This window comes from Mytilus trossulus, chromosome 5 (genome assembly GCF_036588685.1).
Source record: "Mytilus trossulus isolate FHL-02 chromosome 5, PNRI_Mtr1.1.1.hap1, whole genome shotgun sequence".
NCBI lineage: Eukaryota > Metazoa > Mollusca > Bivalvia > Mytilida > Mytilidae > Mytilus > Mytilus trossulus.
The window spans coordinates 31,788,497-31,860,585 of record NC_086377.1 but is presented as its reverse complement, the minus strand read 5'-3'; the positions used below and the strand labels follow the sequence as shown (position 1 = coordinate 31,860,585).

Here is a 72,089-nt window from a genome sequence, read left to right as displayed (position 1 = left end):
TCCCATGGGCGGTCGATATGATCCCCTGCGGTTTAATATTTTTGTATCTGTAAAGGGCGTTCTATAGGATCACCGGGGCGTTCTATAGGATCCCATTGTTTGGTTATCATGTATTCACTAGATAAATCTACCAAAGCGCGTTCTATGGGATCCCCTGTTGGGTCTATATGATCACCTGTTGTGTAATAATCGTGTATCTGCTATAGGGCGTTCTATAGGATCCCCTGTTGGGCGTTATATATATGCTCCCATAGGCGTTCTTTATGATCCCTTGTGGTTTAATAATTGTGTATCTGCTATAGGGCGTTTTATTGGATCCCGGGCGGTCTATAGGATCCCCTGTTGGTTGTGCATCATGTATCTATAACAGGTTGTTCTATAGGATCCCCAGGTCGGTGAATATAATCCCTGTTGTTTGTTCAACATGTTTCTTCTAGAGGGTGTTCCATAAAACCCCAGGATCGCTCTATAGGAGCACTGTAGTTTTTCATCATGTATCTATTAGAGGGCGTAATATATATGCTCCCATAGGCGTTCTTTGTGATCCCTTGTGGTTTAATAATTGTGTATCTGTTATAGGGCGTTCTATTGGATACCCGGGACGGTCTATAGGATCCCCTGTTGTTTGTTCATAACGTATCTATAACAGGTTGTTCTATACGATCCCCTGGGCGGTCTATATGATCCCCTTTTGTTTGATTATCGTGCATATTCTATAGTGCGTTCTATAGGATCCCCGGTTCTGTCTAAAGGATCCCCTATTGTTTATACCTTGGCGGTCTATATGATCCCCTTTTGTTTAATAATCGCGCATATTCTATAGTGCGTTCTATAGGACCCCCACATGTGTCTTTATGATCCTCGATTGTTTAATAACCGTGCATCTGCTATAGGGTGTTCAATGTTATCCTTTCAAAGGTCTAGGGGGCATATTGATATTGGTTGTTTTTTTTTTCTTTTTCTTTCTTTTTCCCCATAATTTTATTGTCCCGACAAGTTCTCGGAAAAGGATAGACACATTCATCTTTATAGAATTATGGCATAATGTAAACCATTATATAAAGTTGTGCTTTTAATAAGGGGATGGTCCAAGATGGTCTCGATTACTATAAACACTGGTCAACAGTATTTTTTTATGTTTTTTGTATATAATTCTAGTATTCCTGAGCATAGAACCATGATATTCAATATACAAAGTAGGTGTCAGCAATTTGTATGATCCTCAGAACTACCTAGCAGTAGTTAGTTGTGTTTTTTTTAGTATAAATTTTATTTCAAAATTGCTGACGGTAACCTAGCAATGGCAAGGTCGTCTGGAAACTTGACAACAGTATGACATCCGCCTTTGCTCGCAATGTCAATTATATTTGTTTTCGTATTCTTATGGATTTGTACAGACAGGAAAAAAGAAATTGACCAGTCTTTTAATATCCCTTTCCGATATATTGATAATACACTGTCTATTAATGATAATAGATTCAATGAGTATATATCGCAAGCCGTTTTACAATTTATTCTAACTTCAAGATAGCTCATATAATATATCAGATATTTCAAATGATATATAAAATCTCTCTCTCTCAAATATAATTGAGATATCTAATATTATATACAAATAAGATATCTCATATAATATATAATATACAAGATATTTTATATAATTTACTCTTTATAGAATATCTTATCAACTTAAAAAGATAGCTTATATACTTTATAAGATATCTTATTAATTCAATAAGATATATTATGCACTTAAGAAGATATATTATAAACGAAATGAAAAAAAAAACCCGAACAATAACAATATGTCCCCTTTGAAAGGGATAACAAAGAACGTTCTTTAGCAGATGCACGATTATCAAACAAGAGGGGATCCTAAGACCGACCCGGGGATCCTTTAAACCGCCCAGGGTATCGTATATAACACCCTATTATAGATACATGAACCACGAACAGGGGATCCTATAGACCGCCCTATAGCAGATACACGAATATTGCACAAAAGGTGATCCTATAGACCCAACAGGGGGTCCCATAGAACGCTCCCTAGTAGATACGTGATTACCAAACAACGGGATCCTATAGAACACCCTATAGCAGATACACAAATTTTAAACCACAGGGAATCCTATAGACCGCCCAGGGGATCCTGTAGAACGCCCTCTAATAGATACATTATGAACAAACAACAGGGCTTCTATAGACCGACCTAGAGATTTTATGGACCGACCCGGGGATCTTAAAGAACGGCCTATAGCAGATGTACGATTATTAAACAATACGGGATCATTTAGACCGCCCAGGGAATCCTATAGAACGCCCTATTATAGACACATGATGAACAACCAACAGGGGATCCTATAGAACGCCCTATAGCAGATACACGATTATTCAACAATAGGGGATCCTAAATAGAACACCTTCAAGTGGATACATCTAGCAGATACACAAATATTAAACCATAGGGGATCCTATAGACCGCTTAGGGGTCATAAAACACTCCCTGTTATGGCTACATGATGCACAACGAACAGGGGAACTTATAAACGGTCAAGAGAATCTTATAGAACGCATTATACTGGAAACATAATGAAAAAAATAACCAGGGGTCCTAAAGACCGCCCCGGGATCCTATATAACACCGTATAGCAGCTACACGATTATTAAACAAGAAGTGATACTATAGACCCAACAGGGGATCATATAGAACGTTCTGTAGTAGATACATGATTAACAAACAACGGGATCCTATAAACAGTCCAGGGGATCCTATAGAATGCCCTCTAATAGATAAATGATGAACAAACAAAAGGTGCTCCCTTAGATCGACCTATGGACTATATCGAACACCCTCTAGAACATACATGGTGAACAAACAACAGGGGATCCTTTAAAACGACCCACGGATCCTATAGAACGCCGTATAGCAGATTAGCGATTATAAAACAATAGGGGATCTTATAGGCCGACCGGGGATCCTATAGAAAGCCCTATAGCAGATGTACAATTACCAAACAACAAGGGATCCTATAGAACGCCCTGTTATTGATGCATGATGAACAACCAACAGGGGAACATAAAGACGGCCCAGAGGATCTTAAAGAACGTCTTATACTAAAAAAAATAATGAACAAACAGCAGCTGATTCTATAGACCGCCCGGGAGATCCTATAGCACGCCCTAGAGCATGCAGATACACGACTTCTAAACAACAGGGGATCATATAAAACACCCTCTTGTATATACGTAAAGTAGATACATGTTTAAAAAACCAGGGGAACCTATAGAAGGTCCTATCCTAGATGCATACAAATCAAACAGGGGATCCTGAAGAATATATAATGCTCAGACAACAGGAGATCCTGTAGAACGCCCTATAGTATGAACATGAAAAACAATCAACAGGGGATCCTATATGTAGAACGCCCTATAGAATAAATATGAAAAACAAAGAACAGGGGAACCCAAAGAATTTCCTTTCTAAGATGCATATTTTTTTTAACAAAAGGGGATTCTGTACACCGCCCAGGGTATCCTGTAGAACGCCCGACAGTATAAACATAAAAAACAATCAACAGAACGTCCTATATTTCATATATTATGTTGAAAAACAAAGATTCCTGTAGACCACCCAAAGTTTCCTGCAGACAGCCCAAGGGATCATATAGAAAGCCCTATAGTATAAACATGAAAAAAAATCAACAGGGGGTCTTATAGAACTACATTTAGTACATATATAATGTAAAGACAACCGGGTATCCTGTAGACCGCCCAAGGGATCCTGTAGAACGCCCTTTAGTATATACATGATTAAAAAACAATATGGGATCCTTTAGAACGTCTTATAGTAGATATATTATGTTGAGAAAACAGAGGATCCTGTAGAACATCTTGTACTAGATACATAATGTTCAGCAAGCAGGGAATTACAGAGATCGACCAAGGGATTCCGTAAAAAGTCCTTTTGTAGATACATCAAAAACAAACAATAGGGTATCCTATAGAACGTTCTATTAAAAGTTTATATATACTGTTCAGACAAAAGGGGGACCTGTAGACTGCCTAGGTGATCCTATTGAACGCCCTTTAGAATATACATGATAAACAAACAACATGGGATCCTATATATAGAACGTCTTATAGTAGATTAATAATGTTGAGAAAACATGTGATCCTTTAGAACGCCCTATAGTATAAACATGAAAAACAATCAAAAGGGGGTCTTATAGAACGTCCTACAGTACATATATTATGTTGAAAAATAGAGATTCCTGCAGACCACTCAAAGATTCACGCAGACCGCCCAAAGGATCATATAGAAAGTCCTATAGTATAAACATGAAAAACAATCAACAGGGGGTCTTATGAACGTCCTATAGTAGATATATAATGTAAAGACAACAGGGCATCCTGTAGACCGCCCAAGGGATCCTGTAGAACGCCCTTTAGTATATACATGATTAACAAACAAAAGGTGATCCTATAGAACGTCTTATAGTAGATATATATTTTTAAACAAACGGGGATCCTGTAGACCGCCTAGTGGATCCTGTAAAACGCCCTATAGTTTGAACATAAAAACAATCAACAGGGCATCCTGTTGTAGACCGCCCAGGGGATCCGGTAGAACGCCCTTCAGTATATAAATAATAAACAAACAATATAGGGGATCCTATAGAACGTCCTATAGAAGATATATAATGTAAAAACAACAGGGGATCCTATAGAACGCCCTATAGAATAAACATGAACAATAATCAACAGGGGGTCTTATAGAACGTCCTTTAGTAGATATATAATGTTCAGACAACATGGTATCCTGAAGACCGCCCAGGGGATCCTGTAGAACGCCCTTTAGTGTATAAATAATAAACAAACAATAGAGGGGATTCTATAAAACATCCTATAATAGATATATAATGTTCAGACAACAAGGGATCCTGAAGACCGCCCAGGGGATCCTGTAGAACGCCCTTTAGTATATAGATAATAAACAAACAATATACGGGATCGTATAGAACGTTCTATAGTAGATATATAATGTTCAGACAACAAGGGATCCTGAAGACCGCTCAGGGGATCCTGTAGAACGCTCTTTAGTATATAGATAATAAACAAACAATATACGGGATCGTATAGAACGTTCTGTAGTAGATATATAATTTTCAGACAACAAGGGATCCTAAAGACCGCCCAGGGGATCCTATAGAACGCCCTATAGTATAAACATAAAAAACAATCAACAGGACATCCTGTAGACCGCCCAGGGGATGCGGTAGAACGCCCTTTAGTATATAAATAATAAACAAACAATATAGGGGATCCTATAGAACGTCCTTTAGTAGATATATAATCAAACGACAACAGGGGATCCTGTAGACCGCCCAGGGGATCCTGTAAAACGCCCTATAGCATAAACATGAAAAACAATCAACAGGGGGTCTTATAGAACGCCATTTAGTACATATATAATGTAAAGACAACAGGGCATCCTGTAGACAGCCCAAGGGATCATGTAGAACGCCCTTTAGTATATACATGATTAACAAACAATAGGGGATCCTATAGAACGTCTTATAGTAGATATATATTTTTAAACAAACGGGGATCCTGTAGACCGCCTAGTCGATCCTGTAGAACGCCCTATAGTATGAACATAAAAACAATCAACAGGGCATCCTGTTGTAGACCGCCCAGGGGATCCGGTAGAACGCCCTTCAGTATATAAATAATAAACAAACAATATAGGGGATCCTATAGAACGTCCTATAGAAGATATATAATGTAAAGACAACAGGGGATCCTGTAGACCGCCCAGGGGATCCTATAGAACGCCCTATAGAATAAACATGAACAATAATCAACAGGGGGTCTTATAGAACGTCCTTTAGTAGATATATAATGTTCAGACAACATGGTATCCTGGAGACCGCCCAGGGGATCCTGTAGAACGCCCTTTAGTGTATAAATAATAAACAAACAATAGAGGGGATTCTATAAAACATCCTATAATAGATATATAATGTTCAGACAACAAGGGATCCTGAAGACCGCCCAGTGGATCCTGTAGAACGCCCTTTAGTATATAGATAATAAACAAACAATATACGGGATCGTATAGAACGTTCTATAGTAGATATATAATGTTCAGACAACAAGGGATCCTGAAGACCGCTCAGGGGATCCTGTAGAACGCTCTTTAGTAATTATATAATGTTCAGACAACAAGGGATCCTAAAGACCGCCCAGGGGATCCTATAGAACGCCCTATAGTATAAACATAAACAATAATAAACAGGGGGTCTTATAGAACGTCCTTTAGTAGATATATAATGTTCAGACAACAAGGGATCCTGAAGACCGCCCAGGGGATCCTGTAGAACGCCCTTTAGTATATAAATATCAAACAAACAATATAGGGGATCATATAGAACGTCTTATAGTAGATATATAATGTTCACACAAGGGATCTTGAAGACCGCCCAGGGGATCCGGTAGAACGCCCTATAGTATAAACATAAAAAACAATCAACAGGGCATCCTGTAATCCGCCCAGGGGATCCGGTAGAACGCCCTTTAGTATATAAATAATAAACAAACAATATAGGGGATCCTATAGAACGTCCTATAGTAGATATATAATGTAAAGACAACAGGGGATCCTGTAGACAGCCCAGGGGATACTGTAAAACGCCCTTTAGTATATACATGATTAACAAACAATAGGTGATCCTATAGAACGTCTTATAGTAGATATATATTTTTAAACAAACGGGGATCCTGTAGACCGCCTAGTGGATCCTGTAGAACGCCCTATAGTATGAACATAAAAACAATCAACAGGGCATCCTGTTGTAGACCGCCCAGGGGATCCGGTAGAACGCCCTTCAGTATATAAATAATAAACAAACAATATAGGGGATCCTATAGAACGTCCTATAGAAGATATATAATGTAAAAACAACAGGGGATCCTATAAAACGCCCTATAGAATAAACATGAACAATAATCAACAGGGGGTCTTATAGAACGTCCTTTAGTAGATATATAATGTTCAGACAACATGGTATCCTGGAGACCGCCCAGGGGATCCTGTAGAACGCCCTTTAGTGTATAAATAATAAACAAACAATAGAGGGGATTCTATAAAACATCCTATAATAGATATATAATGTTCAGACAACAAGGGATCCTGAAGACCGCCCAGTGGATCCTGTAGAACGCCCTTTAGTATATAGATAATAAACAAACAATATACGGGATCGTATAGAACGTTCTATAGTAGATATATAATGTTCAGACAACAAGGGATCCTGAAGACCGCTCAGGGGATCCTGTAGAACGCTCTTTAGTAATTATATAATGTTCAGACAACAAGGGATCCTAAAGACCGCCCAGGGGATCCTATAGAACGCCCTATAGTATAAACATTAAAAACAATCAACAGGGGGTCTTATAGAACGCCATTTAGTACATATGTAATGTAAAGACAACATGATATCCAGAAGACCGCACAAGGGATCATGTAGTACGCCCTTCAGTATATAAATGAAAAACAAACAACAGGGGATACTTTAGAATGTCTTATAGTAGATATATATTTTTAAACAAACGGGAATCTTGTAGACTGCCAAGTGAATCCTGTAGAACGCCCTATAGTATAAACATAAAAAACAATCAACAGGACATCCGGTAGACCGCCCAGGGGATGCGGTAGAACGCCCTTTAGTATATAAATAATAAACAAACAATATAAGGGATCCTATAGAACGTCCTTTAGTAGATATATAATCAAACGACAACAGGGGATCCTGTAGACCGCCCAGGGAATCCTGTAAAACGCCCTATAGCATAAACATGAAAAACAATCAACAGGGGGTCTTATAGAACGCCATTTAGTACATATATAATGTAAAGACAACAAGGTATCCTGAAGACCGCACAAGGGATCCTGTAGTATATTTACATGATTAACAAACAATAAGGGATCCTATAGAACGTCTTATAGTAGATATATTATGTTGAGAAAATAGGGGATCCTGTAGACCGCCCAGGGGATCCTGTAGTACGCCCTTTAGTATATAAATGAAAAACAAACAAGATGGGATACTTTAAAACGTCTTATAGTAGATATATATTTTTAAGCAAACGGAGATCATGTAGACCGCCCAGTGGATCCTGTAGAACGCCCTATAGTATAAACATAAAAACAATCAACAGGGCATCCTGAAGATTGTCCAGGGGATCCGGTATAACGCCCTTTAGTATATAAATAATAAACAGACAATAGAACGTCCTATAGTTGAAATATAAGGTTCAGACAACAGGGGATCATGTAGAACGCCCTAATAGAACATGTAGCTTCATTATAAACAATTAACAGGGGAAACGAAGACCAGAACAACCACCCCTCCCCCACTACCACCACCTCCTCACACCCCGTAAAGGAAATGTCTCGTGTCTAAGAACGTGTAAGCTACATGGGTTTTTTTTCAATTTGCCTACATCAAAGTATCTATATCATATATATCTTCAAAAGGAATATGTATTTGCTTAATGAGGGCATTATGATATATGCTACTGTAATGCGGAACATTTTCCTATTTAAGACACCATTTCACGTTGAACGTGAAATAATTTCTGTCATGAACGTTGCACGAAAGATAACGACTTTAAGGTGAACCTTTTGTGACTGAGTCACTGTCCTCTTGTATATATGAACTCTCTGTTTTATTTAATATTCCCTATTTAGTGTGTTCACATTTATGATATAAATAATTTACAGCTTTTAAAAAAGTATATAAAGATATTCTTAACTTTTAAAATGCAAATAAAGGAGCAACATCATTGGCCTTTTCATTTCTTATCACGGAAACAAAATTAAATCAATTTAGTTCTTGACCATGTTGACGATCCCTGTCTAGTGTTATTTTTTTTTTTTTTGAAAAATACTGAGAACGCAAAATAAGCATTTTAAGCCTTTAAAATTTGCAACTGATTTTTATAGTTCGTTCTTATGTTGTACTGTTATACCACTGTCCCAGGTTAGGGGGAGGGTTGGGATACCGCTAACATGTTTAACCCGCCACATTATTTATGTAGATTCAGATTCAATATTTTATTATAGTCTCACCACATACAAACATAAAATGAGATTCACATTCATAGATTTAAAACATTAAAACATTTGCATTGCATGTACCAATCTTAAAAAGATTTATGAGAGACTTTTAAGATATACTATATACATATAAACTTATTTTTACACATTTAGAATTAAAAATTCTGACACAATATACATATGTATGTGCCTGTCCCAAAACAGGAGCCTGTAATTCAGTCACGGGATGTCGTTTGTTTATGTGTTTCATATTTGTTTTTCGTTCATTTTTTTACATAAATAAGGCCGTTAGTTTTCTCGTTTGAATTGTTTTACATTGTCTTATCGGGGCCTTTTGTAGCTGACTATGCGGTATGGGCTTTGCTCATTGTTGAAGGCCGTGTGGTGACCTATAATTGTTAATTTTAGTGTCATTTTGGTCTTTTGTGGATAGTTGTCTCATTGGCAATCATACCGCATCTTCTTTTTTTATATTTGAACCACGAAGCACGTATAAAAATTACATAAGCAGAACATGTTGAACACCTAGCTGTTTTGCACGACTGAACGTAAAATAAAAAAGTAAAAATACGTTGAACGTGAAATAAAAAAACGCAATCACGTTCCACGAAAATAACCCTTTATCACTCTCCATGAAACTTTATGATTTTGCATCGTTTGTTTTAAGATAGTTTTACATGTTAAGAAAATTCTATTTTTAGCATTAGTATTTTCCGAATCGTTTAAAAATAGCCTATAAATAGAATATGCATAATTCATGATTCGTGACGTAGGGCGGTCTACGGGATCCCTTCTTCAACTTACCCACAAAAACAGAGAAGGTGTGTTCGAATAGCTATTTTTTTACTGAAAGTACTTGACGACAGTCTTACAAGTTGGATGATGAAAATGCATATCTTCGGAAAATTCTATTTTTTTGTGTGTGATAACTAGAGTTTATAGGGTTCATACACTAAACAAATCTAGTTTGCCCTTCCACGTAATATTAAATTAGAATTTTTTTAAATGTTTATGAATTTTCGAAAATTCCACCAATAGTTTTAAGTTGAATCAATTCAGACAAGATCATTAACTGATGCTCATTAGCTAGTTGATACATTTGTCTTTTAAAATATACCTGATATATAAGGATCGTAATGGTGCAATGTGGATAAATTCATCGGTTTCAAAGAGCAAAATTGGAAGCGCGTCATCCCTACAATGGCTTCCATTTCTACGATTGTGAAAATGAACTAGGATCCTGACTGTATTGGTTTGGTGTAACTCAATGTGACGTCAATCACTATGCTATCAATTTTATCAAAAACAAAGCACATAGAATTTAATGCAAATGTATTCATAATTCGCAGGGACTTAACTTGGGAATTTCAAGCTAGGAGCCCAGACCAAATATTTCATAATTTCTATATGTTCAACTGAAATTTAACTGAAAGTTTAGGGGCCCAGCTCAAAATCTAGGAGCCATGGGCGACTGGGCCCCCTTTAAGTTTTGTCCCTAATTTCGCTTTTTCAACCTTAGAAGTCAAAACGAATCAAAAGGATTTTTTTACTTTTTGTTTTACAAAAACATGAATAATGAATGGGCATTATGAACAAGAATTAACACAAATCACTTAATTGACATCACCGTCAAACTATTTTTTTTGTAAAAATAATTACCTCTATCTGCTTTTCGTTTACTCATTGTATTGTCGTTGGTCAGCTGCAAACCATGTATAAGGCTTTAAGCAAGGTAAGTGGCTTTCTTCATTTTGCCCTGTCGATATCGAAAGTTATAAATTGGAGTTTCCCTAGTTGCTATTAATAGATGGTACGATTATAGTTCAACATTTAAATTTATATTAAATGAACATAACAACGAACAGAAAATTAACTGGGTTTTTTATTCACACAAAACACATTTTATAATTATTCTATCCTGGTGTCGAAAGTACATGTATGATGAACAGTATCATATGTTTAGAATTAAAGTTAGTCTAAATCTACAATCAAAAACGTGAGTCACTGACTTTAATTATGCTTTAAAAACAAACAATCTACTGTATATGATACAACTTTAATTACAAGGGCAATGTATATGTTTGTATCTGCACTAACAGATATAGTTTGTATAAAAAAAAACAGTATCAACATCCCTTCTTTTAAGACAATGCAAATTAAAGACCCTATAAATAGTTATTGGCCTGAAATTGTTCATTTCATTTCATTTTATATTTCATTTTAGCCGCGACGCTGGTATTTTTCAGTAGATTACAAAAGAGAGACGAAACATACCTAAAGTTGGAGACTAACTGATAATGTAATGGCAAAAACAAACGGGAAAAAACAAACAACAGTTTACAAAAAACGACGTACAAAACGAAAGACTATTATATTGCCGTATATGTATATAGATTGACCACAGGAAACAATGAGTCAAATAATATAAATAAAATTGAGAATGGAAATGGGGAATGTATCAAAGAGACAACAATCCGACCAAAGAGCAGAAAAGAGCCAAAGGCCACCAATGGGTCTTCGATACAGCGAGAAAATCCCGTCCCCGGAGGCGTGCATCAGCTGGCCCCTAAACAAAAATGTGTACTAGTTCAGTGATAATGGACGTTATACTAAACTCAGTAATATATAAATGAACTAAAACTAAAAATCATACAAGACTAACAAAGGCCAGCTTATGTAACGTTCCCTTTGAGGGCCCTTGTTGGGCAGCAGAGGCGGATTTAGGGGGGGCCAGGGGGCCCTGGCCCCCCCCTTTTTGGGAAAAAAATTGGTTGCTTATATAGGGAATCACTGAAGCGTGACTGGAGCGGGCCCCCTCTTAGGTCAGTCAGTGGGCCCCCACTTATGAAAATTCCTGGATCCGCCACTGGGCAGCATGACATCCAAACACACAAAACAATACACTGGGATATCACATTGAAATAAAATATTGAATGATCATATAATTAGTATCCAACATACATTAACCTGTACATATTTGACCAGGAAGGCCAGAACTATAAAATCAGTAATATTTGCAATGTGTTATTTTCAGTCGCACTTCCAAGAGTTAGTTGAAATAATAATATATCTATATGATGAAAAAATTAAAATCCAAGAAACATTTATAAAAATGTTAACAAACTTTTTATGAAGGCATTAATAGAATTGAGACATGCATGTTTCCTCTTTTTTATGTTTTTCATTCCCAAATAATTCTTTTCAGACAATTAATTTACACTTATTCATAATATAGAGTGAAAATCATTATAAAAGGTTATATATAAAATTTGTAGATTTAGGTTGCAATCAAATAAATTGGATCAAAGAATTTTCTGTGTTTTTTTTCTTTTTTTAAGTCACAGCACATGCTCATGTTTATAAACAAATTTCGCTAATTGTGGCTTTAAACTTTTACTTTTAAGGGATTATCAGTTTCAAACTCAGTAACAATCTGTGTAGGAATGATCTCATTCTGTTCATAAAGGTTTTATTACTACCACTGGGTCGATGCCTCTGCTGGTGGACTATTAGTCCCCGAGGGTATCACCAGCCTAGTAGCCAGTACTTAGGTACTGGTATGAAATACGGATTTTTTTGTGTTATTAAAATTTGCTGTGACAAAATATTAGAAATTATTATAAATTAAGGAATCTCCCTCATGCAAAGCTCTGATTCCTTTCACGGATTTGGCTATACATTTTGGACCTTTTGGATTATAGCTCCTCATCTTTAATATAAGCTTTGGATTTCAAATATTGTGGCCACGAGCATCACTGAAGAGACATGTATTGTCGAAATGCGCATCTGGTGCAAGAAAATTGGTACCGTTAATTTTATTCAAGTTAAAATGCAATAGATATTTTTTTCATTAAAATGCTTATTTTGTACATTGTTCTTCTTTCGTGTGTCAGATGATCTTTTGAAAGAAATAAAACAAGAAGAAAAACTCTTTGGTATATTCATAATAAAACTGAAAAATGTCATTAAAAAATATTTTTGAAGAATATTGTAAAATAATTGTATTAAGTTCGAGATTGCATGTTAGTTACGTAAACGCTTCACTGTTTTTGATATCCTGTGGTTGTTACAGGAATATGTTTGCTGCTGTTCTGTGGTTTGCATGTTGTGTCGACTATTATATTATTTGTTTGTTCGTTTCTCTGTTATGAATGTTCTTGCGTGTGTTTGTGTTGTATTTCTGTCACGTAGTGTTTTCGCGATATTTGTATGCCCCACCTACAATAGTAGAGGGGCATTATGTTTTCTGGTCTGTGCCTCCGTTCGTCCGTTCGTTCGTTCGTCGGTTCGTCCGTCGGTTCGTACGTCCGTTCACCCCACTTCAGGTTAAAGATTTTGGTCAAGGTAGTTTTTGATGAATCTAAAGTCTAATCAACTTGAAACTTAGTACACTTGTTGCTTATGATATGATCTTTCTAATTTCAAAGCCAAATTAGACTTTTGACCCCAATTTCACGGTCCACTGAACATAGAAAATGAAAGTGGGAGTTTTAGGTTAAAGTTTTTGGTCAAGGAAGTTTTTGGTAAAGTTGAAGACCAAACAACTTAATTGAAACTTAGAACACATGTTCCCTATATGGTATGATCTTTCTAATTTTAATGCCAAATTAGATTTTTTACCCAATTTCACTGTCCATTGAACATGGAAAAATGATAGTGCGAGTGGGGCATCCGTGTACTTAGGACACATTCTTGTTTAACATTGTCATAAAGCTGGAAGTTTGGCATGCATTTAGACAAGGTTCAAGCCACCATTTTTTTCTTAAAATGTCCTGTACCATGTCAGGAATATGGAAGTTGTTATCAAATAGTTTATTTCTATGTGTGTTGGAGTTTGTTTTCGTTGTACTTCGGTGTTTCTGTTGTTCCTTTGTTTTCCTCGTATAGTTTATGTGTTTCCCTCGGTTTTGCTTTGTAACCCGGATTTGTTTTTTTCTCGATTGATTTATGACTAATGAACTCCGGTATACTACTGTTGTCTTTATTTACTCAAATAAGTAGCATCAGTTTCAATACAAAGTATATAAAAGGTCATGATGAAAAATCAAGGCAATATACTACTTATAAAGTATCACTTACAGATGACTGCCCACCAGGCAAATAAAAATGATTATGACAAGCAAAGTAGTAAAGATTACGGAAATCAGTATGTCCATTTAGCTTTTTCTGGCATTTGGCTCTGATGTGTGAATTACTCTGTTTTGTAAAGTGTCCCACTTCTCGTAACGTAACGAGACAATGACTGTTAGTCTAACTTTTTGCAGATATGCATTTTTCGACTAATTTTTTTTTACAACGCACTGCTTTTGAAGCTCAAGTGGACACCACCAGCTGAATTTCTGTCTTAATGTCTTTATTAATTTTTATAACGTATATAAAATCTTGTATATTAAAATGTTAATTGCAGAGGCGGATTTAGGGGGTGTGGCCAGGGGGCCCGGGCCCCCCCCTTTTTGGGAAAAAAATTGGTTGTTTATATAGGGAATCACTGAAGCGTGACTAGAGCGGGCCCCCTCTTAGGTCAGTCAGTGGGCCCCCACTAATGAAATTTTCTAGATCCGCCACTGAATTGACTTCTAAAAGAGCGAACAGTGCATTGTCTGTACTTGATTTTAAATCAAAAGATTTTAAATAGTTTACTGACTTCAAAAGTATTCAAACACAAATTGGAGATTATTTAAATACCTTAATTGGCAAATTAAAAAAAAATCTATGAACTAGACTCACTAGACCTTGGTTCAGGGAGATGACTCTTTAATTCAGTGATGCGTTTGTAAAAATCAAGTTTCATAAATGTCTTTAAAGCATTTATCTGAAACAGTTTGGAAATAATCTATGTAACCTAGAAGATTAGAATAATTTTTATAGATTTCTATTTACTTATACTAAAGTTGTGTGAAAACCAAGAAAAATGCTTATTTGGGCCCTTTTAGGCCCCTGATTCTTGAACTGTTGGGACCTCAACTTCCAAAATCAATCCCAACCTTCCTTTTGTGGTCATAAACCTTGTGTTTAAATTTTATTGATTTCTATTTACTTATACTAAAGTTATTGTGTGCGAAAAACCAAGAATAATGCTTATTTGGTCCCTAATTCTAAACTGTTGGAACCAAAACTCCCAAAATTAATCCAAACCCTTTTGTGGTCATAAAACTTGTGTCAAAATTTCATAGATTTCTATTTACTTATACTAAAGTTATAGTGCGAAAACCAAATGTCTTTGGACGATGACACCGATGACGACGCCAACGTGATACCAATATACGACCAAAAAGTTTCAATTTTTGCGGTTGTATAAAAATTAAAATATAGATCATGAAATTATCATTTGTTGACTTCTGGGAATACGGGATTCATCTTCAATAAATTTATCAGATATGCATATGTTCCTTCTAGTGGAAGATTAAAAACTTAAGTCAGAGATTTTTCTTCCTTTTGAATATATTTCTTCATAACGGCAGTTTTCTTCTCTGGACCATCTTAAATGAAAAAGTCGAGACGTAAACTATGCTTTAAAACGTGCATCGCCAAAACGATTGTAAAGTACCCTCTCCAAATCAATAATATATATCAAAGTTAAAGATCAGAGTTTTTTTTGCTTATGAACATTTTCCTTTCCGGACCATCGTTAAAAGAAGATGAGAGGTAATTAAAAACTATGTAGCTCCAAACACGTGCGATCGCCATGATATAGTCTTTTTATGCTAATGTGGAGTAAAGCAACCATCAATCAATCAAACCAAACACGTGCGTCAACAAGTTGTTTTATACATCATTTTGTGACAATGTGACAGACGCCATTTATAGACAATAATAGTGTATTGACTTGACATATCAACGATATAAGGATGAGGCTTCGAAACGGGGAAATGCGAGGCAGTGCCGAGCTATTTCCCCGTTTCAGGCCGAATCCTTATATCATTGACATGTCAAGTCAATGCACTATTATTGTCTTTATACTGCAATCTAAAAAACATTTTCAATTGTTGTTTAATGCGTTAAGGTTATTCATTTGATTTGAATATGGGGGAAATCCGCTTTGAACAGGCCTCATATCATGCTCTCGGAGAAAAATACAATGAAATGTACATTTACCTGTTGAAACCTACACTTGATGGTGAAAAAACTTGTTTGAGTATGGACTTTTAAAAATACCAGCCATAAGCATAAAAAATAATGATTTATAGGTTGCAAACAAAAAATATTAACAAATGAAATATATTTTTCCAATAATTGCAAAAGAAATAAGGCTGAGTCGTTCCACGGATTGTTGTGTGCATTGGAAACAAGAACAGGTTGAAGAGGTTGTATGAATAATTAAATATTATTTCGGCAACTTCTGTTTTGATATTCATGAGGAAAAGTGATATCCAGTCAGTGACTGTATATGTCATAGAAATATACAGTCAACGCATTTTGACAGCTCAATTAGAACGAGTGCAGTATAAAATCACATATGTCGTCAAACAATACAATCAACATTTCTATTATTTAGTCCATTGTTGCCTACAGCTATAAAATGCAATCAGATGATTAATGATTTTCTGTCAAAATCATATCAATTTCAAGGTGGGTACCCAGTATTGTTTAATCAGGTAAAGTCAGAGAAATTGGGGAAAAAAAACCAAGATGAATTGTTATTTATGTATTTCTTTCGCCAATGATGAATTTAAATTGCCACAATTTTTATTTTTTCATAAAATGAGAAAATGGCAATCGCCAGCGAAAACCCTGGTGTAGGCAATTGATTGGGCAACATGATGCATAACTGAATAAGTTTATTTCAAAAAATATTTTCGATTGAACTTAAATAAAGTGTTTTCCTTGATGTAGCGTTAAAGACTGAAATGTTTATAGCATTTCATTCTAACACCAGATGTGCATGAATTATGTAACTTCTGTTTCACCAAAATTGCATTTAAACAAAAATTATACAATCTTTTTTAGGGAAGTGGGAGGGCTTCTTTGTCCTTTTGCATTTCTTTTGCAATGGTTTTATCTAGCACTGCTTTTCTTATTAATGGAATGTGATTGGCATCGATATCCTGTGCGATATACAGGTAGTTGTGCAAAACAGTATAATCCATAAATTAAAGAATATAAAATTCAATACTGAGCTCATAAGCAAATATTAAAAAACGATAATAATGAAAAAGTAACATTTATTTTTTCTTGGTATTCTATACAAGTCTTTTGAGCTCAAATATTTTCTCTAGACAAAAAAAGAGAGAATAAGTCAACATATGTCTGTATCCTAATGGTTTCATTTACTCCATCAGTCTGATTGCTGGAAGGTTCACTGTTTTTACATTTTAACAAATTAATTCCTCAAGCTGAAAAGATAAAATATCTGTTAAAACATGATTATATATCAAAACAAAAACCACACAGAGTCTTTTATATTTACAAACTATTTTTTTAAATGGTAAAACAATGGTGCAAGTTCAGTCATATTTCCATAAGTCTAAATACTGTAAATTAAGAAATTATTGTATGAATTTATTATTATAATATTTTCATATTAGACTGAAATGCGATTTTTTTTTAAACCCTGTTTTACTCATATATGAAAAATTCATATTGTAAGTTTAAATTTCTGCAAATATAACTCTGTCAAATTTTTCCCAACAATAAATACATTGCAATAATTTCTGAGTTTTCAGTACCTTAATTCATGACAAAAAAATATTTTGTATTGCAAATCACTTTTCTGTTCAAAATTTCTCTCTATCTCCTGTTAATATTCTTTGTTGATCAGTCTTGCTATTTAAAGTGTCTATTATATTTTAAGTTTTCAAAACAAAGGGCAAAACACACAAAAAATGATAAAATCATCATAAAAAGCAATACCCCTAAAGAAGCCTATTAAAAAGAAATTTTGTAGGTCTCAACTTTTTTATATTTTTTTTCCTTTTAGAGTTTCTCTCCATCTATTATATAGCTGCAAATAATATTTTTGTAATCATCAGTGTATTGCATTGCATCATATAAGTAATTAAGCATAAACAAGTGAAACTGATAGCTATTGTCCACCAATGATACCCTGCCACAACTGGATAATTTTAATAGTGTAAAAATATGTAAGTGTTTGGTAAACGAGAAGTTGTAGAGTGATAAATCTGAAAACACATCACACAGTATCGCTGATTTATATATATAAACCCCAAAACAAAATTTCAGAAATCCTTGTAATGTAGCTCCTGAGAAAGATGCTATGAAAAATATTCATGGGGCAGATGAAAATTTTTGTAAGGACAAAATGATAAAATCAAAGATAAGTATTATTATTACCTGTTGTAGTAACAGATAGAACAGCTCTCTCGCTCTCACCAAATTCACCAAAACTTCTTAAAGATATGTGATACACAGTTTCTGGAGCTGTAACAGAAAATAAATCTAAAGTAAAGCTATTCAATTACCCACCTTATGATTGATGCATGTACATTGGCAAATAGTTCAGGCTTGTTCATGATAATAACATGTACATAAAAATACCCTGCTTTTAATAGTCACACAAACTAAGTCGACTATTTATCACAAGATTACAATGCTGAGACTCATTAGCCTGACTTATGACTGACTAATCTTTACTCTTGTGTTTGAGTTCATGAATAAATATCCTCTTCTCCTTTTAAATACATGTACTTAGCAGAGAATCAGCAAATTACAATTTTCAAATCTATTTGGGTTGATTGGACTTAGACAAGATTCCAATACTTTGTAAAAATTGTAAAAAATTAGTCATTTTAACAATAACCATTTATTAATTGACTTTTATATTAGTTTTCTGTTCATTCATGTCTTTAGTTTTCTATGTTGTGTTTTAAATACTATTTATTTTTGCCTTCATTGTTTATGTTTTTCTGTCTTGGCATTGTCAGTTTGTGTTTCAACATTTTCAAGTTTGATTATACCTTTGAGGGGGGTAAGAGGGGTCCTGACATCCTGGGCTTAATAACATTGAATCCTGAGGTCCTGAATTTAAAGAAATTTCAATCCAGACATCTTGAAATTCAAAAATAAAATTCCCCGGATCCTGAAAGGATCAATTCCAAAATCCCTAAATCCTGATTTTAAAAACACCTGATCCCGGAGTCCCCATAAAGGTCCTACCCTCCTTCACCGCTGGTACCTTTAGTTAAAAGGAAAAGGAATCTTAAACAAAAACAGTACATCACCTACCAAGTTTTTTAATCTTAAATGTAGTTTCACTGAAGGGTAACATTTCCTGATATTCCCCCGGCTGTTGTATACCATATCCCAGAATATAGCCTCTTATGATGTAAGCATAGTCAGGTGGCTGCCATGTTATCTGTATGTAGTCAGATCCAGAAAATGCACTTGTAATTTTAGGGTTAGGTAATGTATCCTTGGATTTGTCTGAAAACATGAAGAAATAAATCATATACTGTAAATTATCAGATGTTTGCAAGCAATTTATTATGTAGTTAACTAATATAAGAGAATGACTGAATCATGATGGAGCAGGCATTTGGCAATTTTATGAATCCTAAAATTTGATTAAATAGACAACTTTCGAGTTCGATGCATTTCCGTCAAAAGCTCTGGTTTTAGTGAACATCATTCATGTGTTTAGGACCAACGTCACTGCCATTCCAATGTTGAGTGAGTGGTTGGAAAATTATAATACTATATTGCACGATTTATTCCACAAACTAAATTCTCATAATTGACAATCAGCACTGCTGTCATTAGGGAATCAAGCGTAAGTACCTACGAAACAAAAACTATTTCAAGTTTATCCTGCACAATGACGATCACTTAGATGCTTGATGAACATTGATAGTGCAGGGATACAGACGACCCCCTCTATCTGGTAAATGATGTCACAAAGGCGCGCCTTATTGACAAGTTTTTCCTGTAAGGGATGAACTCAAAAGTGGTCTATTGTATTTTGCTAGGCAAATTAAAATTTGAGTTAGAGTTATCTTCCTTTGTTCATGATTGTACATTAATAATGTGAAAGTCTTACCAACTGATCTTGTAGTGAAGTATTTAATTTTTGATATAATGCCAGATCTATCATCCAGCTGGCTCTGTATCCGTATGAAGTATGTGGTATTGAAAGCTAGGTTCTTTATAATGTACTGTAATGATCTCTCATATACTCCTGTCCACTGGTGAAGAGGGAGAGAACTGTCGTTGGTATACAGTAAAATATATCCTGAAATATCAAATAAATATCAATAATTCATCGAAATATATCCTGAAATATCAAATATAACATATTTAACAATAAAAATAAAATTGAGAATGGAAATGGGGAATGGGTCAAAGAGACAATAGCAAATACAGCGATAAAATCTTACACACTTAGGATGATAGGAGCATGCTTTTTTTAAACAAATAAGGCCGTTAGTTTTCTCGTTTGAATTGTTTTACATTGCCATTTCGGGCATAGCTGACTATGCGGTATGGGCTTTGCTCATTGTTGAAGGCTGTACAGTCACCTATAGTTGTTAATTTCTGTGTCATTTTGGTCTCTAGTGGAGAGTTGTCTCATTGGCAATCATATCACATCTTCGCTTTTATATTCATGCTTCAGCTAGCCCCTAAACAAAAATATGTATTAATTTATTGATCATGGACCATGGCTTTGTTTGCTTTTTGGCCTTGAAAGTTTGTCCCTAATAATTTATATACTGTGCTTTTGCATTCAGATATCACAGATCAAATTTATTCTTTCATAGTGTATTACATGTAATTTAGTTTTTTGATTGAGTTAAGCCTGCCAATTGATATTTTATCGTGTGTTTTTCTATGTTGTGATGTATGCTGTTGTTTCAGAAAAAGGGAGAAGGTTTGGTACCATTTAAACGTTTAATCCCACTGCAAATGTTTGCACCTGTCCTATGTCAGGATTCTGATGTACAGTAGTTGTCGTTTGTTTATGTAATTTTTACATGTTTCTCGTTTCTCGTTTTTTTATATAGATTAGACCGTTGGTTTTCCTGTTTGAATGGTTTTACACTAGTAATTTTGGGGCCCTATATAACTTGTTGTTCAGTGTAAGCCAAGGCTCTGTGTTGAAGGCCATACATTGACCTATAATGGTTTACTTTTTTAAATTGTTATTTGGATGGAGAGTTGTCTCATTGGCACTCACACCACATCTTCCTATATCTATCATACTCCAAAATATATAAAAGAAAATATATCCTGTAAAATATAATATAAAAATACTTTTAAAATATATCCAATAATATGTAATACATTTTTTTGTACCAATATTAATTTGAAATATATCACGAAATATAAAAATATATATATATATATTAACTGCATAACATATATTCAATACTTCAACATAATTGCAATAACATATATCCTGAATAAATAAGAAAAAAAAATGGAAGTATTAAATCATATTTGTGAAATATAAAATATCAATATGAAAATAGTATATCCTAAAAAAAAATCAATTGAAAAAAAATATATATCCTAAAGTATATAGATATCAATTAATAATTTTGTGGTGGGAGTTCACTTATCCAAATGACCCCAGCTAGTCAAAACAGACATTCCAAAACATCTAACAAAATTCACTGTCTCTACATTCTGTCATTTCAACCGTTTCAAAAACAAAATATGGTTTAATCTTCTATTGCATCGATATCCTTTCAGTTATGGAACACCATCATGACCATATACAGTTGTGTATATGTAATGAAACATGTTACACAATTTTAAAACTTAATTTTACTTATAAATTTAAAATCTAAGTCAGCACTTTTTTACAGTACATCAAAAGAGAAAATTAAGAAAAGCTATGATTATCTCCCTTTGAACAGTAACATTTCTAAAAATTTGCAAACAGATGTCTGTATAAGCAATGAGAATGCTAGTTCTTATTATTGCAATCCTCACCCAGATGCATTATTCAAATGAATAAAAACCTTGCAGTAATTTATGAGTTTTCAATATTCTAGTCTAAAAAATAAGTAAATTGTGATAAGAAAACAAGTATAACTGTGAGCTATTGCTTACTGATGATACCCCTGCCAAAATATTTCGGTAAACAGGAAGTTGTTAGGTAATGAATCTGAAAACGCATCAAATGGTATAGGTGACTTATCTAAATATAAACCATGATACCAAATTTCAGAAATCCTTGTATTGTAGTTCCTTAGAAAAATGTGACGAAAAGTTTTCAACTTGGCTATCATGTGTAAAATGATACAAGTGTTCGGTAGACAGGAAGTTTTCGAGTGATGAATCTGAAAACGCATCACATGGTATAGCTAACTTATATAAACCATGAAAATATTCATGGGACAGACGGACTGAGGAATGGATGGACAGACAGAGGTAAAACAGCTTACCCTCATTTTTTTAAAGCGGGGTTATACTGAGTTACAAATTTAAGCTCTGCTTACAGATTTTCTTACTGACCTTCTATGAGTTCTTTGATGTTTGGTCTTTTCCATGTCACTAGTACTGTTGGGACCTCTTCTCCTCTTTCCTTAATTCTGACGTCATATGGTGCACCTGGAACTAGAAATAGTAACATTATCATGAATAGTTTAAACTGGGTGCTATATTAAATTTTTAATCATTCCCTATGGCCTAATTCTGACGTCATATGGTGCTCTTGGAACGAGAAATAGTAAGATTAATACCATGAAATTTTAGAACTGGGAGCTATATTAAATTTCAAATGGCATTTTTTGTAATGAAGATATGAAAATATGTAATAAAAAAAAATTAAAGAGGTGATTTTTTTTAAATCCAAGGACCAAAACGCTGCACAAAATTATCAGACTGAAGGAAAATTGAAACTTGACCTGTAACTTGTCCGGATAAAACTATATTGTAATATATTGTATTTCATGTATATGTTCCAAGTTGTACTTTAAAATAAAATTATTTATCTATACAAATTTTCAAATCAATATCTATAAGTATGAAGAGGAAAAGCATGCAGAAAACTTAATATTTGATTGAATTTTCTATTATGTCCAAGGAACCTAATTTCATAGCAAAATCTTCAGATCAGAACATAATTCAAGCCTGAACAGTAACTTGTCATGATAATATACAAACCGAACTCATGGATTGACAGACAGACTGAGTACACACTGAAAATCCCCCTCTACTGCATTGGTAGGGGACTGAATATATTCTACTGGTAATGGAACAATTTACTGTCACAAATTCTGAATTTTTCTTAAATTGTTTTTTTACAAGAACTCTTTTTACATAAAAAGGGTTTACCAAAAAGGGGGGAGTAAGGAGGGGGTGGGTGGGGGTAGGAGGGTTCCTGGTCCTGAAATCCTTGGCTTAAAATTAAAAACACAAAATCCTGAGGTCCCGAATTTAAATTAATATAAATCCTGACATCCCGAAATTAGATAAAAGAATTCCCTGATCCCAAAAGCATCAATCCAGAAATCCAGAGCTTAAAAACACCCGATCATGGAGTCCCGATAAAGGTTCTAGCCCCCTGAAATATCAAATGCCAATTTCCCATGATAATAATGTCATCAAGATGAAATTAAATTCCAAAATCCTGCATTCCTAACAATTTTACTGACTATTCCAAAATTCCTGCAAATAAAGTGTCTCAATTCTTAATTAATTAAACTCCCTTAAAAGATCCTTCCAAACCTGAGAACAATAATATCTTTATTTGTCATATAAGTAACATTATACTTGTACATAAACAAAAGTAACAACAACAATAAAATAACTGAGTTGAATACACACATATCTATATATATATATATACAAGTAAAACTAACTAAGAGTCCCTTGTCCTCAGCTCTAAAATCTGTTTTATAAAAGAATCTATTTTTTTCACTTGGTTTATATTAGAAGGATTTAGTAGGACTACTAGTTTTTGAGTATCAGATAGATTTGGAAACATAGGATTATCTATTGCCATGTCATTATAATGTTTTATAAGTAAAACATTATTAATTTGACAGTGGAGGAGAAAGTGATTTTCATCTTCTAAGGTTTTACAAGTTGGACATGTTCTATTGTCTCGAGGTATTTTTTAGATATCTGCCCTTCTCAATGAGCAAATTATGGTCACTAATTCTAATTTTTGTAAATAAACTTTTTTTTTAAATTTTGATATTTTAGATAAAAGTCTTGGTCTTGTACAATGATCAACAGTAGATCACCTACCTGGAGTTGTGGCAGCTATTGTAGTTATTTCATAATTGTTCTGTTGTCTTTTCCCTAAAATGTAACAATAAAATTTAAAATGTAACAATAAAATTTTAAAAAAAATGATAAGCTTAATATGAGAGATAGTTTGCAAATTGTCATATGTACCTATGTTATTATCAAAATTTTGCTGTTATTTTTTAGTAAATGTAAATTCAGATATAATGGCAATTTGTTCTTTTTTCTCATTATCAAAGGCTATATAGTTGCCTATAATTGCTAACATCCACTTCATCTGAACTTTGATGGATAGTTGTTTAATTGGCAATCACACCACTGTGCACAACTCACAAACCCCAATACCCCAACAGTAGTGTCACTCATGGAAAAAAACAAAATCTCATAAAATTCCTTAAGTTCAAAGACTCATAATTCTTACAATGTCATTGACAGTCATATTTCTTGTGGACATGCACATCTACATCATTTGTACATATCATGCCTTTATGAGAATATAATATCTATAGGATATATATATACAATAGTTTTAACTCATACCTGATTTAGCTTTCAAAAAAGCTGGCTTACTTTCTCCAAAACTGTTAAATGAACGAACAGTCAAAATATACTGTGCGTTTGGTCCTGAAATAAATATACCATGATTTATCATGTTGATATTAAACAACATTTCTAATTACTAAATGAAAAGCATCAACCATTTGATTTTCTGGGGTGAGGCCTGGAATTTTAAATTAAGCTATACTTTTTTTTAGACATGACAAACAAGGAAGAGTATGTTTGTTGTGTCTATCCAAAGCAACATCATATCATATACTTGTCATACTATCCCTATTTAAAGACAGAATATAATTTGTTTAGTACTGCATGAATAGCCCAGAGTTTTTTTTTTAACAAAATGGCGACCAGGTCATTTTTAAATTTAGAAACCTGTCCCCCCCCCCCATAACTAATTAAATAAATAAAATTATCTCAATGGCTAAATCCAGTTTACGATTCAACAAAAATGAATACTTAGCAATATCTTAAAAACATATTTTTGAACAAACAAAACTTTGATGAAAATACAGTAAGTGACAATACTACTTTATACATGACCAACTATTTTTTTTAAAACTAACATAATTGAAATCTTCAACATTCCATTTTGTTTATCTTCTTCATAAAAGATTTGATCTTATCTTATTTTTCTTAAATCAGTAAAAAAAAAATATAAGTTTTAGAATTTTTTTAAAATAGCTTTTGTTAAGCAGAACTAATCTTAAACAAACTTTATAGACGTACAATTACATACATACTGTATCCTTTAGAAACTATAGAGAAGAATTTATGTTTAAATCTCATTTCTGGTGTCTACCATATGATACAGGTCATAATCAATTTGTGATTAAGTTAAAGCAAGTATCTTGTAATGTCATAGTAACAAATTTAATAATTAAATTATTACTGATATAATGAGGTGTTGTCTACTACTTTTATAGTTAGGCTCAACATTAGAAATTCAACAAAAGATTTGATTTGAATGTTTGGAAAAAAAATTCTGTCAGATATTTAACTGAATGTGTTCTTTTAAAAGACTTCTGACAAGATAATTTTAAAAACTTGATCAAAGGAGTAGGTCCAGTAAGACCCCTTTTTGGCCCCAAAATATAACAGTTTTACAAAATTATTAAAATGTAAACTTTTAGTTATTTGTTGGACAGTAGAATGATTCTGCTACACAAATATGGGTTGTTTTTGACAATACAATGCACATCTATCGAGTACTAGCACCATTAAGTCATGCTAAATTACAGAAATATTCACAATTCTAGCTTTTTAGTTAAATTTTAGATGGTTTTCATGTTGAATGAAAGAGGCTGCATTCATGTTCATCCTTAATATTGAAATGTAAGTTGTATTTTATGATAATACATAACATATATAAAGGTTGAGTTTCATTTCTGACAAAAAAACATGAAAAAGTGACATTTTTAGGATATTTGGTAGATTTTTCATATTTGAGTTTGAATCGGATCATTTCTAATGACTAAATCAGTTAAAATCTTTCATATAAACTAATTGATTCAAATGAAATAGACACTTAAGTGTTTAAAAAGTGGTCAAAATTCAGATGAACCTAAAATTTGAGGACAAAATCAGTCCTTACAGGACCTACTTCTTTCAAAATTTAAAAGTCTGATTAATTATTACTTACTCAACCCTGTAATGGTATACTCAAAAACAGATGGTCCAAGTATCTTTCTATAAACCTCAGGGAGAAACCTTCCATGACCTACTATATAACCTTTGACTGGTATACTGGTGTTGAGAGGCGACGCCCACATCAAGTTTACTCCAAGTGGTACTGGGTCTGCTGTCAGATTAGATGGAGGTTCAGGTGGCTGCTCAATCACTGAAAGAAATATAAGTGATTTTGTCATAGTTTTTTTTATTATATATTTGAACTTTGTTCTTTATTTGGTCATTTGCTATTGGTTGAATTGCCATTTTTTTAGAATATTTAAGCAAATCAGTGTTTTGATATAAGCTTTTTAAAATATAACCCAGAATGTTAACATTAAAGGTACCAATTTTCCTGCACCAGATGCGCATTTCGACAATACATGTCTCTTTACTGATGCTTGTTAGATTCTGAAAGAGCCAACTTGCAACTAAACATTCTAATTCCTGGTAAAAACAAAGCAAATAATCCTTATATTACCTGTGCCACTTTTAGTAACAACCATTTGGACCCAAGTTGAATACGGTCCAGTCCCATTGACAGTGACGGCTGCCACTCTCATCTCATAAACTATACCTTCTTCTAAACCTGTAAAATATAGAGACGAAATACATTAGTTGCCCTGTAGTAATGATACAATTCAGTTCATTATATGTATATAAAAAAAAAATGTCAACAAACAACAAATATAAAATAGCTGACACTACACTAGTGAACAAAGAATTATATGTTAAATCTAAAAATTGTTGATTTCATTTATCCAGGTTTCATTTCTTTATTCATTCACCTTATCGCTATTTGTCCGCCATGACTGGATATCACACAGGCTCCTGTAAAATTTTGAGGCCATAAAACAAAATATCTGACGCCACAATGGAAGTGATTGTTATATGCATCAAAAGTTCAAGTGGCCCAGTCAGTTGGGATTAGCGATAAGGTGTATTGTGCACTATCTTTAACTTGAATAACAAATAATTATATTGTAGACTTACCTGATAACAACATTTCATTTTTATCAGCAGGAACCAGCATAGTTTTACTTGTCTCGTCATACTTAGTTCTGTATTCTAAACGGTAATATACCAGGTCACCATTCCGTGTATGTTCGGGCGGTGGGTTCCAAGAGACCATAAAATTTTGCTGAAAAATAGTAAAAATTCATCATCATTTATAAAATTGTCCCTCCAAACAGAATTTCTTCGGTGAACTTTTTTATAATGAAACTTCTATTCCATGTCATTCCTGTTGCAATAATTTAAATGATAGATGGTGTATTTTCCAATTAATTAACAAGATAAAGACAAGAACCAGTAAAGAGACTGTAGTTTAATGATTTTCATTGGTCCATGTCAGTCATACTTGTTTTACATACATTTTATTATTATAAATAAGGCCGCCTCTTTACTCAATTGAATTGTTTCATATTGTGTCATGTCTAGGCCTTTAACAGTCAAATATAACAGCTAGAAATCAGTAAACAGACTTTGACAAACTGCAAAACTATTTGTTGGAGCATTGTTTTCTGTATCAAGTCTTGAGTTAGTATGCATATTCTCTTTCATACATTGATATTCTTCTGAATCCAGTAACTTTGAACTCATTTTTGTTATTTGTAAACACCTACTATGAAATCATCCCTTGTTTTTGTCAGAGTTTCTAAGTCTTTATTTTTTTTGTATTGTTGTTTGTCTTTTGTTTTTGTTTTTTGTTTTGTTTTAGCCAGAACATTATCTGTTTGTTTTTCAACTCATGAGATTGAATATCTGATTGGTATATTTAGCCTGTCTTTTTCAGGTAGTCCAGATCATGTATAAATGTTGGAAAAAATAAATTGAAAAATAAATCACTTTAGAAAATGTTGTTGAAAATTCATGTAATAAATAAAGAAGAAAATAATTTAGTTATTGTGGATTCATTTAAATTCGTTGGATACCAATTTTTAAGGATTTCGTGGGTACACAAAAAAACACAAATTTCAATTTTCAACAATTTTTTTTAAAAGAATGAATTTAGACTATACCAAAACCATAAAATTAAAAAAACAAGGAATATGCAAGTTTTCCTCAAACCATGAAAATTGGTATCCACGAAAACAAATGAATTCACAGTATAATAATGGCTTCACTTACAGTATTATTTACACTTTGTACATTTACATCTTTTGGTGGTGACGATGGAACATCTGAAAATGTCCATACGGTTGTCGTAGTTAAGTTTCCTGGCTCATCATTAAAATATGGTATCAGCGATATAATATATTCTGTATGTTGTTGTAAATTGTTCATCACGTGACTCATGACTGATGGTTTAACGAAGGAATCTACTGGCTGACTGGCTGCCGATTTGATAGTATTGTATCGTACTAGATACCTGGTCAAGTCTGACTTATATGAAGAGGTCCAGGACACCTGCACACTCGTTGATGATAATGGTTTGGCAGAGACGTAGATGCCATTAGAAATATTTCCTACAAAAAATATTAAATCTGTAATATTTCTGTAAATATAGTGCTTTTTATACATGTGTTAAGTTGAAAATATTATCCATAAAAAAGAGTATAACAACTTTATATTACACTTGTCTGTACATAAACAAATCAGGTACTGTGTGCCCTCACTAACACAGAATATGAGGAGTTTTTTTTCAATTAAATAAAAAAGTAAACTTTTTAATCTTTAAGAAACATTTTATCTTGATTTAACTTGTTTCAGACCCTCATTCTTGATTCTATGGTAGAAAGCTGTCCCTATGACAATCAAACCACATCTCCTTTTTGTCATAATGTGCACGAACATAAATATCTTACTGAATGGTTCCAAGAACCTGACAATCTTATCACTTTCACCAATGTTGTTAATTGCAGCTATATCTACAATGTAGTCTTTGCTTCTATCTGGAAAAAAATTCAAGAAATAACAATATGACAGTAAATTTATTTTTGATGGTGAGTTTGTGATCATAGAAGTACTGCTCAAGAATAATCATTGGCAATTAAGCAAATTTCTTTTTGGAATAAGTTTTTCAGAAGATCATAAGAGGTTAAGCTAGCAATATAGAGCCATGCTTAATTCACCATTTACTGCATAAGAAAGTCCCTGAGACATGTCAGAAATCTGACAGTTGTTATCCATTTGTTTTTCAGCTTTTGGTTTTGACATTTGCTTTATAACAGGCACTTTCCATATGGAATTTTCATCCCAGTTCGCTATTTTTCTCATTTGACTTTTTATAATTTACTGACCCCTTTTTCTACGTTTTCTATCTAATGAAGCAAAGTGAAATATCAGACTATAGTCAGATAGAGAGAAGAAAGGACTGGTAATAATTTTCTTAAGGAATGACTGTAATATTTGTTCTGTCTATGAAAAAATAACATAAAAATGTGCTGCACACTGAATAATGTATGTAGCGGGTTATTTAAGTGTGCACCACATTTTTTATAATATTTCCAATAGGCAGAAAAAATATTACAGTCATTTCTTATAATTTAATTCTTAATTCCATTTTAAACCGGAGTAAATCATGAACAAATGTTGATGACGTCAGTCACATGACAAAATTATGGGCTGATGAACGAAACTATGTCAGTCATCAGAAGACATGTTACATCCATTATTAAATTATTTACCTATATTAGTGACTAGAAGCTTTCTGATCTGTTCATCAACCCTAAAGAACTGTTTTTTCCCATCTTCCTCTGCTACGACAATCTTGTATTGTCTTATTCTTACACGGTACTCCTGAGGAGGGGGTAACCACTTTATGACCATTGAATTGTTAGACAAAACTGATAGATACATGTCTTTAGGAGGTGGAGGTGATGTTTTCTCTGAAAAATCAAATTAATTCTGTCGATTCAGAAATCATTGTGTGTTTTTATTATTGCAATTGAAGAATGGAGTATATTGCAAAATTAATTATTGCAATTTCAGGAAAATATGCAGTACATATAAAAATGGCTTTTATTAATAATTATTGATTGAGATACTCAACCAGCATTATTTGCATTTAATATCAAAAATCAAGTCGTCTCCCCTTGTTCAGTATTCACTTTTCAATAAAATTTGATATTTCATGTAGTATTTATTCAGAAACTATTGCAAGTTTTTCTTAATAGAATCATACCATGCATATGGTTACAGATATTTGACACTTCAAAAACAAGAAAAGATGTTGTATAGAAAGTAGACTATTCATAAAACAAAAAAAATCTGCTAAAAATGAAATCCATTGAATAAATACAAAAATATTTTACATCGATGTGTAACAGAGCTTCATGGGCGGATACACAAATTTTCCAGAGGAGGGGTTTTCCAAATTCCAACCCAGGTTAAAGTGAGATTCCAATCCACAGAACACCTCCTCTAGATACGCTATTGAGGTTCCAAAGATTTCAGTCAGTCTTTTAGCAGTCTTTTAATACACATTATAGTTTTTAAAAATTCTTGCAGTTACACTGGTCATTTGGTCTAGTAATTAATGAAATTTTACTGAACCAAACCATATATAATACAATGCCACGTGTCTGACAGACCTTGGTAATGACTAGTCGTCATTTGGTCCATTTATTGATGTAATTTCACTGGACCAAACCATATATTATTGAACATTGCCACATGTCTGATGGACCTTGGGTATGACTAGTGACAAGGTTTAGTAAGTTGTACCTGTAAGATATGTTGAGAACTTTTCCCATGCTGAGAATATACTTTTACTTGGAAACACGGTCTCAATCCTGAAGTAATACATCTTATCATTCTCCAATCCTGAAACGATGAAAACAAAAATACTGTTCAGAAATTATTGTTAGGTTTTGAATTAATGAGAGTATTGTGACTAAATGAGTATTGCAATACTAACAAAGGGCTGCGCTTTAGTGCATGATACGCCCGTTGCTCTTTTAACTTGTCTTTTATGCTTTAAATGAATTTATATGATCAACTAGAAATAGTGTGAGCCCTGTCAAATACACACCCTCCCCCCCCCCCCCCCCCATTTATACAAATCAAAAGGGATGTTACATTAATATATTCACCAAAGTTTCACCAAAGTTGCATAAAATCCCCCTTTTTTAAGTATAAAAATTCATTACTTAAGAAAATGTAAAATCTACAATTTATAAAAATGGAAAGGGAGCTTACATCAGTAGATATAAACAATTCACTAAAGTTTCATGGACATTGGTGAAAGCCTTTTTGAGTTATTGTCCGAAGTGTAAAAAATCCCCCTTTTTTTATGAATAGAGCCCCATAAATCCAAAACTTATAATCTGAAATTTATAAAAATTGAAAGGGAGCTTACATCAATAGATATAAACAATTCACCAAAGTTTCATGGACATTGGTGAAAGCCTTTTTGAGTTATTGTCCGAAGTGTTAAAAATCCCCCTTTTTTATGAATAATTTAAAGCCCCATAAATCCAAAACTTAAAATCTGAAATTTATAAAAATTGAAAGGGAGCTTATGTCAGTAAATATAAACAATTCACCAAAGTTTCATGGACATTGGTGAAAGCCTTTTTGAGTTATTGTCCGAAGTGTCGAAAATCCCCCCTTTTTTATGAATAAAGCCCCATAAATCCAAACTTTAAATCTGAAATTAAAAAAAAACGAAAGGGAGCTTACATCAATAGATATAAACAATTCACCAAAGTTTCATGGACATTGGTGAAAGTGTTTTTGAGTTATAGTCCGAAGTGTGGACGACGGACAGATGGACGGACAGACGGACGGACAGACGGACGGACGATCGGACAACGGTATACCATAATACGTCCCGTCTAAAAGATGGGCGTATAAAAATTAGCAGACAGAACCGACAACAACCAATAAATTACAGGCCCCTTAATTAATTAGGACTGGCACAAAAAGCATGGCGGATGGTTGAAAATATATGTGAGTGCTCTACCCTCCTCTATTAAACCTACTTTGTTTCTTTTTGATTGATTATAAACTCCCTGCCTATTATAAAGCATCTACAATTTATATATCTTTCTATATTTCATAATGGAGATTTTTTTTACTTGTGCAGTTGCTGTCATATAATTCACTAGGTTTGATTAGACTTTTTGATTAGGTTTAAAGTAAAATGTTAAGAACCTGCACCCTTCCCTTTTTTGGAACACAGGAACTACTGTACTTGTACTTTATTTTGCGAATTGTGTATTTCAAACACGTTCGCAGGTATTTATTTTTGGAACTTTATAATTATTGCCTTTCAGTTGAAAGGTTTTATTTAGATTTGCGTGTATTTATTTTTGCAATAATAAATCAACCACGAAATTCTTGAAAATAATTTCACTGCAAAATAAGTACAATTACAGTAAAACTGTATACCTACCATATATAATAGTGCTGTTTTGCCAAACACTTTTTTGGTGTATTGTATTATTATCATCTGTTTTATAATGAATGATATGTTGTGTCCACTTGAGTGGCCAGGTCTGAGTTTCACTGGTATTGGACCATGATATCTCTACTGCCTGTTAAAATAAAGAATCTGAAAAAATCAACATGCAGATAATCTAACCATTGCTGCTATAATATTCCTTAAAATATAAATAAGGGAATATGAGTGTATATATCAATGATGATAAGTTTGATGAATTGCTTTATTCCAGTGCATGTTGATTTTAATAGCTAAATCAACATTTGATTGGTTGAAACTTTCACACGTGATGTCAAACAAAACTTCATATTCACCTCTGAGTATCATATTCTCCTCTAAAATATCGGGACTAAATAGTGTGACTTATGTACATAACGTGTAGAACTTCTTATTTTCTAAGTAGATTTGGCAAATATCATTTTCGAGTTCAAATTTATTTCAGAAGTTAAAACAAAAAGACTAATTGAAGAATTTTAATGTTTATCCGTACTGTTTATCAATAAGAAAAAAAGCTGGCAGTTAATTTCCCTTGGCCTCGGGAGATATGAAGATTTTATCACCCTTGAAAAATCATATTTCCCTGGGCTGGGCCCTCGTAAAATATGAATATTCTTGGGTGAACAAATCTTCAAATATCCCTCATGCACAGGAAATAAATGTATATTGTACTAGCCTTGCAACAGCTGACTGAGTGAGATTTTCATATGTACTACCATTGATATAATCAGAGGATTTATGCTCTGTAAATTTATCATTTTTAAAAGTCAACAAACTTTTTTGTCCTGAATTCTTTTATTTTTCTGCTTGTCACTTCTTGACACTAAAATTCTTCTGATCTCTTATTAATGAGACCCATCCCTAGAGTTTCATTTTGACAAAATAAACTTACAAATGCAAAGAATGAATATACTGGAGAATTTCATGTACATTTTTACTTGGGTTCCATTAAAACTGACCTAATCATAAACTTAAACAAGTAACAGATTTCTGATGCTCAGCTGCCACCATCCCACTGCTAAAATAAGTGGGCCTAAATTAAGTTTAGATTTTTGATTCTCAAAGAGATACAATATCAAGATACAGCCTACTTACTGTACCAGAATGTTCCTCTGCAGTATCTGTTACAGAGATCATTGTTGGGATTGATTCTGCTGGAGAAGGTGCTAAAATAGACATGCCAACTTTAAAGAATACTTACTGTACCAGAATGTTCCTCTACAGTATCGGTTACAGAGGTCGTTGTTGGGATTGATTCTCCCAGAGAAGGTGCTAAAATAGACATGCCAACTTTACAGAATACTTACTGTGCCAGAATGTTCCTCTTCAGTATCTGTTACAGAGGTCGTTGTTGGGATTAATTCTGCCGGAGAAGGTGCTAAAATACATGAACATTACTTAGTATATCAAGTATCTTTTCAATTGATGAATGCCTCAGTGTGCTAAAAACAGAATATCTCGAAAGTAAAAATTCCATGAAAAGCTTTGCTAAGTCATCACAAATGTAAAGTTATTTACAAAATACCTGAACTTTTTTTCTAGTTTTATGATCATAAATGAATTTATTTAAAAACATGATCAAGGTGTCCTCTTTGAGTAAAAATTCCAATTGTATTTAATAAACTACTACCAAATATTCAGAAATAGTATTAAATCTTTACATGCTATTGTTGTCTGAGTCCTGGTAATATTTATACACAATTCTTTTATTTTCTTGTACAAGTAAAAAATTTGGAGGTTATATCCCTAAAAAATTCAGATTTAGTTTTACTTATTTGAGTTAAATTTAATGTCTTCTCATCTTGAATTTCTTTTGACTACAGTATTCACGGGGGGGTCTCAACATGGGATTTTGGGTACAGGTGTGCAGCTGGGATTTTAAAAACACCCCCCATTCATATATTGAATAATTGTGAAATCCCTACCTATACATATATTTCACAGCGAAATCATAACCCATTCATATATTTATCAGCTCAAATAGTACTTATATGCATATACAATCTTATTATACATCAAAAACACTTTGCTACTAAATGTGGAATCTTTTCATGCAAAGGATTAAGTAATATAACTCTTGCATATTTACCAATAATGTTCAGTGAAGATCGTTGCACAACAAACTGAAATTTATGACCCATTGATATATCACAATCGGTCAATTACTACCTATTGATATATTTCCTCGGTAAAATTGCACCCCATTGATATATTTGACGGATCAAAAAAGGGACCCATTCCAGCGGCACAAATGTATATACCTTTATATAGGAAGAGACCCCCCCCCCCCCCCCCCCGTGACAGTATTGCTCTAATAGAGTGTTTAGTTCTGTCCTTGATGCATGTAATAGTTGTCTTTACTTATAATAAATACAATAATTTCATGGACAACTAGTTTCAATCGTCTGTTTAATATCTTAAAGATACTACTCATTTACATGCCACCAAGAGGGTATTTGTTAAGGAACTATATGCACAGTAACTTTTGCAGTTTTCCTTTTTTTAAGAAATTTTGGTTTCTCTTGTGTATGTATAGCCTGAACAGTATCATTTATATGTCATGTATGTGTGCAATATATATTTCTTTGCTTTAAATATTAATGTGTAAGATAAATCATGAAACTGTGATTAAAGAATTATCAAATCATAAAAAATTTGTTTCAACATGTTTGTTAAGGGGTTGTAAATAAACAGTTACATGTATATATGCAATATTTTTCAGATTAAGGGGAGATAATTCTAACCTTGAAATAAAAATCTAACAAGTTCACTTATTTATGTCTTTAAATAAATAAAAATAACTTCTGATAGTATGCTATGTAAATTAGATCTGTTAAAATGTTATATACTCACAGACTGAACTAATTCTGTCCTCAGAATTCAAGGTTACCTGAATAAAAAAAGACAAAATTTCTTAGAAGAGTAATATTGATATCAGAAGTAAAATACATTAGTTTACACAGCATAACTAATACCAGGGTACATCAGATGACATCAAATCAGATTTAATTCCCTATTTTCTACGTATTTCCCACTCTTTCAGATCATAATTAAAGGTGATTTTTTTATTTTTTCTATTTTAATAGTTATCCATATATTTTTTAACTCAATTTTGTGGGTCGGTCTATAAATTTACCTGTCACTCCCACTATCATTTTGTATGTTCAGTGGACCAAGAAATTGGGGTCAGAACTCTAATTCGGAATTAAAATTAGAAAGATCATATCATAAGGAACATGTATATTAAGTTTCAGGATGATTGGACTTCAAATTCATCAAAAACTACCTTGACCAAAAACTTTAACCTGGAGCAGGACAGACAAACAAACGAACGAATGGACGGACGGACGATCCGACGAATGAACGGAGGCACAGACCAGAAAACATAATGCTCCTCTACTATCGTAGGGGGGTGGGGGGATAAAAATATTTTTTATTACTAAAGTTTATATGCTTACCTTGGGATTAATAATACGAATATTCTTTATTTTCAGTGGTGGCAAATCTAATGTAGTGACTGTCACATTGTCTACATGGCTAAAATTAGATCTACCAAACTGGTTTACAGCTATAACCCCAATGTGATATTTTATATTGTATTTCAATGAATGAATAACGTATTCAGGATCCACAATATCTGTTACTATAAAATGTTTGTAATCATATTCAAACATGAACTTTTCCCTCCAGCAGTGAACTTCATATGTCATAGGGAGATTAGCACTGTTGTTGGGAGGTGACCAGTATACACCTATGGAATTATGGGATAGCACTTCTGCTTGAATGTTTTCTGGTGGCCCTGGTGAGGCATCTGTTAAAAAAAACAAAAATGTACATCACACAATGTTGTGATAAACTAGGCGGTACTGTTATTCTAACGTCCCATTTAAACACTTTTTTTCTATATTCTTTATAGTTTTTGCCCATAATTTTATATTCCTTAAACATCCATCTACACTCTTATGAAGTGAATTTTCTATTACAGCAGAAAGGAGTAGGTCCAGTAAGACCCCTTTTCGGCCCCAAAATATAGCAGTTTTACAAAATTGTTAAAATGTAAACTTTTAGTTATTTATTTGATAGTAGAATGGTTCTGCTACATAAATATGGGCTGTTTTTGACAATACAATGCACATATATTGGGTACTAGCACCAATAAGTCATGCTAAATTACTGAAATCTTCACAATTCCAGCATTTTAGTTAAATTTTGGACGGTTTCTGTGTAAAACTAAAGTGGCCGCATTCGTGTTCATCCAAAATATTCAAATGGAAGTTGTATTTGATGATAATACATAACATTTATAAAGATTGAGGATGAACACGGATGCGGCCACTTTCGTTTTTGACAAAAACCATCTGAAAATTGACATTTTTTCGCATATTTGGTAGATTTTTCATATTTGAGCTTGAATCGGATCGTTTTTAATAAATAAATAAGTTAAAATCTTTCACATAAATTAATTGAATCATATGAAATAGACACTGAAGTGTTTAAAAAGTGGTCAAAATCTTTCGTCAGATGAAACTGAAATTTGAGGCAAAAATCGGTCCTTACTGACCCTACTCCTTTATCTTTTACAGACTATTGAAGTCATTTTGGTCAGTAATTTTGTGTTAGAATTGTGTGACAAAAATATTTGTTTTCTTTCATTATTTTTTTTTCATTTCACATGTTAAAAACCAAAAGTATTAGCAAACACAAAGAATGTGTCGTAAAGAATAAAATATAGCTTGTACTTTACATTTAAAAAGGTAACACTCAGTGAGGTTTTATCTACAGAAATTATAGCTAAAATTTTTAACGTCTTTGATGAAATCTTGCAATTCTTTTCATAGAGGTTTGCTTTTTATTACCAAGAGTTCTAAATGGTAAAGTTGAAGTCAATCATTCAAAAGTTTGAGGAACATCAGTGCTATCAGTGTCTCAGATAAAACCAGAGGATTCTGAATAGCTTACAAAAATTCAAACCTAGAGGAGGGAACATCCTTAAATATTATGAGGCAGGCATTACCTGTAAAAGGGGATGTAGTCTGTATGAATAATTTTTTGGTAACTTAAATATTTGTTAAAAAAAAGAAATGGAAATACCGTAATGTTTCCGATTTTGGTTCTGTTGTTAGGTGATTTTAGTTGTGACGTTATTTAAGTTATGACGTCATATGCAATGTAAACAAAGAAACGCTATCATCAGGTAACGTTTTTTCATATCTAGGAATTATTAAAAATGAAATTGGTATCCTGTTTTATACTAGACTGATAAATATAAATTTTACTCATAGTTTCATACAAACGAGACCGGAAAAAGGAAGTACATTGTAGATTTCTGTGCAGATGCAGGAATTCAAAACATGACTTCAAAAAAATTGAACGATTTTGAGTTCATTAGTACAATGAAAATTTCCCCCGATTTTTTTTTTAATTTTTTTTATTGATTTTTCTACTGTAATTGGGGACGAAATATTACCTGTAACTGTAAAGTTTAATGAAGCTGAATAATCTGTATTGAGTACATGACATTTATACAGCCCACTGTCTGATGTCTTCAGCTTCCAAAGATGTAGTTTCTTGACTAATGTTATCTTATCATCTTCTTCAATTTCAAATTCTTCAAATGAGTGTCGTCCTGATATATCAATCTGAAAAGTTAATAGTTCACTGAAATCACAATTAATATTCTAGAATTCATCATATGTATTTTCATATTTTTCGTTATGTCAAAATGTCAACTAAACAATAGTAAAACAACTATCTTGGAACTATTTAGAATTATAAATTAAGAGGCAACTAAAAATCCAAAATTGAAACTGTAATTAAAAAATAAAAACAATTAGTTTAAACTAAGTTTAGGAAAATTAAATAAGTATATAGTAGATTGGAACCAATATCATTTCTAGATTACCTGCTCTGATTCAAAAGAAAGGTAGTTAACAGATTACTCATTTGACAGCAGATTCTTATTCCGTTTATATTATTTGTTTCAATAAAAGTTGTTGCTACCTCATTTTTTATTTAAGGGGGCTCCTGGGTATAAATCAAAGTTTATTTCTAATATAGGATTTCGCTAAATCTTTTTATAAATGAACTTTATCATATACTTAAAAGAAAAATTAAATTAAAAAATGTGGTCACCATTCATTTAAGTTCATAGTCTGCCTCCAGAAGAAGCATACATTTTTGTTACCTGTAATGTCCTTTTTTTTCTGTTGAGCTAATAGGAGAAATAGAGGTAATATCGAAATAAAAAATAACCTAATTCCATAAATTTTACAATTATTTAGTTTATGTACAGCTTATTTGAAAACAATAATAAAAAAGTATAGGTCACTGATGAGTTAACAAAGATGCAAAAAAATGCCATTTTTGCCCCAAAGGGAGATAATTTGGAGCTTTTTCAATGATATAAAAAAATTTAAAAGTCATCTGGGGCCAAAACAAATAATTTTTTGGGGTTCATTTTTGTACCATTTCATATAGTAAGAACTAATATTGTAATAAATAAAATGTGTAATGAAAAAATAAAGGTTCATTTTTTTTGCTGAAATTTTTGTTCCCACGAGCCACATCATCAATAAGATTTAAAGAAATGAACAACATATTTTTCATCATTATAAAGAAACCTACAAACCATGCTCCTATCCTTTCGACCTTGAGGTCATCACCTTTTGTTAATAGTATTGACCTTTCACCTTTACCATGGTATTGGACTATACAAGTCATTGTAACATTGTGGTCGTAGTATGTATTATCTGTTTTATTCAATTCCACACTGATAATGTCTAAAACAAAGAAAACATCATATAATATTAAGATATTGTTAATAGTTCTACAGCCACTGAGTAGCAGTGGCAAATCTAAAAAAATTAAGGGGAGGCACTGACTGCCTAAGAGGGGAGAGGAAGCTCTCAACTCATGGTTTAGTGATTCCCTATAAGCTAAATATTAAACAAAATATTCACACAAAAGGGGGTCCAGGTTTCCTATCCCTCACCCAACCTTCCATCACCCTGATCCATTTCTACCTCTGAGAAGAGTTAATTAATAAACCAAATGACAATAAAATGGTATATAGGGAGCAGCCTGAAACTAATTGCAACCGAAAATGTTTTAATTCTTATCTATACTGCTACGCCCAAAACATACACAGAAAAAAGTCTCATAAAATCTAACTTGAGGAAAACTCAAATTTTGCATTTTAATTTATGGAAATTAACATTGAAAAGGGAGACAACTCTGCAAAAATGAGTCCTTTTTTTGTCAGTTTTTGGTAGATTTTCTTAAATTCATGTAAAATATGATGCTTTGATGGGGTTATAAGTTCGTATTTGACTAGATTATATAAACTTCTGCTCATGAAATGTACAAAACTGAAGTGCTATGGGTATTTTAATTTTTTTTTGCACATTTTTCATTAAAGATTTGTGACCATTTTGAAAAAATAATGTGAATATTTGGTATTGTTTATCATGTTTATATCTGTAAATCATATTTGTTTAAAGAAACTTTAAACCTCAAAAAGAAGAATATATGCTCAATTATTTTTATTCAATTTGAGATTATTTACCTTGACATGCATGACATGCTGAAAGTCTAATAAATGGTCAACTAATGAATGATGAAATCTAGGTTGAAGCTTGATAAAAGATATGAAAACACCTTTAGAGTTGTTTGTTTTACTAGAAAGACGGCTAATATATCACTACATTCTGTGGAACAGAAGTGGTTAAGTTGTAATTTCAATCAATTTTTATTGATATTTCTGCTTTTTTGCAGAGTTATCTCCCATATCAATGCAAATCTCCATAGGAATTTTAAAATCATGATTTCAAGTTTTCCTCAAGTTTAATTTTATGGGACTTTTTTCTGTGTATATTTGAGGTATAATGGCAAAGATTAAAACTTAAAAACCTTCTGTTGCAATTACTTCAAGGTTAGGGTAAAACTTATGCTAGATTGACTGGACTACAGGTTTTAATTTGGATCATGATTAAATATTTGAAAAATAATACTAGGTTTGACTACATTCATTATGTGTCAAGACATCAAAATGTAGTAAAACCTAGTATTATGTGTCAAGACATCAAAATGTAGTAAAACCTAGTATTATGTGTCAAGACATCAAAATGTAGTCAAAACTAGTAATATGTGTCAAGACATCAAAATGTAGTCAAACCTAGTAGTGTGTGTCAAGACATCAAAATGTAATAGTCAAACCTAGTATTGTGTGTCAAGACATCAAAATGTAATAGTCAAACCTAGTATTGTGTGTCAAGACATCAAAATGTAGTCAAACCTAGTAATATGTGTCAAGACATCAAAATGTAGTCAAACCTAGTATTGTGTGTCAAGACATCAAAATGTAGTCAAACCTAGTATTGTGTGTCAAGACATCAAAATGTAGTCAAACCTAGTATTATGTGTCAAGACATCAAAATGTAGTCAAAACTAGTAATATGTGTCAAGACATCAAAATGTAGTCAAACCTAGTATTGTGTGTCAAGACATCAAAATGTAGTCAAACCTAGTATTGTGTGTCAAGACATCAAAATGTAGTCAAACCTAGTTTTGTGTGTCAAGACATCAAAATGTAGTCAAACCTAGTATTGTGTGTCAAGACATCAAAATGTAATAGTCAAACCTAGTATTATGTGTCAAGACATCAAAATGTAATAGTCAAACCTAGTATTATGTGTCAAGACATCAAAATGTAGTCAAATCTAGTATTATGTGTCAAGACATCAAAATGTAATAGTCAAACCTAGTATTATGTGTCAAGACATCAAAATGTAGTCAAACCTAATATTATGTGTCAAGACATCAAAATGTAGTCAAACCTAGTATTGTGTGTCAAGACATCAAAATGTAGTCAAACCTAGTATTATGTGTCAAGACATCAAAATGTAGTCAAACCTAGTATTGTGTGTCAAGACATCAAAATGTAGTCAAACCTAGTATTATGTGTCAAGACATCAAAATGTAGTCAAACCTAGTATTATGTGTCAAGACATCAAAATGTAGTCAAAACTAGTAATATGTGTCAAGACATCAAAATGTAGTCAAACCTCAGGGGCGGATGCAGGAATTTTCGAAAGGGGGGGTGCTAATCCAGGGCAAAGGGGGGGTGCAAAACATATGTCCCGATACAAATGCATTGATCGGCAAAAATAAAGGGGGGGTGCGCACCCCCAGAACCCCCCCTCTGGATCCGCCACTAAACCTAGTAGTGTGTGTCAAGACATCAAAATGTAGTCAAACCTAGTAGTGTGTGTCAAGACATCAAAATGAAGTCAAACCTAGTATTATGTTTCAAATATATAATCGTGATCCAAATTCAAACCTGTATCCAGCTTGTAATAAATGTTGTGTCTGTACTTGCCCCAACTGATAAAGGTTTGTCCTCTGCTTTTGTTTAACATAGGAGTAGAAAACAGCAGAATGCCACCAATTGGTCTTCATCATTATAAGCAAGAAAATCACACACCCGGATGCAGGCTTTAGCTGACCCCTGGCTACTACTTACCAAGAGTATCGCGATCTTGTAACTGATCCTGCACTGAGGTAGGTTGGATAAAATCATCTTCTTCATCATCATCTACAAAAGGGTAACAAACAATGTTCTAAAAATAAAATTTACAATTACATGCAAATAATAATGGTTACTGTTATTTTTTGAAAAAAAAAACTCAACTAGTTCGTCAAATCAATCAATTTTTTTTTATTCCTTGAAAGAAAGTGTATATTTTATTGTCATGCACCAAACATGACTGTTAATGTCATTTGGCAAGATTTTTTTTGGTTATTTCTAATGAAGTATACATTTGACATTGTTTGTCATCTAAATAGATAAAATACTAGCCAACATTGTGCTACAAAGCTACATCTAGTTTAATATTTAGATCCCATAAACATGTTTAACCCCGTCCCATTTGTGCGTCTGTCCCCAAGTCAGGAGACTCTGGCCTCTGTTAGTCTTGTATTATTTTAAATTTAGTTTCTTGTGTATAATTTGGAGTTTAGTATGACGTCCTTTATAACTTAACTAGATAGATATTTGTTTAGGGGTCAGCTGAAGGATGCCTCCAGGTGTGAGAATTTCTCGCTGCACTGCAGATCTATTGGTGACCTTCTGCTGTTGTCTGTTCTATGGTCGTGTTGTTGTATCTTTCACACATTCCCCATTACCTTTTTCAATTTTAGTCTTAAATATATTCGTTTTAACCAACAAACTAACTAAGTAAGACTATGATTTACCTTTCTGAATCTTTGTTCTGTTTCCCCCAGAAAGTGTTGCTACTAGCCAGTTGGTAGACTTTCCGGTCAAATGACCAGATTTGGCAGCTATCCGTACTTTGTACTGTTGATCTTTATATAGATCTAAATAGGAAATGAAAAGTTCATAGAGAGAGATAATTTTTGAAAAAGGTGAAAAATATGTTTCCTGCTGTACTTGTTTGCACCTGTCCTAAGGTAAGAACCTGTACCCTTTTCACAAAAAATCTAAAGTGTAAAATTAATCTTTTAAATATTTAGTTGAATTGTTAAGGAATATTTTTGACTTACGATACATTTTACACTTAAGATATTTGTGGAAAGGGCTTAATGGTCAGCTGTTGTCGAATGTTGTGGTGATTCATAAGTGTTCCTCATTTCTTGTTTCTTATATATACAAGACCGATTGTTTTATGGTTTGAATGGTTTTACACTTAGTCTAGTCATTTTTAGGGCCCTTTATAGCTTGCTGCTTGGTGTGAGCAGAGACTCTGTCTTGAAGGATGTACTTTGACCTATATTGGTTGACTTTTACAAATTGAAATTTGAATGGAGAGTTGTCTAATTGGCACTTAAACCACATCATCTTATAACTATTGTCCTGAGAAAAGAACCGTGCACCCTATATAAGAAGTGATGAGTGTTCAGTGCTTTATAACTTCATGTACCTGTTATGATAATTCTACAGGTATTAAAGGAGAAATAAAAATGACCAGAATAAGGTTGCCTTAAAAAAAAATATTTCTGGCTCCCAAATGTCAACATGATCAATGGTTATTTAAAAATTGTTTTATTGTGAGTAAAAAATGTCTTTGTCACATGTATAACAATGTCTGACATGCCCCAAGAATGAGTGTTAAAATTACCTGTTATAATATATTTTTGCTTCTTTTTAGTAGTGACCACTGTACACAGTGTCCCTTTCTGTACCCCTTTCTGTCTGTACTGGATCTGGTACCCTGTTATCTTTTTAAAATCATCTCCTCTTGGTAAGCCCCATTTAACAACTAGTTTCTGAAAAATGTTGTAAAATTTGTGTTAGTTTATATTTTTTTGATGAATTAGGACATTGCTAATAGATATAGGAAGATGTGGTGTGAGTGCCAATGAGACAACTCTCCATCCAAATAACAATTTAAAAATTAAACCATTATAGGTTAAGTACATATTGTTCCTGTGACCTATACTGAGTGTTAATAGATATAACATGTATATTAAGAAGATGTGATATGAGTGCCATTGAGACAACTCTTCATCCAAGTCACAACTTAATAAGGTCCACAGGGGGTAACTTCCTATTATTGGGTATACGGGGATGTGCCATAAATATGGGTCATAATTTTGCAAGATTTTATATAAAAATGACCCTCCTTTTTAATGACATCCTATATTAAATTATAACTGTATATTGATTTTGGGTTATAATGATCTACATATATAAATATCATATGCTATTAAGAATCTTACATTATTTATGCTATTGAGAATCTTACATGATTAATGGTCAATTATTACATTAAATTAAACCAATCCCATTTGAAAGTTTACCTTTCAAAAAAGTTCCAAAATGAACCCCCGGAAATTTGTCTCCTGATTTGATCTTCAATAACGATGTCAATTCATATATAAAAACTTAAGGGTAGCTGGTATATTTATGAATTTTGAGTGATGACGAGTTAGTGCTTATATAAGCATGGGTCATATTTTAAATATTGTATATAAGTATAGGTCATTCTTTCTTAAATATTTATATAACTATAGGTACTAATTTTCAGTGAATTTTATATTAAAATGGGTATGTTTTTTTAGGCAAAAATGGCACACCCCTACGAAGTCTTCATGCTTATACATGTTATACATGTTATACATGTATGAGGGTGGTAAAGGGTTATTTTTGTTTTCGACCTTTTTATTTCACATATTTTTGTGTTTTGACATTTTATTTCTTGTTTCACGTGTTTTGCTTGATTTGCATGCATCATGTTTTCCCTTATTTATTTTCTGTGTTTCGTGTTGGTATTCAATTTCTCTGTTCAATTTCTCGTGCATGTCAAGCATTTGATTAAAAAGTTAGTGTGTTATAATATCTTCTGAAACTTGTGTAATCTAATCTGAAATTGATGTATATTGTTACCATTCTACATTTGCAATAGGTATAATATTAATGAAGTCCATCAAATAACTATGAATAATAAACAAAATTCCAAGAAGATGCAAGTAGCGGGTGCTAAAAGGTGATTGCAAAGTCTTCATTGCCCATTAATATAAATGGCTGCCTGAATGCCTGAGTAATATTTTTATATCATGTGTGTGTCCCACCCCTTTACCACCCTCTTATCTGAATTAATAAAAAATCACATCAGGACAAAAAAGATTTTCAGTAGGCAGTTATTTTCTTGGTAGGAAAGGTTAGGGCAAAGTTACCCCCCCCCCCCCCTTTTTTTAAATTGCTCCATTAGGTCAGGATTTTGAATTCGTGGTCTGGCACCTATATGTAACAAGAATTCTTGTCAAATCAGCACTTGGTTAAATCGGTACCTGGTCAAATCGGCACCCAGTAATGAGTATTATACTGGTTAAATCGGCACCTGATGTAGTAATGTTGGCACCATGTTAAATATGTCTAATATATATTTATATCAATGAGCTCAATCAATGGACTCGCGCACCATTTTAGAACCACCTACTCATACCTGCCAACTTTTCAAAATGCTCAATCAATGAAACGGAACCAAGACAGAGGTTTGGATAAAGATGCTGCAATAATTTACTACCTACCTACCTAAGTCTACCTAAGTGTTTCCAAACGCAGGAGATCAGTTTGCTCCTCTATATTTGGCTCTGGTTCATCGTCACTAACTACACTTGTGCTACTTCCGGTGTTATAGGTGTATTCAGTGTCAAAGTCATATATCATTGGGTGTTCTTTCCAATGCTTGTCTAGGCGATTTCCAAAAATCTTTACATTCTTTGCGGTCACTACGATGTCTGGTAGGCTGTTCCATACTTCCACTACTCTGTTAGTAAAGTAGTATTTTCTTATGTCTAGTCTGCTTCTATATTTTACTAATTTCATAGAGTTGCCTCTTGTTGTCGAGCTGGTATTACGAGTAAATAGACCTTCTGTCACTTTTGAGTCATATACACCTGTTGTTATCTTGTATGTTTCTATCATGTCGCCTCTTAGCCTTCTAAATTTTAGAGTTGGAATTTTCAGAATTTTTAAGTGTTCCTCGTATGACAAATCTTTAAGGTTGGGTAACATCTTTGTAGCTCTACGTTGTACATTTTCAATTGTCTCAATATCTTTCTTTTTGTAGGGGTTCCATACACTACTAGCATATTCAAGATGAGGACGGGCTAACGCCTTAAATAGTAGGCAGAAGCTTTTATAATCTAAATATTTAAAAGTTCTTCTAATAATCCCAACTAGTTGGTTTGCTTTGTTGACTTGTGTCTGTATGTGTTTATCAAACTTTAGCTTTGAATCTATAGTTACTCCTACATCTTTCTCTGATTGAACTGTTTCTAGTGTGATTTCAGATCCATCGTATGTCGACATTTTATAAGTGCTATCTTGTCCATAATTGGATTTGGTAGAAATTGGAAGTACTTTACATTTGTCCGGATGAAAACGTAAAAGCCATTTTTCGCTCCACTTAAACATACTATTTATGTCGTTTTGCATTATGATGTTGTCACTATCGTTGTTTATAGCTCTATATAGTTTAGTGTCATCGGCAAACATGTATACATCAGACTCTGCACATGGCGGCAAATCGTTGATAAATATAACGAACAAAATTGGGCCCAAAACTGGTCCTTGCGGAATACCACTAGTAACATCGTGCCATTTTGAAAAGTTTCCATTAATTTGTACTCTTTGTTGGCGGTCACTAAGAAAGTTCTTGATCCAATTACATGTTTGTAAGCTCATGCCATATGATCTAAGTTTGTTGATAAGTCGTCTATGCGGGACTTTGTCAAACGCCTTCATAAAATCGGTGTAAACTGCATCTATTGACCCACCACTATCTAAAATACTGGTCCAGTGATCTAGGACTTTTAATAGTTGTAATGAGGTTGATCTACCTCCAATAAAACCAAATTGTCTATCGCTGAAAAGATTATAACGGTTCATATGGTCTACGATTTTCTTTCTTATAAGTTTCTCCATCAGCTTGCATATAATGCTAGTCAGGCTTACAGGTCTGTAGTTTGAAGCTAGTTTCTTGTCACCTTTCTTAAAGAGAGCTGTAATTTGGCCAATTTTCCAATCTTTAGGTACCGTACCAGTTTTAAATGAGCTATTGAAAATCATGGTTAGTGGGGTGTCTATTATATCAGCTAGTTCAAATAATACCTTTGGATGTACCTGATCAGGTCCTGGTGATTTTGAAGTATTTAAGTTTTTAAGAAGTTTGTTGATTTCTTTAATATTAAAGTTATCATTGCTAGATTCTTCAACATATATATGGTATATTTTTAATAAATGTATCATCATCATCGTCCTCTACTGTAAAAACACTAGTGAAAAATTCAGCCAGTACCTCAGCCTTTTCTGTATCTGTACTTGCAATAAAGTTTTTACCATCCCTTTTTACATGAAGTTCTGATACGCCACTTTTAGATTTTCGCTTTGCATTAACATAAGACCAAAAGTTTTTACAGTTTGTTTTTGCAGACTCTGCTATAGACTTTTCCCGGTTTTTCCTTTCTTTAGCAACTGTTGCTTTTGCTTTATTGCGAGCTTTTGTATACCCCCTGTAGCTTTCGTTATCTTTATTGATTCTATATTTTTCCCATGCTCTGTGTTTTTTCCTGATTGATAATCTAGCCTCAGCACTAAGAGGTGTTTTAAATTTCTTCTTTGATATATGTTTTTTCGGTATATGTAAATTCATAGCATCCGATAATTTGTCCATGAACATGCTAACCATATCTTCTGTATCTTTATTAGCTAGTAATTCTTCCCAGTTAACATTCATATGATCCTTTAACTTGTCATAATTAGCTTTAAAATAGTTAAATTTTAAGCTTTTCAAATTCTCATATTTTAAATAACATTTAAAGTTAAAAACTAAAACATTATGGTCACTGTGCCCAATCGGGTCTTGATATTCAATATTCTGGATAAAGTTCTTATCATTTACTAATATAAGATCAAGCAGTGATGGTTCTTGGTTAATACGATATCGTGTTGGTTTATCTACCATCTGTTGATAATAACAATCACGTATACATTCTAAAAAGTTAGTACTAATATTATCTTTAGCAGACCACGTTTCCCAGTTTATGTCAGGAAAATTTAAATCGCCTGTCAAAAGCACATGTGAATATGAGTCTTCTAATTTGCTAATTTTCACAAGTAAATCGTTTAATGCCTTGTGTTGTTCTTCAGATGAAGATGGACTCTTATAAATACAACCTACTAATAGTTTATCGTTATTCACTAGGTTTATCTTTAAGCAAACATATTCCTTAAATTCATGCTCAATGTCTATCTCAACTGCTTGAAGTTCCTGTTTTACATAAATAATAATTCCACGAACACTATTTGTTGGAAAATTCTCAGGAAAGGAAAGATATCATATCCATCAATTGATAATTCTGCCTTTAAAATACGGTATCTACTATTCTTTGGAAGAACTTCAGTTATAATTAAAAACCAATTGTTCAGAGAACAATTGAAGGTCTTTCCACTAGTAAAGAACTATTTTGATATTGATATAGGAAAATTCAGTTAATAATGTTAGTTCCTATGGCTTTATGATGTATTTATATGAATTTAAAGCAAAGGTCAAAATCTAGAACGTCCTATTAACCTATGACCTTGACCTCAATTTCAAGGTCACAAACCAGGGAACTCAAATCAAAAGACTATAGGTCTTATTTATAGGTTGTTAATGAGTTATATCACCATACGCATATTTTTTAATACAAGAGGGGAGAAAACTCCCTTTTACGTTCAATGTACCCTTGCAATCAAAATTTACGTGTAACGACATGTCGCAACAAACAATTTAGGTAAAATAATTTGTCGTTATCTTATACATTTTCTGGAAATAAGAGATAATAAGTCAATTTCAAATATGACCTTGACCTTTGACCTTGACCTAATTTTCATTTTTTTGGACCAAGGACTTCAAATCAAAAGATCCTAGGTCTCTAGCACTTATGGTTTACAAGATAGAAATGCATATCACTTATATCAAATGCATAAGGGGAAATTACTCTTATATGGAGCGCTCATATCGCTTCAGTCAAAATAGGATAAATCATGCGAAGGATATAATGAGCATTTTTGTAAAATATATTTGTCATAATATTTTACGGTTGCGAAGGAGTTGCGCTCACAAGGAAAACAAGAAAAGTATTCGTTTACGCAGGGTAAATTTCAAAAGCGCATAAACTGTTCGATATTATATACCAAAATACCTAAGTGACATATTGCAAAACAAATGTTTATCGCAAGAACAAAATTAGGCGGAAGAAAAAAAAAAATTCAAAGAACAATTGATGGTCTTTCCGCCAATAAGTATCTATTTTGATATGAAAATATTAAAATTCAGTTGAAAATGTCAGTTCCTATGGCTTAATGATGTATAAATATGAATTTCAAGCAAAGGTCAAAATCTAGAACGTCCAATTAACCTATGACCTTGACCTCAATTTTAAGGTCATAAACCAAGGATTCCATATCAAAAGACCCTAGGTCTGTATTATGTATGGTTCATGAGTAATATCCCTTTACGCATAATTCTAAATATAAAAGGGGCAAAAACTCCCATTTATTGTCTACGCACCCTTCCAATCAAAATTTATAAGTTACGACATGTCGCAACTAACAATTTAGTAAAAATAATTTGTCGAAATCTTATAAAGTTAATGAAAAAGAGTGAAAATAAGCCAAAATCAAAATTTTGAATTTGACCTTGACCTTTGACCTTGACCTTATTTTCATTTTTTTGGACCAAGGACCTCAAATCAAAAGATCCTAGGTCTCTAGCACTAATGGTTTACAAGATAGAAATGCATATCACTTATAACAAATGCATAAGGGGAAATAACTCTCATATGGAGCGTTCATATCGCTTCGGTCAAAATAGGACAAATCATGCGAAGGATATAACGAGCAATTTTGTAAAATAAATTTGTCATAATATTTTACGGTTGCGAAGGAGTTGCGCTAACATGGAAAACAGTGTTTGGGTAGATAACTCCAACAAAGAAAAGTATTCGTTTACGCAGGGTAAATTTCAAAAGCGCATAAACTGTTCGATATCATATACCAAATATCTAAGCGACATGTTGCGAAACAAATATTTATCGCAAGAACAAAATTAGGCGGAAGAAAAAAAAAAAAAAAAAATAATCAGAAGAAAAACAATAGGTCTTTCCACAGAAAAGTGGAAAGACCTAATTATGATGTCAGGATCTGATTCCTCATTAATAAATCTTGTTTTGAACTCATCAATTTTGTTTATAAAACTATCTGCGTTAGTATAAACACACTTAAGTTCAGATAAAACAGGATAGGATAGATTAAAGTATCTATGACAGAAAGGGCAACATGAGATAATAACATTACACATCTTAAACAAATAAAGAGAACAATGATGTCAGAGTAAATGAGTTACTTGATATTCATGAGCATCGAAATCAACATAGAGGACAAACCATTTATATGTTATATAAATTATTATAATAACTACCTCCGTATACTGATTTTATGAGTGCCCCGTGTGTAAGGGTTAGGGTGCAAATAAGGGTGCAAATTGGAATTACGCTATAGAAGCGAAGCTCCTGCTAGAGGAGGAAGATAAAGACTAGGTAACAGGTAACAGCCAAGGAAGAGCACCACAGGAATAGGGGAGAGAAACGATGACTGAGGGTGGTCCGAGGGAAACGTATAGATTATGGACAGTACAACTTCATGGACTTTATTTCATACACCTTCCACATTTATTTTTTAATGTTTTTTGTATACTAGTATGTACAAAAATGTAGGTGCTTGAAATCATGTAAAAACAATCCGAGTTATGATTTTTTAGATTAAGATTCAGTGGTATTCAGTCAAAGATTTGTCTGAATTATAGACCATACACAGGCACTTGTCTCAGGAAAATAAATAGGACATTATTTTCTGAGACCAGTCAGTGTTATGTCAATTTCATTAGCAACGTCACGTATCTCGTTAGATATAGCGATAATTTTCCATCTCAAGCGAGAAGCATGATATGAAAAATTATCACAAAAAATGATCAAAGCCTGAAAAATGAACAAAATAGCGATAAATAATTTTATATAATTTGCACACTATACTGTGAAAAATCTTTTTAAGACATTGCAGGTGCATTTTTTTTTTAATTTGAAGCATGGCAGAGGCGTTGCCGGTCTCGTTCAGCTTTTGAAAGTATTTTCAGTAAAGGAAATCGATACGACAAAAAAAAATTCCGGAAAATTTAATGTTTTAAGTTCTAATTCGAAAATGTGTCCATGTGGCGAATGAGTATTATACTGGATGTTAATGCCTCAGTTAAATTCTCACACGTTATTGCTTGCTACGTTCGAAATTACAAATTGGCCTAAGCCACGCTTTATTAATTAGTAATTACACATCTAGACTATCGTGGAAGCGCTTTATATATTTATTCAAAATCAATGTTTTGCTTGAACATGTTACTGGGTATTACATCTGTATTTCCATTGTTACCCATGTGTCATGTTAGCCTGAATCATAATATTAATAATTATATGATTTACTTTCAGGAAAATAATAAATTCAGCATCTGTTCAACTCTTTCATATGAATATAAGGAAATTAGAGATATCTATTTCAATTAGATTGTCTCTGCAAACAAAAATGTAAGACAAGTCTACACATAGACTCAATAGGTGTTTGACTGGTTGATTATTGTTTGATTAACGTCCACAGGCCCGTTGCCAGGAATTTCCATGGGGTGGGGGGGGGGGGGGGGGGGGGCTGGTATTTCGACTCATGAACTCGACATTAACAGTCACAAATTGAACAGAACGTTGACTTTAACAGTGCGTATTTGGTTTCAAAAGGGGGTTCGTTTGAACCTCCTCCTTGAACCCCTTGGCTACGGGTATGGTCCAGTGGAAATCAGTTCATGCAAATTGGGACAAGGTTAATAGTTGGTTTGTTGCAAGAAAAAATGGTTTGCAGTAGCAGTTCAAAATTTCTGTTTTTCTTACGGAAACCAATAATCATGATTGTTTGTTTTGTTTCCTCCTGAATATGCATGAAATAAGGACCACTGAACTTTAAACATGCAACAATCAATCTAGAGAGAGACTTGTACTAACACAATTTGAAAGGTTACTGGTTGGATTACCGATCCGGGGTGAAAATTTCAAGGACTCAATTTTCGACTCTCCCTTGACACCATTTGCGAGAATGTTCTTGAGAAAAACGATGATAGTCCATCGTAAGGGGACGACAAACGACTGACCCGTGTTAAGGGCATACGATACAGTTACAGGGGAGGTAATGACGTTGCTAACGTAAAATGTTATTTTCGCGACGTCAAACTGTGACATATCGGGAAAAGATGCATTTTTCGACTGATTTTTATCATTCAAACTGATTTAATTTGAAAACGAGTTCATGGACCCCTATTTTTCAAAACAGCAATTTGTTTCATTTTGCAGGGAGATTATGTGACCCAAATTTTATAAAACTGTAAATAGAGGATTTTTTTTAATTTTGATAAACATGCAGCGAAAAATGACGTATTTTCCTGAATTCTTGAACAATTGATAAATATAAATTATTTCTGAATAAAATATGCATAATGTTTTAGGATACTTATAAAATACAGAAATTGCCGATTATTTAACAAAAAACAATTTGTGTTTATCTTTTATAACAAAAAAGTTATGTCTTTCTTTCGAAAAAGAAATTACGGCCACAAATCTGAATTTGAGCAAATATACAAAATTTCTACCTCATTTTACTCAAAAAGTAGCACATGAAGGTATATTTTTTATTACATATTTGATTTAATTAGGTAAGAAATAGCCTATTTGCAAATTTTCATGAACTTGTAAATACAGGATCAAAACTGTATCGTATACCCTTAAGAGAGAGACTTATCTCTTGCACGTAAAAGACACCCTTGTATATTTCGAACTTGAACAGGCTAATGCCGCTATAAGGCAGCACTCGCACCGCAAAGTGTAAAGGGATTACTATAAGTTGCAATTGTTCCCCAATCCACTATAAAGAAATAAGTTTAAAGTAACAATCAATCTATCAACAATCATAGCCGTCGTAAGTGATCATTTCACAGAATAGGTAGTGTATAAAGAAAGATGAGGTATGGTTGTAGTTACCAATGATACAACTCTCCACCAGAGTTCAAATAATGTAGAAAATAACAACTATATAGTTACCATATATATACAGCTTTCAACGATGACAACGCCTAATCGCATAGCATGCTATAAAAGGCCCCGAAATGACAAATATAAAACCATTTCAACTTGAAAATCAATTGCCTGGTTTATGGACAAAAATAGAAATGAAAAACAGTTACAAAAGATAACTATAGGAGTCAGGACATGCACATGTAGAATATGTTGAGGTTATCATGTTCCCCCGTTTTCTCTTTCTTAGCCCTACTTACCGTGGTACCGTAAACTTCAACTGTAAAATTGGTGGGTGCACGTAGAAGTACTTTTCGTTTTGTCCTAAATGAAATCTTGGTAGGTTCTGACAATTCTTCTGCTTCGTCTACAGCTTGTACCTTGATTATATAAGTCGACGATGGTCTCAGTTTATTGATTAAAAGGGATCTCAGCTTCGTCTGCTTCACATTAGAAATTTTATTACCCAACATTTTCCACGTGACTCGATAGCTTGTTATTAAATTTCGTTTCGTTTTTGGACGCCTCCATTTTATTTTGATTGATGTTGGTGTGCTGTCTTTAATTTTCAATCCTCTTGGAGGTCCGACTGCTACTTCAGAATCTACAAAGATATAACATGCATCCGTCAGTGCAAATAGTATTATTGTATTTCAGCATGTCAGCGTCGTAACTACAATCCCCTTCCCTTTCATGAATTTGACCTACCGAATTAGACTTTTTTACCGGATTTGTAATCACATAAGCAACACGACGGGTGCAGCATGTGGAGCAGGATCTGCTTATCCTTCCGGAGCACCTGAGATCACCCCTAGTTTTTGGTGGGGTTCGTGTTGTTTATTCTTTAGTTTTCTATGTTGAGTCATGTGTACTATTGTTTTTCTGTTTGTCTTTTTCATTTTTAGCCATGGCGTTGCCAGTTTGTTTTACATTTACGAGTTTGACTGTCCCTTTGGTATCTTCCGTCCCTCTTTTAAAAGATCTGAAAACTCCACAAGTTCTTAAACGAACAAGCAGTTATTTAAAGATCTTAAAATTCCACAAGTTCTAAAACGAACAAGCAGTTATTTAAAGATCTTAAAACTCCACAAGTTTTAAAACGAAAAGGCAATTTTTGCAATATCAGTCAGAAAAGACATATGTTATCATATTATTTAAACATGATTAATGCAATCTAAATTCGTATGACTTTTGTTATTATTCAAAATTCAAACAAACCAAATTCATATGATTTCCTTTCGAACCTCTTGTAGTCATGAGATTTGACTTTTTTCCGGTTTAATTAAAAATGTGAAAATATTGAAAGAAAGAAATGTAGAAGAAAGATAAGTTTTCAAAACTTTCTTAGCCGAGACGATAGCAGTACACTGCAGTGGCGGATCCAGCCATTTGAAAAAGGGGGGTTTCCAACACAGGACAAAGGGGGATTCCAACTATATGTCCCAATTCAAGTGCATTGATCGTCAAAAAAAAGGGGCGGGGGTCCGAACCCTCCCCCTGGATCCGCCACTGCACTGTATTGTCCATTTTGGTTTTAGCAAAACGAGACACCTACTTAACTTACCAAGAGAATTTTGGACAGGATCTGACCACTCGCTTTCTTTTCTTCCTCTGACTGCTTTCACGGAAAACTCATATGACCCATTTGATGTTATCACATTTAATCTTTTGACCTCCCCTTTCGTCGTATTTAAATATTTATATTTATCATCTCCAGGAATTTTTCGATACCTAAGGGTAAATTGTGTGCTCCGTTTTGAATTTCTGTATTTGTCTATCCACTTCACACGGAATGCATTAGGGGAGGTGGCGTAAGCACGCAAGCCTGCTGGTGGTTCTAAACATCGGACTTGAGAGAACAAGCAAACTGGAATGATAAAGAATAAAAATGCATAGGCGAAGCTATTCAAATTGCACCGAACTTAGTGAATATGCAATTTTAATGTGTTATAAATAATACAATTAAAAAAAACCGGTTGAGGTGCTAAACATCGAAATTATCAGCGCAAACAAACTAGAAATATAAATACAAAGAAAAATGCATTGGAGAACACATTTAACATGTTTAAACGTGTCCAACCCCCGGACCCTCCCCCCCTCTGGATCCGCGCCTGCAATGTTATCTATTACTAGTACTAGTATAGGTCAATGTCACCATAGTATACCATTGTATACAGTAAACACACATAGTTTTTCATCCTAAGACATTTATAATAATAATGTATGTGTGTGTGAGACATAAACTTTGAAAAGAGTTACATATTCTTTGTCTGAATGTTAATTTTCCTAAGCCCTACCAGAGACATATATACGTGTGTCTCTGGCTCTACAGGGAAAAAAATTACTAAATTAAGGGTAAGTGACCATATTTTGGAAATTGAAATTGAAATTGAAAGGGGCAGATACAAAAATATAAAAATAGAGAAGAACGTTTATGTCAACAACAAAATAGATGACGAAGAACATTTTTTCTTTACATGTACAAAAAATTGTAGATTTAAGATTTGAATATTTACAGAAAGTTAAAATTATCTATTCCGATATAGATAATACAATGTAATATACATGTAGATGATTTTGAAGTAGAAAAGGTTAAATGTCTTTTGTGTCCGTCAATTATGAAGAATGCAGCACCATTTGTTAAAGTTATGGTCACTTAGCGGGAGGGAGGACTCAACAACTGCATGATAGATACATATGAATTTAAAGTTTTGTTCTTTAATTGTTTTGATGATGTATTTTAAAATTATTTTGTTGATTTAATATGTATGCCTTCAACCCCATTTGGGATATAAGCGCATTTATTCAATAAACATATATTAAATTAAACATTTTGGCAATATAGATCACATAAATTATTTCAAACTATTTCTAATAATTAAACTAACACGTGCGCGTGTGTACACAGGCTAATCGGTACAAATCTACAACAGCTGTTAACTCTAGAACGCACATCAAAAGATAGAATGAGAAGAAGACATTTATAATATCTACTAAAGCAATCAACACCACTTACCAATTAGGTCAAAAATCACCAGATAGAACTTCACATCCATTTTACTCCAATTGTTTTATTTTGAAAAAAAATCCACCATTTTGGACGTTTTCTTGTTATTTTTCATCTTATCTGTCAGAATCTGTAACTTTGACCTCAAAATACTTCACGATTTAAGAGGCCACCGACAGGAAATCTCATCTCGAGATATACTTTATTGGATAAGTGATTTGTTAAAGATGGATTACGTCACAGAGGATTAATTTGTTTCTGTTAAAGTAGTAATCCCACAAAGAATCGATTAACTCTGTACTTTGTTTGATGTCCTTAGATATTAACTAATAAATAATTAAAATTTAAATTACGAAAGATTTTAAAAGGTCAAAGTGTGACCACGAACAAGAGAATTAATTGTACTTGCATGTTGACTAATGCCAAAGGCTCTTGTTCATTTGTCACTAATTTTGGTCATGTTCTTGGAATGTTTGTCTACAATCTTATGCGTCTTGGTATGATATCGGGTATTACGTTGTGACCTTGATCCTCAAAGTTTTTTTTTAATACAAAATGGATATTTTCGTTAATATTCTGTAACACAATTCGATCTTTATATCGGAATCAAAAGAGACAGACTTTAATTATTGAGACAGAAACCAAACAATCAAAATCATACAATATACGTATTGCTAACTAATAGAGGACCTGTAATTACTAAAATAAATGCATGCTGAGAGAATTCACTTGAATAAAACTTTACCACAATATGTATATGTTATAACTGTCTATAATGTACATTTATGTTTGATTAGATTATTTATATATACACATGGAAAAAAGTATTGCAACACCTTGATTTTTTAAAACTTATAAAATCAGCCTCTTTTTTGGATGAAATATAATAAAATATGTGTATATTATTATTGAAACATAGTTTATGATAACATTGGCATTGAAACGAACAAAAAATGATTGAAAAAAAACCGATTAATATAACCACAATTTTAATAACAAAATGATGTGTTTTTTGTACAAAAAACTGCATTTTACAACTTTTACTGTAGTCGAACTTTACAATGTCAGACATTTCAAAATTAATCTTCAGATGACTGTTCACATCATGGTTGATCGTTATACGCCAAAGAATTAGTACTTTGTGTGCAGCCTCCATTCAAACGGATAACCGCATCTTAATGCTTCTGATTCCTGCCATAAATCGACTTATTTGTTGCTTAGGTAGCAGCAACCATTTCTGATAAAGGGCATTGTTTATTTCATGATGTGTTTGAACTGGGGTGTCCTTTCGCACACTTTCCGACCAATAGTGTCCCATATATGCTCGATATGGTTCAAAGCCGGGCTACGATCGGGCCAAGGAAGATGAACCAAATTCCATTTGAACATTGGATCTTCCTCCACGATGATAATTTCCAAATTTGGCGAGCTCTGCACTACATTGGATACGGGAACCTGTGTGTCTGTTTGTTATCAAAGGTCTACGAAATGGTCTTATATCGCACGATAACCAGTAGCGATGAGTTGATCTCGAACAGTTTTTGTTAAAAGGCTCCTGTATGGCCACCACGTACTCTGGGATTGTCTTGAATGCAATGGGTTTCCTTCTGACCAACCTTCACGGGTGCCGCATGTGGAGCAGGATCTGCTTACCCTTCCGGAGCACCTGAGATCACCCCTAGTTTTTGGTGGGGTTCGTGTTGTTTATTCTTTAGTTTTCTATGTTATGTCATGTGTACTATTGTTTTTCTGTTTGTCTTTATCATTTTTAGCCATGGCGTTGTCAGTTTGTTTTAGATTTACGAGGTTGACTGTCCCTTTGGTATCTTTGGTCCCTCTTTTATGCTTGGTTTTCTCTAGCAAATGGTATAGGGGGTCTTCATTATCTCGGAAGGTCTTTAACAGCCTTTTTTGCCTGATTTTTATTCTCTAAACGACTTATAGTGAAATGGTGATGACCAACAATACGTGCAGTTGTTACAGCGACATCCCTTCTTCTCTTATGCTGATAATCTGCCATCTTGCTGCAGTTAAGAGTTGTCAAGGACCCATTACAAGGTGTCAATCACATAACTTTAAAAACTTGGTTATTCAAAGTGTTGAAAACAATGGGGATAAAAACATCTGTTTTGCTGTTTACGGGTACAGTAGCTGCATGTGCAGATACAATTTTATCGAGTCGATATTTATTGAATAAACTCAGGTGATACTTAAAATATGTTTAACTAGTTCTATTTTACCAAATTATATCACAAAAAAATAAAGAGTGTTTTTTAAATTTCAATTTGGGGTTGCAATACTTTTTTCCATGTGTATAGATCAAACCCAGTCATATATATATAGATGTGCACTCCTTGAACGTAAAATCATACTTCACTTTTGTTTGCGGTCCTTTCTACTTAAATTATATATGAAAAGTTTGAATGCTGTGTCATAAACGTGAAAGAACGTGCCCTGATTTATACCGAATGCTACATGCATACATGCAGTATTTATTTTGATAGTTTACACGATTTAAGACAAAAACAAAGTATTAGATTGTACTGTTTAACTGGATAAACGTCAGCTTTTTAATTATTCTAAATAGTAAATTTAAGCAAGAAAATGAACAGGTATTGCATCAAAGACATTTTTGTCCAAGTAATGATTAGACTAATCCAGTTCAATATACAAGTTCTGATTATCTCCCTTTGTACACGATATTTTTTTATAAGTCTTACTACAAAAAATATTCATGTCGGTAAGCGCTATTTTTTGGCAGGGCTATCAAAGTGGATTTTTAAGACATGAAAGATGAAGGTTGCAGAGACAGATTAAAAGGGGGGGGGGGCTTTCTGTGGAAAATTTGGTTAATTATTTAGAATCACTGAAGCATGACCGTAGCGGACACCCTCTGAGGGGGTCTCATTGGGGGGTTCCGATCCCGGATCCCGCTTACTGTTTTGTCAGATTCCCGTATCCTGCTTACACTATGTACGTAAGGTAGCACTCCACAGTTAGAAAATAAAATTAAAAATGAGCCCCAAAATGTTTTATCATCTCCTATTCCTGGATTTCTAATACATTAACCTAACTGTTTGTGTTGTACATGTGCATATGTATGTAATCAGTATCTTCCATAGATTCAATTTTCCAAAGTTAAAAGGGTGAAAATTAATTCCTTTTATGTGTATCCATGGCAACATTCAGCATTTATTTACCATAAAATATTGCAAAAAGGGGGGTGAACATGTCATATATCCCCCCAAAATTTGGATCAAACTAGAATTTCAATGCCTTTGAGTGATACCTTTTTAGAAACTGTTTTCTTAAATCTTCCTAATAATCAAATAAAAAATGGGTGTCTTTCGCCTCATTTTTTCGTAAAATCCAATCACAAAGTTCGTGCGAGAAAAAGTTGGAAAAAAACATTACAATAATTGCCGGACCAATGTATGGTATGGACATGCAAATACGGACTGTCATACAGAAAACAGCCTATATTACATACATTACATAACCTTGATGTTCATATAAACCCAATACAAAGGCTATTTTAATACTCAGCTATCCAAAAATGAATTTTATTGCACACTAGCTCTCATATTTAAAAAATCCACAGGGGCCAAAATGCGAAACTACACACCTAACTGTGGAGTGCTACCTAAGCAATTCTTATATTTTTGTCATTTCCCGGGTCCCACAAGACCTCATTTCTGTTTTCACGACACAATAATTTGACTTTCACGTTTCACGCTTACGAAAAATCGGCAATCCCGCGTCACGCTTAGACCCCAATGAGACCCACCTCTGAGGCAGTCAGTGGGCCCCGACTTATTAAAAGTTCTGGATCCGCCACTGGGTTGCATGTAAATATATTGCTCCGAAAAAAAACCATTCATACACTTGAAACTATTTTGAATAAAACGTTACATTTAAACAGGAGATGACAATCGTTAAATCTAATTGAAACAAGAAGTATATATAAACATGAATGATTCAAAATTCAAGATTGAATGAGAATATCTAAAGTAATGCTATGCAAAAAATAACCAAAAAATTGTTTAGTCAAAACATTTAGGCAAATAAGCTGGTTAAAAAAACAATACAGGAAAATCTAGAACAGGAGTTTGATTTATCAGTGACATTTGTTGGTTTTATATGCAACTCCTTGTGTTTTCAGACACCAAACACAATGTATAAGAGATTTTTTTGGGGTGTCTTTCTATTTTTTTTCTCTATTATTCAGTTGTGATGTATGTCTGTGATGTTTGTTTATAGAGTTTTCCATGCTGGATCCTAACTGATTATTATCCCAGTAACCTAGTATATATAAAATTGAAAATGGTGAATGTGTCAAAGAGACAACAAACCAACCAAAGAGCAGAAAAACAGCAGAAGGTCACCAATGAGTCTTCAATACAGCGAGAAAATCCAGGAGTCGGGGTTAGCTTCAGCTGACCCCTAAACAAACATATGTACTTGTCTAGTACATATATAATGAACGTCTTACTAAACTCCGAATTATATATAAAAGAAACTAAAATTAAAAATCATACAAGACAAATAAAGGCCAGAGGCTCCTGACTTTGAACAGACACAAACATGCGGCGAGTTAAAGATTTTTTTCAGATCTATACCCTCCCCCTATACCTCTTGTCAATGTAGAAAGAACAAACACTGCAATGCGCACAGTAAAACTCAGTTTAAAAGAAGTCCGAGTCGGAGGTAAAAATAGGTAACAAAAGAAACAAAATGACTATGATACATAAATTAACAAAGGACTATAGTACTAGCAGTTACTGGCAGATTATGTCTTCATCATATGAAAATCAAGTACACTCCCTCCTGTTAGGGATTTAGTAATATACCATCATAAAATGTATAAGAAAAACAAAACATAACCCGTAACATGGCAACAACTGGATTTAGAATACATGTGTTTATTTCCGATGCAAAGACCCTATAAGTGAATCAATATTAAAGCAAAATGATGTCATCTTTAACATGTTTAATGACCTGACAACAGTATTGTGACCATTTTCCTTCTTAATAGTAACGCAGTTTAACGATTTTTTTTTTATGTTTATAGGTAAATGCCGACATTTTTGTGCTTTGTAAAGAATATTCCCATAAAAGATTGGATGCGAAATACCCGAATGTATAAGATGACTGCATGTTCTACATACGAATGTATAGTCCTTGTACCGAGCGAATCGTACAAGTTGAGACCATAAGATGGTGACAAGGGAACATCAACATCTAAAAACTGTATAATTAGCAATAGGAATTGAAAAATTATCCCTTTTATAAAAAAAATTAGATATGTCTTTTTGGGTTGCTTTCCTTATTGTGTCAATATAACGGACCAATAAACAAATGCCATACAAGTCGAAAGGTTTCGCGAGCGATAAAACCACCTTTCTTTGGAAATTGCCTGTATCCAGTTAGGAATATAACAATTGCTTTCCTTGTGTTCTGTTGATCAATATATAACTCTATAATATTTCAGTTTTTCAGTTTTTTATAGACATACCACTTTTAGATTTGTAAAAAAAAATAATCACGTTCTTTATTTGACCATTCAGTTTAATATCTGTGAAGGTGTGGATGATTTTTTTTTATCTTGGGGTATCAAATGTCATTTCATAGTGGTGCCATTTGGGGTACACATTGTTGTTTTTCTAAGCGCATATGTATTCTAAAAAGCAGCCGGTTTATAAATCATGTGCTAAACTTCAAAATAAATTTCGTCCAGAAAGTCATCTATATATATATTAATTTTATAATCTGTATTAAAATATACAAGTCACAATTTGTTCAGAAGCAACATTTTATATCTGAAATGCGTTTGTTGATAATAAGAAAAAATGTCTTGTCGGGAAAAGATATCACTGCATGTTGATTCACAAAATATACTTTCAATTACAAGTGCATAAGTATGGGGGATGGGGAATCAGCATTTCAACTTCAAAAGAAAAAATGTTTTCTATAATGGAAAATTGCATTCACTTCAGTTTCACAATTGACAAACAGGTTGAATCTCCATAAATATCTCTGACATTTGCAGACTGTCGGACAGCGATGGTATCACCTACGTTTAGTCATACCAGAGCTGACGTTGTCCCCGTGTGGATCATAGAACGAACATAATTATGTTTTGGTACTATTTGGACTTCCGATAACACCGTTGAGTTGTTCTTTACTATGCTAAATCGTGCTTCTGTGACTGTTAAAGTTAAAGATATTATTACCAAATAATGTCCTGCCTTTTCACAGTGAAATGTCCCGGTATTGTTCACCAAATCTGACAAGTTGTGAATGCCATACGAGTTCTTTATTCCATGGAATATAATTCGGCGATTGTTATAGTTGTATCCACCACATGCCTGTACAGCAACTACGAGAACAAGAAAGAGATATATGTAAGAGAGTAAGATTGGGTTTTATCATTTCTATAATTTTTTAACTCAGTACCCTCCCCCATCTACTCTATTCGATATTTTTTTGCAACATTAATCGTTATTCTTTATTTCGTTTTTCCATTTTCCCTTTTCTTTATAATACAACACCCAATTATATATATTTTCTAAACATTATTTTTTCATTTTTGTTTATGCCGTTTTCCTCTATTTTTTATGCTTTTGCAACCCTTTATTTTTTGCTCTTTTAAAAATTAAAATGTGCAATTATTCTGCACACCCTCCACATACCCTCATAGAGACACGATACGATATATATGACAGTTTGACGTATTACTCACGTAATCTGTCTATTCTTTAAGACTATATTTTTCTCTCTATAGTATTTTTTTGATTTTTCCTTATTATCGTTTTGCTGCCTCATTGGCGTATATTACTACCCCAGGGGTTGAAGTCATAAAACTTTGCTCAGTGCTTTGAGCACAAAAATCATGCTCGAAACATGAAATCCAGCATTTTGATTGGTTGATTCTCGATTCCGAGTAAAAAATCATGCTCGAAAGTTTTATGACCGTGAGGCCTGATCGCATGTGCCAGTTTGCACGAAAAGAAATCTGCATTGTTTAAATCAGTATTAAAAAATAAGCAGAAACCACAAATATAAAAAAAAGAAGATGATGTATGATTGTCAACGAGCCAACTCTCTATAAGTGACCAAATGACATAGAAATTAACAACTATAGGTCACCGTACGGCTTTCACCAATGAGGAAAGCCCATACCGCATATTCAGATATAATAGGCCCCCAAATGTCTAATGTAAAACAAATATAAAAAAGAAGATGTGGTATGATTGCCAATGAGACAACTATCCACAAAAGACCAAACATTAACAACTATAGGTCACCACATGGCCTTCAACAATGAGCAAAGCCCATACCGCATATAGTCAGCTATAAAAGGACCCGATAAGTAAGACAATGTAAAACAATTCAAACGAGAAAACTATAACGTCCTTATTTATGAAAAAAAAAATGAACGAAAAACAAATATGTAACACATAAACAAACGACAACCACTGAATTACAGGCTCCTGACTTGGAACAGGCACATACATAAATAATGTGGCGGGGTTAAACATGTTAGCGGGATCCCAACCCTCCCCTAACCTGGGACAGTGGTATAACAGTACAACATAAGAATGATTACAAGACCTTTAACCAATATATACATTGTATCAAATAACTCTTACCAGCTTCTTGGTTCAGACCCTGTTGTATCTGAGATATATTTGCTTTCATACTGGCTTGCACCAAACCAAAACTATGAAACGCATTGTCTATTCGCATCTTAATATCCCGCATGTCTGATTCGGATTCACTTCTAGAATTATTTAACTCTGTTTCAAGATAAAGTAATCGATCTTTGGAGCTAGTTTTCTTTTCCAAGTTTGTTAGTCTTTTCTGAAGTTTTGCATTTTCCATTTGGATGTCTGACGACTTTGATTTCCAGTTCTCCGTTTCGTTTTTCATTTCTTGTATTTCTCGTTGCAGTTGACCAGCTAAGTATTGCTCTAGTTGAGTGCGGTATTTTCTTTCCTCGGTCAACATATCTGTTATATCATTGTAATGGGAACTGGCTTTCGACGGAGTTGTTGTATCCAACAAAAATGAATTTGAAAACGAAAAGCACAAAATCAAGAATATAATCATTCTGTCATGAACGTATTCACAAATATATTAGAATACGGAACTTAATGTAAAATTAAAATAAAACGCGTATTTGTATAGACCTTTATGAATACTTATATAGCTATGAAGTACATACACTAACGTATGTGCAGTCCGACGTAAAATAAACAAATCAGAAATCTTATGTCTATCAGTAATAAAGACAATTTAGTCCGAATATACACCTAGTCATAATGAACCGTTCAAATTATATACATGTAGTTTTTATGGAGGACTTAAAAGCGTTGGCCGAGCGTTTCTTACCAAACGTTCTTTTAATTAGTCAACGCTATGACATCCAAACAGAAGCAGTGCATTCTTTTGTAAAATACAAGTTGTTGTCCTCTGCTTTACATAACAGTTTTTGTCCTTTGATGGGTTTGACATTGATTGTAAATCTGTTGTCGTGTTCAAAACTCTATAATATAGACTCGCGGCGATTAAGAGCTAGCAGAGGCGGATTTAGAGGGTCCCCGAGGCTCCCGTTAATTGGGTAATTGGTTGACAAATGATTGATGATATATATTGAATCACTGGCGCATGACTGGATCGGGACGTTTAGGAAGTCTGTGAGTCTGTGGACCCCACTTATAACATTTTTGGGTACGCCACTGGCTAGATATATTCAATGACTATATCATTTTGACTTTCCTTTTTGACCTAAATTTGTGTTTTGACTAGATATTTCAATGAATATACTATTTTGACTGTAGCAATTTTTACCTAAAAGAGGGACGAAAGATACCAAAAGGAACAGTTAAACTCATAAATCTAAAACAAACTGAAAACGCCATGGCTAAAATGAAAAAGACAAACAGACAAACAATAGTACACATGACACAACATAGAAAACTAAAGAATAAACAACACGAACCCCACCAAAACTAGGAGTGATCTCATGTGCTCCGGAAAGGTAAGCAGATCCTGCTCCACATGTGGCACCCGTCGTGTTGCTTATGTAATAACAAATCCGGTAAATAGCCTAATATGTGTTTCGGCATTGTTTGGTGTCGCTGGGTAGCTGTCTCGTTGATGTAAAATCTCTTATATATATTCTGAGTCACATCTCATATGCATACAGTTTAAATAATTGTTACGCTTATTATTCCAAATACAAAGGTTATTTGAAATAAAAACGTTATCGTATACTGGTTGTATCTAAGGATTTTCATCTATTTGTCAACATTTTTTTGCTCCTAAGAACCACTAACATCTATATCATGTCATTATCAGTTTGTTCCAATGTCCTTGACGAAATAGAAAACATCATATCAGACCTAATATTTTAAAAGAAAATGGTTACATATGTTGTGTTTTGCTTATGTTTTGGACTCTCGGGGGCGTTTTTGTTTGACACTAGTACGATTACTCCGGGCGGAGGAAGCGCAGGAATAACAGATAAACATTACTATGACTTACTGGATTTAATCATGGAAGAAAGAAGATCACGCCGGCAGCTGGAGCAGTATGTGGGTGGTCCTTTACAAGGTGAACTAAAACATCTGCAAAACGAGACCCTTTTATTGAAGACGAATTATCAAAAGTTGGTATCTGATAATGGGAACCTTAAAAATAAATTATCCCGTTTGGAAAATGAGACCGGCTCAAAGGTTGAACTTCTTCAATTTGAACAGAAATTAAACGATACTAGAGACGCTGCCGAGAGACAAATTCAACAAGTAAAGACGTATGTTGAAAACATTTCACAGAACTATAGTTCAATTATTAACGGACTTTCTTCAAATGTGGAAAATATGACGCAACATCTGGATAACGACAGAGAAATGGGTAAGATAACGCAATTATGAGGGTCTGGCTTGGGGTCTGTTATTCTGTAAACATTTAATTTTTACCCCTTTTTTCTCTAATTTTTAAAAAAATAACCCCTTTTTTGTAATCTTTAAAATCTTAACCCCTTTTTTCTCTAATCTTCATGTTTTTGCCTATTATTCTCTAATCTTCATTTTTTAAGGGCATTATTCTTTAAACATTTAACCCTATCCTAACCCTCAATTAAGTAGTTATCAATTATATCAATATCATAAATATTTGTTTCAGGCAAAGAATAGTTATCTAATATAGTTCATTATCAGAATAGTAAATATTATCTTATGTTGGAAAACTGTTGTCCGTCCGTCCGTCTGTCGTCAGCATAACTTGAAAATGCTCAGTTTAACCAAATATGTTCATGAATTGTTTATATGTATAGATATAATCCCCTTACGACTTTTATCAATACTGTTACATACTATGTTTTAGAGTTGTATGAGCTTAAATTTGTAATAATATGTTCTTTTCAAAGTTTAATATGAAGCTTTGGTGACTGATTTATATCTATAAAAATAGGCTCCCTTCATTTTTTAATTTATTTTATTTTATAAAATTCTGAAATGACATTGACGAGTTTAGGACTTTATTCATTACATATATCTTCTATAAAAAGGGTTTTCAGAATGAAAACTGCAGAATGAAGGATGAACAAATAAAAAGTAGAGAACAACGGGGAAAACAAACAAAGATATAGAAAAATAGTCTGAGAAATGAAAGAATAATGAAATGTAGACCCCCTCTCACAATTCAACTTAGTCATTCCTACATCTATCATTTAGAACACTAATCAGATAAGGCAGCAACCATTTAATTTTCGGGGGGGGGGGGGGGGGGGGCTATGTTTTTTTTTCTGTACAAACTTATTATTTCGCCTATTTTTTTCGCGACCAGCCCCCCCCCCCCCCCCCCCCCCCCGAAAATCAAATGGTTGCTGCTTAAAATGTACATCTTCCTATTCTTGTTTTTTTACAGTTGGTTTACAAGCATGCGGTGGATTTATGGTTAAGCACTACATTGTGGATAGTTATTATGACGAGAAGATGAAATTCTCCAATGTAATAAACTCGTACGGCTTCCAGAATACATCATCCTTACAAAACGATGGTAAATTCATTTGTGAAAAACCTGGGCTGTATCTATTTATAGTAACATTGATGTCGAAAGATTCAAATTCTCGTTTTAATATCGTTTTGCATGATGCTGCGGGTAAATTTCACTTTCTAGCAAGTGTTCAGATTGCTCCGGTGTATAAATATAGTTCGACCATAGATATGTACCACAGTGGAACAGGGTCTGCTGTGGTACAGCTGAACGCCAACGATACAATGTACATAGAACCAAAAGATATTAGACATACTTACACGAATATGAACTGCATATCTGTTATGAAGCTAAAATAACTCATTTATTATACAGTATCGTGAAGACTTATGGAACTCAATATTTTCTCTCAAATTGACTGAAAGGACGCCATTATTATCATTTTTTTTTATATTATTATAAGGCCGCTTGTAAAGTTTTTGTTCTTTATGAAAATAAGGAGATTAAATGTTGCCACTGTTTTTTGTTACGAGTAAATTGAATGAATCTTCTACTAATATTTAGAAATAGGTGCGGATTCAGTCGGGGCGCAATGTCTAAACACTTAATCCTGGATCCGAGCCTTATCCACTTTGCAACCTGGAATTGCTTCATCACATGATCTTGTCTGTGTACGATCGACTGCTACAGATACAGGGGCGTACGTAGCTAGGTTGTAATGATGTTCAAGCATATCGCCGAGTTGTTTGTGTTACAAATTGTTTTTCTTTATCTATTTGTACGTAAATTAGATCGTTAGTTTTCTCGTTTGAATTGTTTTACATTGTCAATTCGGAGCCTTTTATAGCTGACTAAGCGGTCTTAGCTTTGCTCATTGTTGAAGACCGAACGGTGACCTGTTGTTTTTAATATCTGTGTCATTTTGGTCCCTTGTGGAGAGTTGTCTAATTGGCAATCGTACCACATCTTCTTTTTTATATTGACAGAGTCTAAAATAACATAAAAGGTTTCTCGCTTTCCATTACCTATATAAAGCTTTAAATTTGACAATCTCAAAGAACAAAACAGGTTTCCCGCTTTGCGTGACCTATCTGAAGCTTTTGACAGAGACTCAAATACAATAAAAAGTTTCTCGCTATTCGTGACCCATCTTAAACTTTTTACAGAGTCTGAAGAGATGACATTTTTAATTTCTTGATGAAAGACAGCGTTTAAAGGAAGTGCCGGATTTTTTTATCAAATCACTTTATAGTAATGTTTGAAAAAAACTATTGTTTGGTGGCTGTGAATCAAGTTTATTCAATCAAGAATTGGACAACAAGCAAGGTTGTGTTTTATCTCTTGCACTGTTGTCCGTTGTGATGAATGTCTGCACATACATATGGTTTATGAGCCAGTAATTTGGGTGTTGGAAATGTGTTACTATGTTTGCTTATAATGTTATACTATCGAACATAGCATTCATTACCAGGAATGTATCAATTTTAACTCTTAGGTGGTACCTAACACTACAGGGAGATAACTCTGTAAAATCAACAGAACGTTTTAATGACGTTTTATTGTTAAGGGAATATTAAGCTTCTCAATGATCACAATAAGATTTTGTCAAACTGCTATATAACCAGTGTTATTTTTCTGAAAAAAAGGGTCAAAGTAAATACTTTGTCAAAGTTTTAAGAAAATTAAACGAGCCAAATTAATTTTGGTTAATGTGTTGGGTACCACCTTAATGATGCCCGTTCCTCTTGTTTAATTTTGAATTTTGCCAGATATTTAGAACCCTCTAGTTTAATCCATGTTGTGTCATATGTCATATTAATCAGTAGTAGTCCAATCGATTTGTGCAGATTTTTGACAAAATTGCTCAGAATGTGGTAAAAGCATGAAATTTGGAATAGAGGAAGTATATGTCATGGACAACATTTTAAGCTATGGACCCACTCTGAAAGTCAAAATTTGACGAAGAGGCGGCCATTTTAAAATGGCGGCCGTTTGATCTCTATAGATTAATAAACAAAATTCTAAAAAAAATATTAGAGAAGATATTGACATGAAACCTGGGTAATATAATAACAGTGCTGATTCCAATTGTCTTGTTGAACAAAGTTTTTGAAAATATTACCCATATTGAATGGCGGCCATCTTAAAAAATCTTTGTTTTTTAAGCCAAAAAAAGTAGTCATTATTCGATGAAAATTAAAAAAAAACCAATGTCGAAGATATACAAATGTATTTGTTTGAGCTATATAAACAGGACGAAAAGCGAGCCTATTAACCCCCTCTATCACATTGTCCTCCACATTTACATACGTAATACTGCCTTTACACATTTGCATTTCCGTAGTAACCGTGTTCACTTTTACTTATCAGTTAAGCGCTTGCTGCAAGAAGTTATTATAAAGTCATATGGTATATTCATCCCGGATGACAAGGACTGTCATCTGAGGACTTCATATGTATTGATATTTTGGTAGCCATTTTGAATGATGGCCATTTTGAAAACATGAATTTCCAAAATAACATTATTCGCTAGTCTTATTTATTCACTGATTGCATTCACACTTTTTTCTTCTAATATGCATTAGATATTTATAAAATGGTCAGATAAGGCATGCACATGTTTACACAATAAAGATATCAGTATAAGAATTTCTAACTGTTACCTACACGTTTGCCTAAGTAACTTTGTAAAACAGAAATTACGAATATAATATAATTTATGACTGAACGTTGTTGTTGGAAAATATCAAAATTATAGATTTCCAAAACACTGGAGCTATATATCAGAAGAAAATAATGAGCGTTTAGAGTAGAAGGAATGTGTGAAACGGCAAGAGAGGACATGTGAGGGTTTGCATGCAATGGAAAGCAGATCCAAACAGAACAGACATAGACATTTGAGCTGGCAATCACTCTTTTTGATGCAGGCATACAACAATGTTGGGTCTTGAATTTGTTTTTCTTCCGCTCAATTTGAAACAGTTGAATGAGGGTTATGGAACTGCAGAAGCACTCAAGACGGCACAAATCATGTCAAACAAATTTTCAGACCTCAAAATATTTCATCAGTAAAAGGGAAAACATACTTCTGAAGTTGGAGATAAATTGCCAGTTGAAAGAAAACAAGAAGTAACTAGACACTGTTAAGTGATACTGAATCAACACAAACAATGACTGCAACGTATTTTTTCTGTGGTGATGTATCTGAAGATTTCCATGATACTTCGAAATTTAAAAATTGACAAAATTGGGACATGACTGTACAACTGTACTACAAGACATATTTCCTTAGCCAAAGTAAGAGCTGGAGATTTCAAATCACCAGTATCCTGCTTAATGATTGATAAAACTTGACATAGCAAATAGGCAGAATAAAAGACATAGAAAGAAAGCCAAGAATCTTTTATCCTTGGAGTTGTGCTTTTCAAAAATATAAAATAGATTGACGACACACGGTCTGGCAGAGGTATTGTACCAATCTCCAAGCTTGCAGATCACGCTAAATTGTACAATAAACGCCTGGAACAACTTGTAGTTATCATGGAAGGAAGGACTGATGCAACGCATCTAACAAAATAGGAATGTAACTAACAAAGGATGGCCAACCATCGAGACACAATCCAGTGATATCGATGAGTGGAAGACAACACTCACCATTTCTCAGCTATAATAGTTCAATTGTGCAACTCGTCATCGAAGGGATGCAACTGCAACTGATCAGTCCTCCGATAGAGAGTAAGATGTCTCAAAGATTGAGGAACGGAATCATTTTGAAAGCCTACAATGAATGTCCCTGTAAACCTTTCTATAGTAGCAAGCCTAACCCTTCAAACTATTCTAGTTACTTTGACTATGAAGAGGCATTCCCCATCACGACTTAAACATTTTGTAAAAGACATGGCCTGTTTCAGATTTTCCCCGACATATTCATTGAGAATCCAGAGAAAGACGCAACCTTTCATGTGTGCTTGCATATCATCTATGGTAGCTAGTATTCAATTTTTCATAAATGTTGTATTAATCATTCCATCCATGACAACTAGTATTTACTAAGGACGTTTACTGTACCATTTTTCCATATCATCAATTTCAAATATTAAAACAATATCTGTTCCAGACTGTGAGCCATCACTGTTTTCTGTTATTTTGGCAACCCCTATTGCAATGGATAACAGATTTTTGTCTTTCTTTCTGTGTCTCGAATTCTGTCTTATTGACTTGTTGTGCAGTTTTAACACACATTTAGCATGAGATCGGCTCCTGAAATATTAATCTTCAGCACTGTATCTGGCTCAAAGAACAATGGTTAGTAGTTCAAGTGACAGTCACATACTCTATTGTCAATCACAATTGTTGATGCTTCATGATGATAGTCAGATACCTCATCACAAAGAAATAAAGAAATATCTGCAATCATTGTTCTTGTTGATTCATCACAACTGTGGCTGGTTATTCTACTGGGTTTTTTAATCCTTGACTCATTTTGTTTTTTCTGACTATATATATTAAGATTTGCTTTGACAGGATTAGTTCCT

The 72,089-nt window shown here is 33.4% G+C and overlaps 3 protein-coding genes across 4 annotated transcripts; 1 reads left to right on the top strand and 2 right to left on the bottom strand.

Annotated features, from left to right (window-relative positions):
- Nucleotides 1-17,249: 17,249 nt before the first annotated feature.
- LOC134718759 (receptor-type tyrosine-protein phosphatase S-like) lies at nt 17,250-56,786 on the bottom strand. Of its 2 annotated transcripts, none has more exons than XM_063581449.1 (26): nt 56,563-56,786; nt 55,111-55,413; nt 53,807-54,150; nt 44,018-44,165; nt 43,134-43,256; nt 42,403-42,474; nt 39,507-39,661; nt 38,350-38,521; nt 36,341-36,693; nt 35,736-35,772; nt 33,978-34,048; nt 32,838-32,979; nt 31,166-31,264; nt 30,127-30,327; nt 29,305-29,391; nt 28,628-28,965; nt 27,491-27,638; nt 26,979-27,086; nt 26,472-26,669; nt 24,815-24,898; nt 24,275-24,328; nt 22,535-22,636; nt 20,115-20,306; nt 19,304-19,501; nt 18,413-18,499; nt 17,250-17,454 (listed from the first exon to the last, which is right to left on the bottom strand). In XM_063581449.1, exons 1-26 carry the CDS (start codon nt 56,600-56,602, stop codon nt 17,450-17,452), a joined length of 3,861 nt encoding a protein of 1,286 aa, XP_063437519.1. In that variant the 5' UTR covers nt 56,603-56,786; the 3' UTR covers nt 17,250-17,449. The 2 variants fall into 2 exon arrangements, with proteins under 2 accessions (XP_063437519.1, XP_063437517.1); XM_063581447.1 differs by lacking the exon at nt 33,978-34,048 and adding an exon at nt 34,190-34,260 and having other exon boundaries at nt 17,251-17,454.
- A 5,605-nt stretch (nt 56,787-62,391) lies between these two features.
- LOC134719579 (uncharacterized) lies at nt 62,392-64,682 on the bottom strand. Its single transcript, XM_063582574.1, has 2 exons — nt 64,206-64,682; nt 62,392-62,932 (listed from the first exon to the last, which is right to left on the bottom strand). Exons 1-2 carry the CDS (start codon nt 64,663-64,665, stop codon nt 62,637-62,639), a joined length of 756 nt encoding a protein of 251 aa, XP_063438644.1. The 5' UTR covers nt 64,666-64,682; the 3' UTR covers nt 62,392-62,636.
- Nucleotides 64,683-65,929: 1,247 nt separating this feature from the next.
- On the top strand, nt 65,930-68,168 carry LOC134719578 (uncharacterized). The gene is made up of 2 exons (XM_063582572.1): nt 65,930-66,471; nt 67,486-68,168. The coding sequence occupies exons 1-2, from the start codon at nt 65,979-65,981 to the stop codon at nt 67,911-67,913; spliced, it is 921 nt and encodes a 306-aa protein (XP_063438642.1). The 5' UTR covers nt 65,930-65,978; the 3' UTR covers nt 67,914-68,168.
- The last annotated feature ends 3,921 nt before the right edge of the window (nt 68,169-72,089 follow it).

What these genes read in the sequence shown, in the direction of transcription:
- LOC134718759 (XM_063581449.1), bottom strand. Translation starts at nt 56,602, where the DNA reads ATGGATGTGAAGTTCTATCTGGTGATTTTTGACCTAATTG. An exon ending in ACAAGATCGCGATACTCTTG is followed by an intron (nt 39,662 to 42,402) that starts GTAAGTAGTAGC and finishes TCTTTGTTTTAG; the next exon opens with ACATTATCAGTGTGGAATTG. An exon ending in ATTTAAGATTAAAAAACTTG is followed by an intron (nt 18,500 to 19,303) that starts GTAGGTGATGTA and finishes TTTCTGTTACAG; the next exon opens with CTCCAGAAACTGTGTATCAC.
- LOC134719579 (XM_063582574.1), bottom strand. Translation starts at nt 64,665, where the DNA reads ATGATTATATTCTTGATTTTGTGCTTTTCGTTTTCAAATTCATTTTTG. An exon ending in GGGTCTGAACCAAGAAGCTG is followed by an intron (nt 62,933 to 64,205) that starts GTAAGAGTTATT and finishes TTGTTCTCGTAG; the next exon opens with TTGCTGTACAGGCATGTGGT.
- LOC134719578 (XM_063582572.1), top strand. Translation starts at nt 65,979, where the DNA reads ATGGTTACATATGTTGTGTTTTGCTTATGTTTTGGACTCTCGGGGGCG. An exon ending in GGATAACGACAGAGAAATGG is followed by an intron (nt 66,472 to 67,485) that starts GTAAGATAACGC and finishes GTTTTTTTACAG; the next exon opens with TTGGTTTACAAGCATGCGGT.